Source organism: Caloenas nicobarica, chromosome 23 (assembly GCF_036013445.1).
Source record: "Caloenas nicobarica isolate bCalNic1 chromosome 23, bCalNic1.hap1, whole genome shotgun sequence".
Classification (NCBI taxonomy): domain Eukaryota; kingdom Metazoa; phylum Chordata; class Aves; order Columbiformes; family Columbidae; genus Caloenas; species Caloenas nicobarica.
In genome coordinates this window covers 2849539-2919285 of record NC_088267.1, presented here as the reverse complement: position 1 = coordinate 2919285, position 69747 = coordinate 2849539, and the positions used below count along the sequence as shown (strand labels likewise).

The 69747-nt window shown below is 53.3% G+C and overlaps 3 protein-coding genes across 3 annotated transcripts; 1 reads left to right on the top strand and 2 right to left on the bottom strand.

Annotated features, from left to right (window-relative positions):
* Positions 1 to 16583: 16583 nt before the first annotated feature.
* AIRIM (AFG2 interacting ribosome maturation factor) lies at positions 16584 to 18249 on the bottom strand. Its single transcript, XM_065650712.1, has 4 exons — positions 17984 to 18249; positions 17653 to 17832; positions 17458 to 17576; positions 16584 to 17366 (listed from the first exon to the last, which is right to left on the bottom strand). The coding sequence occupies exons 1-4, from the start codon at positions 18247 to 18249 to the stop codon at positions 17299 to 17301; spliced, it is 633 nt and encodes a 210-aa protein (XP_065506784.1). The 3' UTR covers positions 16584 to 17298.
* A 188-nt stretch (positions 18250 to 18437) lies between these two features.
* CDCA8 (cell division cycle associated 8) lies at positions 18438 to 22091 on the top strand. Its single transcript, XM_065650739.1, has 10 exons — positions 18438 to 18519; positions 18600 to 18728; positions 19017 to 19057; positions 19559 to 19634; positions 19868 to 20007; positions 20272 to 20351; positions 20683 to 20781; positions 20960 to 21086; positions 21607 to 21693; positions 22047 to 22091. The coding sequence occupies exons 1-10, from the start codon at positions 18438 to 18440 to the stop codon at positions 22089 to 22091; spliced, it is 906 nt and encodes a 301-aa protein (XP_065506811.1).
* Positions 22092 to 28941: 6850 nt separating this feature from the next.
* On the bottom strand, positions 28942 to 53662 carry EPHA10 (EPH receptor A10). Its single transcript, XM_065650621.1, has 17 exons — positions 53548 to 53662; positions 52435 to 52499; positions 51036 to 51705; positions 43258 to 43413; positions 42198 to 42539; positions 38222 to 38340; positions 36733 to 36895; positions 35546 to 35654; positions 35257 to 35312; positions 33874 to 33999; positions 31999 to 32184; positions 31191 to 31252; positions 30903 to 31106; positions 30213 to 30362; positions 29830 to 30023; positions 29568 to 29732; positions 28942 to 29056 (listed from the first exon to the last, which is right to left on the bottom strand). The coding sequence occupies exons 1-17, from the start codon at positions 53660 to 53662 to the stop codon at positions 28942 to 28944; spliced, it is 2997 nt and encodes a 998-aa protein (XP_065506693.1).
* Between the last annotated feature and the right edge of the window lie 16085 nt (positions 53663 to 69747).

The following is a 69747-nucleotide window of genomic DNA, read 5'->3' as shown; positions in this document are numbered from 1 at the left end:
GCTCTCACCGGCAGGGAGTGCGAGAAAGAAAGACACAAAAGCTGCAGAGAGTGAATAAACTCAATTAGATCGCTGTAATTGCAACAAGAATTAGTGTGGGGGTCGGGCACATGTGCTGTCTCGGAGCAGTAATTAAAAGTGCCGTGTTTGCCATGCTGGGGAGGTGGCCTGCTGGGTCCCAGCGGTGCCCTTTGAAAAGCTCCATGATGGAGCTTCTAGCCTGGATAAATACAAATGTCAGTGCCTCGCAGCCCGTGGGGGCACTCAATCCACAGCCCAGTGGGAGAATCCCCTGCTTTACATTCCCAACGGTTGGGCTAATTTCAGAGTCAGGCTTTGATGTGCTTTGGGGAGCCCTGTGTGCTACACACTTTCCCAGCGAGGCGCTCTCTCCCTTTCTCAAATGCTTTATTAATTTTCTCCTGTGGTTTTTTTTTATCCTCCCTTTCTCTTGGGCCCGCCTGCAACTTCTCTTTTGTGCTCGCACAGCGGGATTCATAGCAGAGAATTTATATCATTCTGAAATATATATAAAGAAGGGATAAAAGAGGAGATGTAGGGACTTGCAGAGACTATAGCAACAACCAGACCTGGGACCCACGATCCTTCCTCCGGCCACCAGCCCCAGGCACCCCCAGCGCTGGTGACACCAGTTTCCCGGCTGCAGCCGGGGCTGCTCCTCCCCGTCTTCGTCACTGGGGAGAAAGGGACGAGGCATCGCCCAAGGGACAGCAGAGGTGACACGAGGCTGCCCCAACCCAGCCGTGCGGTGGGCAGGACGGAGCAGCCGTGCGTCCCGGCTGGTTCCTGCAAAGCCCGGCCTGGGGTTTCGGAGGCTTCTAAGCCGGCATCAAGCTCCTTTCCTGTTTTTTATTATCAACTGAACTTGGCATGGAGGGGATTCTCTCCCCACATCCCGTTGGCACACAAAAGGCTCAAAAACCAGCAAAACCGTTGTTTGTGCTCGAAGGGCGGGGACGAGGGTGAAAAGAACAGCATGTTTTAGAGCCCAGAGCTAGGAACCATTAGAGCATCTGGAACAGCTAGGGGGACAGGGGCGTAACGATTAAATAAAAATGGGTGATTACAGAACCGTTCCCTGCCTCTGACATACACAAGGGCAGTCGCGGCACACGCAGTTCAGGGGATTCCTCTCCTACAGGCCCGGCACTGACAGGGTTTTCATCGGGAAAGCCTGAGCTCGGTGCGGCTGCCTGGCGCGGGACGGAGGAGCGCGGCTGCCCTTTGCCGGGACGCGGTGCTGAGGAGCCACGTTCCCCGGGGCAGAGCGGCACCGGGGCCGGAGCAGCCGGGACGCCGCAGCCCATGCCGGTGCGCACGGCGGGAGGCTCCGCGCCTGCCAAGCTGCCAGCTGCGCCGAGGGCACGGGGTGTTCAGCCTTGGCTGTCAGTTTGCAACTGGGATGGAGATTCTGAGACAGAAATGCAGCTTTCTCCTTTAACAAGTCCCTTAGGAGCATTCGTGCCTCGTCCCTCCAGTTCCTGCTGCTCAGAGGGGACTGGCAGGGCTGGACAGCGCAGCTTTTGCAGAGATATACAAGTCCTGCAGAAAAAATCCTACTGTTCAAGGACCTCAGCCCTGTCCCCTGAAATATGCTGTTTTCATTAAAGCAGTGAAATCGGATTTCAAAAAACCCAGACTTTGGATAGCGGCCCTTGATTTGGGCCTGATGAACAAGATCCAGAAGCAAAACAAAGGCTGTTTCCACAATGGTTGCAGGGAAAGGGAACCGCTCCAATTGCAAAACTTGGATCCTGGCACCGAGGGAGTCTTTGTGTGCGAGACCTGTGGCAATGGATGGCAATGACTTTGGGAAATTTAATACTCACCCAGCTCATAAACAGAAAACAAGGAAAATAAACTTGGGCGGATGGGAGGAAGCAGAGAGCCAAGCTGTGGATTTCTGCTCGGCTGGATGAGAGCCCGTCTGTCCCGGGCAGCGGGTCCCAGGCTTGGTGGCTGCCGAGGCCGTGCTCGGGGTGCTCGGGGTGCTCGGGGCACCAGGCACCGGGCTGGGGGCTGCGGGTGGTGGGAAGCAGCAGCCACCCCTCTACCGCGGGCACCAGCCTGGGGGAGAGGCCGCGGGGGCCCGGGGAAGGGGACACAGCGGGGACAGCACGGCAGGAGCCCCCGCGCTGCGAGACAGGAGCAGGGACGGCGGCAGTGCCGGTGCCCGCCGCGGCTCCCCGGCGCACGGGGCAGGGGAAGGCGGCAGATTGCCTTGTGCCGTTCCATGTGGAAGCTGGAAACACTTGGCTGCAGCGGTGACAGGGGTGGGATGACAATGTGAATAGAAAAGAAAAGAAGTTTCTCTGCCAGCCTCCTCCTGGCACGCGTTGGTGCGTGGTGCAGTTGGACCCCTCCTGTGAACCCCTGCGGTTGTGCAACGTCCCGGAGCAGCTCCTGGTCTCGGTGCTGCCGCCTCCTCCTGCTGCGCAGGGCTCTGAGCAGAGCCGGGATCTGCGTGTGCCCGGGACGCCCAGCCATTCGGGTTAAACCATTCACCGTCTGCGCTGTGTGCCAGAAGAGCAGCCGCATGGTGCACATCAGGCAAGGAGGTGACGGCTGGGGATGCGACCAGAGCAGGGAAGGGCTGCGACGGGATGAGGGCAGCAATTAAAGGTTCAGTGAAAGAAATGACTTTGGAAAAAGCTTTTGAGAAACAGAGACGATGACTCCATAAAGCCTCAAATCCGCTGCCAAACGATGCCGCCTTGTTCAAAAACACAAGAACTAACTGTTCTGTCCTGGCCACAGACAAGAGGAATCAGTATTTAGACCATTTATGGGCCACAGAGGGTCAGCGGAGATATGAAATGTGTGGATTCATTGAATTCCCTCATTACCACAACCCTACATTTGCAATTACAGATCCATGAAGCTCAGCATCCCGCCTGCAAACCCACATCATGCGCTGCCCCGGGGCCGAGCCGGCTGTCCCCACACCACACCAGGCACCGGCCTCGGGTGCACCCCGAGGTGACAGTGTGACATGAGAGGCTCCCTGAAATCTGGTACCAGCCTGCTGGAGTGTCCCAAACCTCCCGGCCACCGTGGGAGCAGCCTACAGTATTTTTATATTCTGACAAATTGTTGTTCCGTTGGCTCAGGAAGAGAAGCTGCGTCCTCCCTTCACATCAGGCAATTGTAGTTGTTTATTTCAGGCTTTAAACTACCGGCTCATTAAAGAAAAGCAACCAAGAGAGGAGAAGCACATATGAGCTGTGCAACGCTGGACCGTGGCACCAACACCTGTGCAGCACCGGCCCGGCACCCCAAACCGGCCGGTGGGACGGGTGTCCCCAGAGCCGGGGGGGTCCAGGCAGTGCCCCCCGCCAGCACTGCTGCCCAGGACCAAACCTGCTCCTGCAGCACTGGGGCCAAGGGCAGACCCTGGCCCTCTGACAGTCCCTGCCACGAGGAAGCCTTTGCCTGTTCAAACCAGCACAGACAGACTAAAGAAATCCAAGCCAGCCACCTACTGCTCCTCCTTGGAAATTCAGAGAAGCATCACTGGCCTGACCTTCCTTTCTGACAAAGAATGGCATGAGAAATACTAGTGATAAAATACAGTGGATACTTTGTTTGCAAAAAAAATTATCCTATATCAGTATGAGAAGCACACTCGAAACAGTATTTTAGAAAAATATGTCAGATATACTGGTCAGCCATTAAATTTCACAGGTTCATTTTAAGAACTTCAGGAGATTGCTGGCATTGCCTGAAAGGGAGAGGAAAATTATAAACACATGCTAGGGGCTCCAAGTGAGATGCAGAAATCTGGAGGATAATCCTTATTGCCATTCAAGATATCACCAAATAGCCACAATAAAGAATTCCATTCACCTGCTTGGAGAATGACTGACTGTAACCTTTAATGCCAGTGAGATTGAAAACATTTCTCTAGGGTGAGTGGACCAGATATTTTATGGTGACCATGGGTTTGCTCAGACCTCATCTGGCCTTCAGCCCGTGCTCCCCCAGCAGCTCCTCTCCTCTCGTACCACTAGCATGCAATGTTGCGGAGTCGATGCGCAGCTGCAACGGCAGAGCTCGCACCATGCTGGCGGGACCCCCAGGAGAGAGGTGGGCACCCAGGACACCAACCCCCTGGGACACCACTGCTTGTGGGGCTGCGTTGGGAGGGCAGCAGAGATGCTGTCTGTGGTGGGCTGCAGAGGAAGCGAGGAGAGCCGTGGTGCTTTCAGACATCTCTAGATGTGAAATCAGGCCTTTGGGAAGGTAGAGGGAGGTGAGAAACAGGGAGGATGGGATCACGCTAGTTCCTGGGACACTCTGTCCTTCAGACTTCATCACAAAACTCTCCTGCCCAGACCCAGGCACAGGTGGTGCTGAACAGCCACAAGGCCAAGGGAGCACCAGGATGTGGGATGCTGTACCAGGGGAGCACCGAGATGCAGGATGCTGTACCAGGATGCAGGATGCTGTACCAGGGGAGCACCGAGATGCAGGATGCTGTACCAGGATGTGGGATGCTGTACCAGGGGAGCACCGAGATGCAGGATGCTGTACCAGGATGCGGGATGCTGTACCAGGGGAGCACCGAGATGCAGGATGCTGTACCAGGATGCAGGATGCTGTACCAGGGGAGCACCGAGATGCAGGATGCTGTACCAGGATGCGGGATGCTGTACCAGGGGAGCAACGAGATGCAGGATGCTGTACCAGGATGTGGGATGCTGTACCGGGGAGTACCAGGATGCGTCTGTGGAAAAATGCCCAGGAGCTCCATCGATCCAAGCTTACTCCTGGGAGTAAAGGTCTTCACCAAGCAGCAACACATAGAAGTGAAGTGCTTGGAGCTCAGGGGCATCCATGAAGATATGGTGGGAAAGCCAAGGAGCACCCTCTGCAGGGGCTGCAGAGCTGGGAGCCTCTGGGTCTGAGGAGATTGTTACTATACTTCAGATTATATAAATAACTCACTGAATAAAACCACATGTGACCACATTCTGTTCTCCATCCCTCAGTGCTCTGCCGACAGCACACAGGCTCTTGCAATGCTTGTTTACTAGGGAGACTGTATATAAAGTGAAAATAATTCGCTAAGTCTTATGTTTCCACTTTAATTCTCAGTGTATAAAAAAAACCTGTGAATTTGCTAATGGGCTTTGAAAAAGTATTTTTAAAGCTAGGGCAGCATGAGTCGGTGAGTTGTTACAAAGGATTACAGAAGTAACAAGGTTTGCTAGAAAAATTATTCCCTTGAGAAAATCTGTAACAGCTGAAAGGCCAGGGCCTGTTTCTTTCCAAGGAAATAAACACATTTCTGCATCAAAAATCAAGCTTCATTTCAGGTATGAAGTGAGCTTGTTTGTTCCCTGGTGTTTATGTACTCCCCATAGGCTTTGGTGCAGTTTAACATGTTTAAAGGCCAAACATACACTCACAAATTCTCTCCGCGAAGGAGGATTCCTGTTGCATCTTTAAAGCACACTTTTGGACAGAGATAAATGGCTATGAGCTTTGGGAACGTTAGAGCCAGATGGTCAATTGCGATTGCTTTGTACATTTCTGTATTTCACTCCAGAGTTGATCTTGCATAAAAAATGTTTTTTTAGCATTTGCTATGACTTGCAGACCTGGGGAAACCTCCGGCATCTCCCACCCCTAGGCACCGTGTCCTTCCCCAGCGAGGTGACCCGGCGCCTGCAGCTCCCTGCGGGGTCAGACTTTTGGTTGCAATTATCTCTTGATCTCCTGCCTCCGGGCAGTTGTACCATTTTCCTCTTTCCACAGCCACCTCCCTCTCTTGGGAGTGGTGCAGGGACTGGGCTTGATTTTCTGCATCGCTTTCATCAGAACCAGGCGTGATTGCTGATCTGTGCACCTTGGGCTAACGGGAGAGCAGGAGTTAACTGATCCTGCGGGATGGGGCCATAATTGCCACAAGGCTTGTCTGAGATGAATGAGCTTTTAAGGACTGCCAACTTCTGAATGGACCAGCAGCAGCAGCGACTTTTAATAACCAGCAACCAGTGGCAGGAGCACATATGGAGGCAGCGTGGTTCAGCTTGAAATAAACCCTGGAGGTGTCAGGGCAGCGGATAAAGACTGTGCTGGCAGCGGGAAGGTGGAAAAGATGAAGCTCGGGATGCTGGGGAAACAAACAGCGCTGCCCTGGACGTGCGTGTGAGCCTCGCTTCCCTGTTCCAGCCCACGGACCCTGAAACACCGCGCTGGGGTGACTAACAGCTGCTGGCTGGGTTAGAAAGGCAGCCCAGGCTCTTGCAAAACAGCTGCTGCTGCACAGCTCCAACCAGGGACATGGCTCCAGCCGGGGACACGGTTCCAGCCAGGGACACAGCTCCTGTTGGGGACACATCTGCAGCGGGGGACACGTCTCCAGCCGGCCTCAGGCTCCTCTGAGCCCAGCTGCAGGAGCCCGGCTGAGGAACAGGGGAGAAAACACAAAACCAGGGTTTGACTCTTAATGTGGGGACCCCTCCCCGGGAACACGGCTTGTGAAACACGTCCCGCAGGGCAGGCCGATCTCCTGGCCGGGAACTGTGCGGGGCTGCACCTCGTCCTGCGTGCTGGGGTCACCGAGGGCACCGCGCACCCAGTCCTCCCACCGCCCCGCTCCAGCAGGTCCTGTGGCACAGGGGAGCAGAGGGGACTCGCTGTGGCATCAGCCCCGACTCCAGCAGCTTTTGGAGACCCAGGCAGCAGTGGACACATTTACGGCATTGTAAATAATCTTGCAAACAGCTCCACTGAGCAGGAGCAGTGGTGCTCGTATGGAGGAGCAATAGCTAAGTTTAAACATCTGGTTCTGTGAATTCCTATATTGTAATAAAATAAGTCTTCCCACAGATTTCACGTCATCTTTGTCTGGGCATCGCTGAACTGTGAAGGGAGAAACTTTTTTGTGGTTTTCGGAGGAACAAAGAGACAATGTGCATCTGGTGAGGTGTCCTGGCAGCCTCCTGCGCTCGAAACCAGCATCTCGTGCTGGCAGCGTGGCCCCGTGTCCGGGGACGGGAGCTGCCCGACCCCCAGCACAGACCCCAAATGGCAGAGCCTGGAAGGAGACTGTGGTCTCCGAGGTGTGGGGAGCACAAGATAACCTCGCTGCAGCCCATGAGACCAAGAACAGCAACCCCTGAACAGAAAGAGGCACTAGGAAAATGCCTGCAATCTGGATCCCACCTTTTTGGCCCTTGTTCAAATGAAAGGGCAACAAAGAACATCCAGCAAACTGGTAAAGAACTCACAGCCTTAATCAAGCCCAGAAAGGACCATTCCCTGTGGCTCATCTGGTCCCCATGGCCTCCAGCACCTTGCTGGGCAGGGCTGGTGCCCTGCAGGGATGGAGCCAAGGGCTGGTGGAGCAGGACGGACCTTGTCCAGGTGACACAGAGCTCTGGGGACCTCCTCTGCGGGGATTTCTGCCTTAGCAGCATTACTGATTTCTCACCCAAATAGTCTTCAGGAATGGAGAGCTTAGTCCCAGGGGAGCGAAGAGCATCGGTGACCCTGAGCGGAGGGAGGGACGTGCTGACCTGGGGTGTGATGCTCAGCCTCCCACTGCCAGCGCTTGCTTTCTCGTGTGGGAGGACAAACTGCTGGGTCTGCCCAGAGCTGCCGACAGCAGCCGCCTGCAGGCTTGGTCCAGGTGCTTTTCTCTTTTGAAAACCCTCCCCTGCAAAATATGAGTCTGCTGGAGCAGGTGGCTCAGCAGAGAGAGCGGGCACGGAAACCTGCTGGGGAATTAACAGTGCAAAGCTGCAGCAAGCCGGACTGGCTCCTGTTTTGCGTTAAACACGGGGCCATCTGTAGTCCCTGGGAGCAGACCCAGAGCTGTGTGTTCCCAGACTCAGGCAGCAGCACACGTGTCCCCTGGGCTCCCCCCGACCCTGCTGCCTGCACTCAGGTGTTATTTGCCTTTGATTATCATCCCCAAATGCCATTATGTGAGCGTCCTTCCTGACCGAGCTGCTCAGCAGGCTTTCCAGCCTGCCCAGCATCCTTTAGGGACAGGTGACCCTCCAGCATCAACAAAAACACAAAGAGCCTTTGGCTCGGCTGGGCAATTCTTGGTAACACATCTCACTCGCTTTGTTTATTGGGAGGCAGGCATGTTTAAGAGACCCTGGGCTTGTCTTAAGTCTGCCACTTACACAAAGAAGAAAGGCCCGCAGGTCTGCTGAAAGTCAGGATGGCTGCAGCCATCCCTTGAGGATGGCAAATGGGTGATGGGGGAGTGCAAAGGGAAATGTGATGAACTTGGCTGTAAATGCGTGTGGACAAAGGGGGTTTGATGAATCCCGAGCATTTCAATGGGCTCCCTCACCTGGTACAGGCTCGCGTGCGTCCCCGCCAGTGAGAGCTGGGCGGCTGCAACCATCAGTCTTCAGGACCCATTTTTCAGTGGGATTTGGTTCCATTTAGTGCACAGACTTACCAGTCTGTTTGGGGAAAAAGGATTTCATTCCTCTGCTTCTTTCTGTCAGGATGGATTTGCTGATCCCCAGCATGTTCCTCACACTTTATTTAGGGCTTAATGGGCATCATTACATTGCCGAGCTGTCACCAGCCTGTCTGAGCTCCGTAGGCAGGCAGGGGATGCATTTCCCTTGCCCCCTCGCTCTCCCTGCCAGATGTGGAGCTGTGAGGATAAAGCAGCCAGGAGATCCATCCCCTGATAAGTACAATTTGCCTTTTGAGGGGTTTTGCTTATTCCCCTCCGTGCAGGGGCCAGGCAGGCTCAGCACGGATGGACACCTTCCTCCAGCCATGTTCCCAGGAACAAGTCGCCTGTAACAGGCGGTTTTGCAGGAGAGGATTCAATTTTCCCATCAATGGATGCCGAGTGATGGCTCTTGATCCCAGCAAAAGCTTGCCCCTGTCTGCATCTTTACTGAAGATCCCCCGATCTCAATAGTGTTCACTAGACAACGCACATCTGTCTGCAATGTACGTGTGCTTTCCTGAATTACTGGAGTTACAGAAGTTCCAAGTCACTAGAGAGAGTGCTCATGGAAATCAGGGTGGCATCTACTATATCATGAAAAAGAGCGGAGGATGAGGGTGAGAGGGACACGAGGCTTTTGAAACGCCCTTAGGAGAGCCGAGAAGTGACCAAGGCCAATGACCCCCCGCCATTGCGGGCAGCCCCCACCCCTCGCTTCCCCATCTGCTCCAGCATGGGCTGATGGAACCAGGGAACCCCCCCACGCAGCTGTTTGACACCTGTTTGGGTCGATGGAAAACTGATGGTGTTTCCAGGCTGGCCACAGCTGGATGTCTGATTCCAGCTGCCCAGCCCTCAGCTGCGCCAGCCCCCCTTGTCCAGAGCCGCTTCCCAAAGGACTCTGTGGGTTCGTCCAGGTCCCCAGGAATGGAGCTGCTTCCCCCCAGGAGCTCTGAAAGCAGGAGGAACAGCGTTAGCATGACAGGGCCCTGACGATCTCACAGCAGAGGAAACACAGGCAGGATTTACATTCTGTCCCTTACAAATAGTTTGGCTGACATGCTAAAAGCCGGATGGAGCATAGAAATGGAATTTATTCAAATTAAATAGTTGCAAATGTCATACTGCATTGAGCCAGAAAGTTCTCCTACATGCAACAAATGGAATTTATGCTTCTAGAAAACATGCAACTTTACCTGCTACTGCCTATGAAGGGCACACTTGTCCTAGACTTCTGATTTTAAAAATAAAGAACAAACAGCACCATGTTGTTGAGGTGCCAGAACCTATCCAGAAAGATTTCAGAAAAGCAGAATATACTTCTTCAATTAGTTGAATGAACACTTTTTCTTTCCAGGTGAATAGCAAAATTACCTGCAGATGTGACTTTAACAGCAGCTGTTAACATTTAACATTTGCCCTGCAGCTCAAAATCACTCACTCCTGAAGCGGAAGGAAAATCAGGCTGGTGCCTCGTGGGTGCTGCTGCTGGCGTGCCTCACGAGGAACGGACGGGCTCGGGGAGGAGCAGACCGACCCCTCTGAGGCTTTTTGAGGACCCCAGATCAGAGACCGCGGTGTCGCCAGGACGGAGCTGCCACGTCACTGGCCGACGTTCATCCCAGGCGGACGCGGGAACCCGAGCTCATCCCTGGGGATTTCAGGAGCGCAGCTCAGTGCCCAGGGCCCTCCTGGGGCTCCCCCGTCCAGCACCTGCTCGTGTTAAGCACGTGACGGGTCTGACTCGAGATAACTGGATTATCTCTCTGCCTGGAGTTAAATATTTATTGAAGTTAAGCACGCTCGGCCTGGGCCGCGGCACTCGGCGCCCCGCGGGTCCGTGCTTGCCGTGGTGCCAGGGCTGGCGGCTCGGTGGCCACGCGGGCAGCCGGCAGCTCTCATCACACCTTCCTGTACCTGCGGAGCCTGTTTAAACCAATGGCTCGTAAACTCAAAGGTCCGGCTCTAGTTACTGCTCCTCCGCATCAGCCAGTCCCCTGCTCTACATGAGATATGTTTCAAATGATAGCATTTGTCTTTAATAAATGGTCACTCCATAAACTGCCTCCTCTGCGAAACCTGGGGTTTATAAGTAAAACCTGATGTTTCCATTTCAATATCATGCATTTGGTCTAAAATGATCGCCAACTCATCCTCGGTTTAATATCAGCCCAAGGTGTACCGTGGGTTTGTATTACTATTTATGAAATTCATATAGCTGTGCTTAATTTGTTTCAGATCCCACAGCTGTACCTGTATCTGCATCAGCCTGACCTGAAACAGGGAAGTTCTTTTGCCAGAGTCACCGGCATCATCAACGTTCAGAGGTAAGGAGCAAAGCTGCTTCCGTGGCCACAGAAGGTCTGACTGCAGGGTGGAGGTTCTTTAGCCAAATGTTTGACTCAGAATAGAAATCAGATTCAGGGAGGCACCATTGATTCGTGTCACTGCTGGAGAAAGAAGAGAAGCTATTACCTCAAGTTGTACAGAGTCATGAATGGATGGACGGATGGATGGGAAGAACTACCTGTGGTAGCCAGACTGCTCTGCTCCCCGCTTTTCCAGGGCTGCAAAACAAGTACCCCCAACAGCAGAGTAACTGAATGAGGCCACAGAGCAAGGAGTTGAACCCTCCGGCCTTGAAGATGTCCCGCTTAGGACAGTCCAGAGAGGATGAGCTCCCCAAAGCAGCTCCTGCAGCGTGGGGCAGGTTCACTGCCGGTGGGGACGGGGACAGGACAGCGGCTGCTCAGTGTCGCCCCGGCTGGGGACAGCTGCCTGCAGGGACCCTGCTCACAAACCCCTGGTCAAACCTGTCGTTTAGTTCATAGCAAATGCCCTTTGGGGAGGAAAAAAAAGAAAAAAGAAAAAAAAAGAGACTGACCCATCTGAGTTCCATCTGTTGGAGTTTATAGCTGTTCTCCTTATAATTGCCAACAGACAATGTGAATTGCAATTAGCTAATTGCTTGCTAACTTTCCATTCTAATAATAGTGATGTTCCAGAGTTATACAAGCTTGGAGGCTGCTGCTGTTCCCTTGCAACTGGCAATAATATATAATACCGTATTGCCTCGGCATTGCCCTTTGGTCCAAGTTTCATCCCCATGCAAATTGCTCTGGCGTGTACTAATCCCTGACGGGATGGCAAAGGCATCAGCAGCATTTATTTGTGGTTCGTTGCACTGGGAGTGTTCAACACTTGCATGATGATGTGGCACCGGGAAGCAGTGACTCCGGTGCATGACTTGTCCCCTCCGCACGGCCCAGGCGGCAGGTCTGGGAGGTGCCTCTCAGTGGGGTGGGCAGTGGGACCGAGTGCTCCGCGTCCCTAGAGATCCAGCCCTCCTCTCAATACGCGTTTGGTTTCATTTTGGGGTTTTTTGGGAGGGTTCTTTATTTTTTTGCTTTCCTTTCACATGATCGGATGTGGCCCTGGCCCCTGTAGTGACATGTTTTACTACCAGTAGCTTCAATAATGTCAGCACAGACCTAAACTGGAGCTTTAGAGAACACAGTCTGAGCAGCAGGAGCCGTTCAGTGTCACCGCTGCGGCGATGCGGGGCTCCCGGCGGAGACAGCCCTGGGGCTGGGGGTGCAGGGAGCTCCCTTCCCCACAGCCGAACTTCTCTGCACCCCTCTCTGGGCTTCCTAATCCCCAGCTCATTACCGCCCTGCAGATGCGGCTAATTGAGAAGCAAAGCGACAGCCTGATCCAGCGAAGCCGAGGCCAACGCCGTGAGCAGCATTCCCTGGCGCGCGAGGAGCTCCCGAGCGCAGCCCTGCCAGCGAGCTGACATCTCCGCAGCTTGCAGACTAATCTTGTTAAACTCGACCAAAAAGCCTTTTAGAACTGGGGGAGTTGTGTCCAGCAAAAGCTGGTCTGGATTATTCCCCGTGTGCCTCGGGGGCTTTTCCGCACCGCCAGCTCCCCACGCCTGGGGCTGCGGGACCCGGCGCCATGCGGGAACAGGGGCTCTGCCCAAACCCCCCATGCCGGGGGTCAGCCCACCTGCAGCCCTGACCCCCTGATGTGACCCACACCAAGGGCAGCAGGACCTCGTTAGCAGATCCCTCGTTAGCAGAGTGGTTCCATTGCTGCCTTACCCAAGCAATAAAAATCACAGGATTCCTCTTGCATTACAATGGAGCCACCCATCTGTTTCAAACCAGGGGTGCGATGTTCTCTGCCAGGGAAAGCAAGAGCTGAGGCTGCCGTGGCTCATCCCTTCCCCACGGCTCAGGTGCACGGGGCAGGAGTGGGTTCGTCTTGCTCAAACGCAGTAGCGGGACACGACGAGCTGGAGGAATTCAGCCAAAGGAACAGCTTTGGTTACTTCTGCTTTGGCTTCCTCTGCGAATGTTTGTTCTCAGCACTGGCTGATGTGTTTCAGACTGAGGGAACATTAGGAAATGGAAGGGAGAAGGCTGTGACACGCTGCTCGCAGTGCCAAGGAATGGCGGTGACACACGGCAGCTGGCGGGTCCCCGGCACGCACCTCGCCGGCGCTGCCGCACGGAGCCACCCTCCCCAGGACCCTGCGATGTCCCCAGCTGTCCCAGCACCCACAGCCCCTCGGTCACGGCCTCCCAGCACCAGCTGCAGCTTCTCTGCTCACAGCAGAGCTGGGGACGGTCACCTGCTGCTCGACACCTCCCAGGGAGGTGACGCTGGCCGGGCCTCGCCAAGGGGACAGCAGGGTCTGCAGCACCTCTGGACACATCCCCGCCAAGGGCAGGAGGGGACGGCAGGAGAGCAGCCTGGGCTGGCAGCTGCCCGGCACAGCGTGTCCTGGGGCCATTGCATGTTGCAGGAGCAGCGTCGCCGCAGAGCACAGAGGCCACGTGTCCTGCAGAGCCGAGAGGGCGAGGACTGACAGACCCCGCGCCGGCCCCAGGTGAGCATCCCTCTGCTGCGCATGCAGCTCCTGCCAGGTGCTCTGCGAAAGGAGACCGTGAGGTCTGACCAGCTTGAATTCATCGCCTGACCTCAGGAGAAAAGAGAAAAGGTCCCATTGTGCTCAGTGCAGAGCTGGTCTGCGCTCTGGCTGACAAGTGGCTATGGACTGCATACAAAAATGCTCTAAAGCTGACTGCACCAAATGTTTCTTCTCCACCTAACACGGTTGTTTGGGATTTGCTTAGAAACAAAACTGCATCTTGTAGTTTTTAATAAAGATCTTGGCGAACAGTTCAAACGCTGTTTGGGGAGGAAGCAGGAGAGAGATGTTGAATTTATGGGAGCGGGAGGAGATCATTTGCTTTCTTAGGAACTGGAAAAGATTAATAGTGTGCAAAGGCTCTTGGATTCATTCCTCACATAGCAGAATGGTTAGGAGACTTACCGGCTTGCTGTTCTTCATTCTGCCTTCCCCAGGTGGCCCAGAGAAAGGCTCAGGGAGCCATCCCGCATCGGCCCAGCGAGGCACGGGCTGCTGTGCTGGGGGACGCGGAGCACCCGGTCTCACCGAGACTTGCTTTGCTGGGCAATTAAAGATCTACAGAATATTTCTGTAAGCGCTGCTTGCGTGGGAAGGTGATGGTGATTGTGAGCTGGCGGGACCACAGGACAACGAAGCATGTTTGTCCCACGGCACACAGCCGTTCCTGCAGCCCAGGGCACCGATGGCACCAAACCGTTCCACAGCAAGAACGTGAAGCTGGGACACCCTCTCCCTCCTACTGCCCGCGTTTTGCAATCAACGTGTAACGTGACTGCTCAGCATCAGAGACAGGACACAAGGGTCACGTGGAGAAGGCACTGACCATATCCCCTGCCTGGTTTTGTGGAGAGGATGGTCGCTTCAAAGTTATGCTGGAAACTAGATGAGAGGACGGGCAGGGATAAATAATACTAGGAAATACAATGTTTGCCCAGTCTGAGAATGAATGAGGAACTTGAACAGAACTGCTAAACATGAAAGTTCCTGCACATCTGGAAAGGATTAGTCAGGAAGGTGCTGGGGACAGGAGTTCAGGCGAGTTCAGGAGACACCTACTGTGGATTTGTTTCCCCAGGAGGAGGGAACGGGCTGAGGGAAAAGCAGGAAGGGAGGACTGAAGTAAAACCTGCGCAGGACTGGCAGATACAGCAGCATGAAGGGCAGAACCGGCGGCCCCAGAGGGATCACTAGAACAGAGCTGCACGCCCAATTAACGCCAACGGGAGAAAGTTTGGTTTATTTCTGAGCGGATAAGCTCCCGGGCCCTGCAAAATCCCCAAGGAGTTCTGCTTCAGGCCAGGATGAAAGTCTCAAAGAATCAGCATGGAAACCACAGGGGCTTGTGAAACCCCTGCTTGGTTTATTAAATGACTCACGAAACTTTTTATCACATTTTTCTGTCTCCAATTCACTTTACACTTAAATTCAGGTGCCAAATCCTTTGTCGTTTTCCTGACGATGGACCCTTGTAGTAAATTCAATCTTGAAATCTGTTTGAAATCCACGGGTTCAGACTGCAGCAAAGCTTTTGGGTTTCTTTGAAAAGCCTGGAGTTACCCGCAGCGGGTCCCCATCTCTGCGGCAGATCTGTGCAGACACCACAGCAGCAGAATCTGACTTTCACCCTACAGGAAAACACAAACTAACCAGATAGAAGTCAGATGCTCTCTATAAATGTTTGTGGGCATTCAAATTTAGTAACTGATTCTAGTTTGTGCTTTCCCTATAAGTGAAAAGTAACTATTTTCAAATTAAGTTAGCAGGAGGTAAAGCTGAAAATCAAAGCATGAGCTTTGTATTTCCTGAAAAATGTGACTTTAACAAGGTAGCTCCAGCTGCTAACTTGGTTTTATTGCATTCCTGAAAGACAGATCTCCATGCAAGAATACTTTAAGAGCTCTGCTCAAAATACAAAGGCTCTTGGATTTATTTTTATGGTTGTTTTATGTTACCAGTTAGTCTCAGAGCCTGTGGTGCTGCCCTCGGTCCCTGCCCTCTCTGAGGTCTGGCACAGGTGGAGCTCCTGTCCTCGCATCAGCAGCTGTCACTCGCCTCCTCTTGTCCCTGTTCTCAGATGCCATTACCTTTGCTCTTTGCTGTACCACAACATCCACCTGTTTGTGGGACTGATCTGGCAGCCCCTGCAGACAGCAGCAGGCAGCTGTCAGGGTGGGAGTGTGTCTGCACAACCCCGCTGCCACCCGTGTCACACCACAGCCTGCACCCGCCCCCCCTCGCAACCAGGAGCCAGCGCTGTCCCCGGGGACAGTGCGCGGGTCAGACAGCGATGGCTGATGGAGTTCACCTGCGCTGCTTTGCTGACCAGGACCTGAACACGGGACGTGAATTTCTCAGGAGTTTGCGGCTGGGATTGAAGCTCTGGCAAAGGGAACTAGATGAAATTGCTCATCCTGCTGCGGACAGGAAAATAAACGCCTTATACTGAACTGGTGCTGTGATGCAACCCGCAGCATCAGCAGCGCTGACAACATGAGTCAGTGACGGGTCACGGTGACACGGAGCCGCTTGGGGATGGGAGCGCTTTGCACGCAGAAGTGTCTGCGCTGAGGCTGCTGTGCAGACGTTCGCTGAACAAACCACGTTCCTGGCTGATGTGCCCAACCAGTATCTTCACCACATCATCTGCTTTATCTTAGCTGAAGCAGCAGCAGCAGGACTCCGTTCCTCCTTCCCTGGGAAGGGGGTGGCCAAGCAAAAGGCTCCGGGCAGCCGCACCGTGACTCACCGTGCGGTCACGCTCCGGCGCAGGGGCTGCAGGGCCGGGGCGGCGGCTGGTGGGCAGGACCCCACCAGCATCCCGCAGCAATATGGAGCACGGGGGCTCAGAGAATCCCCTTCAGCAGCGGAGGAGAACCACCCGCCACGGCCGCCAAGCTCCCCACCTGCACCCGGACCCCTGCCCACGTGCACTGGGGGCAGCACCCGCCTCACCCCCCAGATTGACGCCCTGCCCTTAACAAACGCCGGTTCCGTCAGCCATGACGCCAGCAGCCGCGCCAGCGCCAAGAGGATGATGTTATTTCTCTCCGCAGTTATTACTGCACGGGACAGCCCGTGGTTCCACGCTCAAGCAGTGCCCTCAGCTGGTCACACACCTCCCGGGCTCAAGAGCCGCTTCGCCACAAAACCACAGAGCACGAGTATGGCTGCTGTCTGTCCACAAACAATTCTTTATTTGGTCTTCCCTGGAAAGGTTCATTTTCTTACTAAGCATGTTATTTAAAGACAGACATCCCACTACTATCCGGGAACGTGATGTTTTAAGGCTGTGATTTAAACGTGCCCTAGCAGAGGTATCAGACCAGTAACACACCGAAACTGCCTGTGTCAGCACTCTGGTGTCCAGGCACCTCCATAATTACATTTTCGAGCCAAATTTGCTCCTCACTCTTCAACGTAGAGGTTGGATGAAAACAAAGGCATTACTCAGAGGCACAAGGTACAAACTGTTTTCAAGCCCTGACCTGACATGTTTTATTTATGTGTAAGGACAGTACCTAAACACCTTTCTGACATGGGATCAGCCTGCTGGACCTCATGTCATGGTCACATATTTGCTGTGCACCTCAGGTTAGTAAGTCTCAACTTTTTTCAGTATACAAAATATCCATGGCAGGCAACAGAAAGGGCAACTTCTGCAGCTGAAGACAACTTCTGTCCACCTTCATGGTTTGTTTAGCTCAGCCTCTCCTTCAGAAGAGTCCATTTCCACTTGAAAATGACACCGTCCAAGCATTTGCCACTGAGACCACGTACCAAACTCATTCAGCTTCCAAGAAGCACCAGTAGAGCTTCCTCAAATCTTCCTCCTTGTGGTCACCTCAGAACACACCAGCCACTCGCAGAAGCTGGTCGGCATCAGCCCCTCTGTTCTCTGTCAGGAGCCGGGTGAGCAGCACAGCTCTCGCTGGTTGTCCACAAACAGAGAGATCTTGAGAAGCGCATCTGGGTTGGAAGGAAAAAAAAACAACCCCATTAACTTCGTGTACCTCACCTGTACTACTGACCTACAAGAACCTGCTGGAAGCAGAGCTACCTTGAACAACATCCTCCTTGTAGCGCTCCATGATCCTCTCCCAGGCCTGCGGGAGGGCTTCCATGTCTGCCAGGCTGTCGCAGCTGATGCGGCGCAGGAGGAGGTCGCTCTCCAGGTACCTTTGTGCCCGGTAAGGACGACAAAGAGAAAAAGGCACCGGCCCGCGCTGCCCAGAGCCCGCGCATGGAAGGATACAGGTGCCGGTAGTAGCGCTCCACGTCCTGCAGCCCCTCCAGCGCGTCCGCCAGCGAGGGGCAGCGCGGCCCCCGCCGCAGAGCCGCCGCCAGCCCCAGCTCCGCCGCCCGCTGCTCGTACAGCCGCAGCACCGCGGCCCCGCCGGCCCCCGCGCTGTCCCGCACGGCGCGCAGCTCCGCCCTGCTCGGCCAAGCGGGGCGCTCAGCGGCGGCCCCGCCACCCCGGGCCCTCCCCGCCGGCCGCCCCAGCCGGCCCCCCGCCCGGCCCACCCCGGGCTCTCCCCGCCGGCCGCCCCAGCCGGCCCCCCGCCCGGCCCACCCCGGGCTCTCACCGCCGGCCGCACAGCTGCTCCAGCAGCGCCTCGGCCGCGCCGCGCTGCTTCCGCCACAGCCGCGCCCGCAGCTCCCCGAAGGCGCCCAGGGGCGAGCCGGCCCACGCCAGCCGCCGCGCCGCCCGCATCTGCGCCGCCAGCCCGGCCAGCGAGCGCAGCAGCGCGGCCCAGCCCGCCAGCGCCGCCCGCCAGGCCGCGTCCCGCCGCTCCGCCGCCGCGGCCCACTCCCGGAGCACCGCCGCCATGGCGCCCGCGGGTGACGCCATTGAGCCGCGCCGAGCTCCGATTGGCCACGCCGTGCTGAGCGCTGATTGGCCTATCCGTGGTGATGCTGAGCGCTGATTGGCCTATCGGCGACAACGTTTGGATTTGAACGTGCGGCGGCGGCGCTGCAGGCCTGTCCCGTTCCCAGGCCCGGTCCCGCTGCCGATCTCCAACCCCCGCTCCCGCCGCCATGGCTCCGGCGCGGAGGAAGGCCGATGCGAGTGCGCGGCGCAGGAAGCTGGCGGCGTTCCTGAAGGATTTCGACCGCGAAGGTAGGCGGGGCGGGAACGGGGCACACGGAGGGCCCGGGGGAGCGGTGCCGGGCCCGGGCTGAGCCTCGTGTGTCCCGCAGTGCAGAGCCGGCTGGAGCGGCTGCGGGCCAAGGGAGAGCGCCTGGTCAAGGAGGTGGAGGACATGTACGACATGGCGATCCTGCGGCTGCCGGTGCAGATCCGCGAGATGAACTGGATCGAGTACTTCGGTACGGGCCGGGGCGCCGGGCTGGCGGGGGCGCCGGGCTGGCGGGGCCGCCGCTTCCCTCCGGTGATGAGAAACAGTAAAAACTAAGGGAGCAGCCGGGATCTCTGTCCGGGGCCCCCGCGGCTGTTCCAGCGTCGCTCTCGCTGTCAGAAGCTGCTCGATCGCTGCCGGTAAAACCGCTTTGTGCCGCTGTTTTGCACCCAGGTGGTGACGTATTAAAGTACGTCCAGTGTGCTGTCTGGACTGTCCTAGATATGTGTTGTTTTTTAAAAAAATATTTTCTTTTTAGCTAAAGGAGGAAGCGAAAAGGTGTTGGAAGAAGCCGCAACGGTACGTACCCAGCCCAAAGATTCAGCTTTTCTGAGGACGTTACACAGCACTTCAGGAACAGCTGCAGGAATGTTGCAAGAGAAAAGGTCACATCAACACTTTTGCAAATGCTGCTTTGAGACTTCTAGTAAGAGGTGCCTCTGGTACCAGTGGAGGATTTGTGTCCTGCCCCTGCTCGAACTGGCCTTACCTGCCTGGTCTTGTTCCCAGATCCCTGAGACCTCACACGCTTTCCAGTAAATTAAAGCATTTCTAAGTGGGCTGAGCAGCGGGGCAGTGTTGCACACTCACAGCTGCTGAACAAGGCACATTAGTTCTGAATGGCGTGCAGACCTCACGTGTGGTTGCCGCTTCCAGAACAACTGAAAGGTCCCAGTTTGAACAGAAAACACAGGGGTATTCTTGCGGGGAAATAATTAGGGGTTTGCTTTACAGCGTGGACTTATTGGAAGTTTATGATACTGATATTCCTAATGGTGTTTTAACGGTTGTTAATTTTAGGCAGACTTGGAAATAACAGAAATAAACAAGCTGGCAGCAGAAGTTATCCAGACTCCTTTAAAAGTCATCAAGAAAGGTCAGTTTGTCTTAAGCATTGTGATGAGTTCAGTGAGATGAAAGTATGTTGTGGTTTACATACTGTGAATAATAATTCGGTTCTTACTTACATCCTTCAATCTACTTAAAGACAGAGAAATACTTCAACTTTTATCCCTACTATCTGCAGTAGTTCTACTCAATTTTATTAAAACACTCAAAATAATTCAAGATAGTGCTCCATCAACCACTGATAGCATTTTCTCTTTTTAGTGCAAAAATGTAATCAGGATATTGAAGCTATTGAAGAAGAAGAAGAAGTTCCTTTGCTTCCTCTAGCGAAGAAAGCAAAGCATGACACCCAACGTCCAGGAGATGTGGAAGCTGAAAACATTAACCCAAGAGCTGCAAAAGTAAAGAGCTACAACTTGTGGTGCCTTTATTCCCCACATGTAAACTCCTTCCCAAGCTGCTGCCCCTGTGATAGATGCTCAGAGGGGACTTGAACACAGGCGTCACTTCCTGACACTTCTAGCGATAGAGGATGGTTACAGATGCTTGTATGGGGTTTTGTTCTGGATTCTTGTGCCAGGAAAAGGAGCTTGTTGTGTGGAAGTGTCAGTTTGTTGTGGCCTCAGCTGTCACACAAGGGTGAAGTCACTGATTTGGTGTTCCAGGTCAAGGCGTCCACTAAAAAAGCGCCAGTGTCCAGAAGCAGAAGGGCTCCTTCGGCAAGAGTGAAGCGCATCAGTAACAGGTAATAGGGGATATCTTTTAACCTGGATTTTGGAAATGGAGAATAAGCATATAGTGCTAACATAACTCTTAAATGGAAGGGAGTACAGTTTAGCTGGTTGATATAGTTGTGCTATGCTACAGGAAAAAGTCAGTAATCTGGCAGCAAGTGAAAGACTGGCAATCTCATCCCTGTGCTGACCAGCCATCCCGAGCTGTGGGGTTTGCCTTTTTCAGCCAGAGCCTCTGCTTTGCTGGGGTGATAACCTCCTTCAAGTCTTTGATAAGATAAAGCTTGTACATTGGTTAAATGTCATCTGGTGAGCAGATGTTTGTTTATTATCCTCTAACAGATCAAGCAAAAGCAACTTTATCACCCCAGCTACTGGTAATACAATTGATCTCTGTGCTCGGGGAGGCACCTCCATGATAACACCCAGATTTGATTCCAGGTTTGTGTCTATGGTTTCTCTATTAATCTCTTATACAGGGAATTGTCTTGCCCTTTGCTTTATGTATGTCATCTATTGGTACACAATCCTTAGTGGCTCTTTAAACCTGAAATGAAAGACTTTTAGTCAAAGTGCTTCAAGCAATCGCGGTGAAATTACCTGTAACTTTTGGTTTCAGAGTCTTCAAGACGCCGGGTTTGCGCACGCCAGCAGTAAATGAACGTGTCTACACCATCTCTGCCAACGGCAGCCCCCTCGCTGACAGCAGCGACATTTGCATCAAGGTCCCTGTAGGAGGAGGGCAGGTGAGGCAGCAGCTTTAACCTGTACAGTCTGTGCTGAAGGGTCAGCTTGTCGCTCCCTGGGGCCCTGCCTGGTTTCAGGCCATCCCCTCATCTATTTAGTTGTGCCAGTTTATCAGGGGATTGGGCTAGACTAAAAAGAACCTGGAGAGATTTTTGAGTCAGAAACGGGAGCTGTTCAAGCTGGTCCAAGCAGAATGTAGAACATTGTTTTGCTGGGCAGTTGAGTGACGTTTACAGTTGCTGCTGCTGGCAGTGACGTGTTAATGCGCTGCAAGGAAGGCAGGAGACGAGCTTCTGGTCAAGCTGAATGTCGTTCTCTGCCCATACATGGTCTCCTAGTCTGCTTGGATTTGATTTTTTTTTAAATTTTTTTAGGTTTGTGGGGTTTGTTTTTTTGTGTGTTTGGCTCAGTTCGGTTTTTGATTTTGTCGGGGTGGTTTTTTTTCAGCTTCAGGCTACTACAGCTCATGAAACAGAAAACCTAATATTTGTTTGCCTTCTTTTTTCTTTTTTTTTACAGAGCATTTGTTTAACAGCAAGTGATTTGACCAAAAAGAATCTTCTTCATCTGGATCCAGAGGCGCAAGGGATTATGAAGAAACTCTCGGTAAGTCTGTGGTTTGATCAGCCATGACCTGCAGTTGTCGGGCACTGTTGTCACTGTCATTAGTCACTGGACTGTGGAGCTGTAGTAGAAACTCCTTCTTTCTTTCCCTTCCTTGTCCTGTATTTTGGCTTATGTTACTGGCCAAGAAGCGGCAGGAGGGGGAGCAGCTTCACATCACATCCAGCTTAATACAACCTGGATGAACCACACGCGTTTCTTGAAACAGAACTGTTGTCAATGTTTTGAAAAACTGAATCAAAACTGAAAGTGTTTTCTACTTCAGGCAGAAGTTGTAAGTGGTTGTGGGCTATCGAAGTGTCTCTGAGTGCTGATTCATTTCTCTTTCTTTCTAGGTTCGCCTCGCACAAGCTTGCAGCGGTGCAAAAACTCAGAGATGAAACCAGTGAATGTTGAGGTGCCTCTGTAAATACGCAATGCTACATTTAGGGCTGCCACCCTGAGTTCTTGTTCTAATTCATACTGAACTTATGCATTTTATTTTTTTTCTAAGAAGTAAAATTTTTTAAGCACTTAATAGAATCTACCACTTTTGCAGCTGGTTCCATGAGAAAAAGTGGTTTTCCTGGTTGTGTCACAGGGTGTGCATCAGCTGGGCACAGCCTGGCAATACTGCTTAAGCTTCTGAAATCTGCAGGCTCTGCTCCCAGCACTGCCGCTGCTGATCTGCTCCCCGAGAGAGCACCTTGAGCCACGGCCACGGTGGTTGTCATTAAGAGAAAATCCGCTCCTGCAGCCCAATGCTGTAACCGTGACCGTTGTCTGCTGTTCTGCCGGTGTTGGGCAGCCCCGCAGCAACGGGCTGAGAGCAGCTTTCCAGGGAAAAATCAATATTTACTAGTTATGGGTCAATCTTCCTTATAAAGTACAAACCCTGCTGATTTGGCACAGTTCAGGGCTCCACTGCGCCGTGTTTCATCCACAAATTGAAATTAATTCATTTGCTGCGAGGTGGTAACTGGAAATGTGGGTGAGATCTGAGGGGATGCTGGGAGCCAGATTGGCGCTGGGACCTGTGTGCAGCCCCTAGCCGAGGGGGTGGGCTGGGAGGGGTCTCTGCTCTGGACCAAAAGCTGATTCCCCCTGAGGATGACCTTGTGCCGGGAGCCTGGGGAGCTGCATCCCCACCGCAGTGTGAGCAGCACCCGGGTGCTGCTGGAGTCCCTGGGAACACAGAAAACAGCAACAACCTCGCTGCAGACCTGGGATTTTTCCAGAGTAACATCGCCCCGGCCTCGCTGTGCCCACAGAGGATCCTGGGCAGCAAAAGTCCTTTTTCAGCACAGCCCAGCCCGCCAGCTGTGAATGAGTTAGGGGTTCATTTTCCCATCAAACATCCAGCTAACCTGGAAATGAGGAGGCCCAATGGCAAAGGGAGGGAACTTTGGAGACGAAGTTTGATGCTAATAGCCTGAGTTAATTGCCGATTGTTTGGAGCCTGTGGCTTGCCCCACCTAATAGCATCTCCCTCCTCAGCCACCTTCTCCATCTGGCACCAGCCATCTGTTCCCGGCAACACGCGTCTCAGCGAAGCTTTGCTGGGGGAAGCTGCTTGCTGCAGAGCTGGAGCTGCGGGATAAAAGGGAATCAGTCACGTTAAAGGGAATCGTGAAGCTGCTTTGGAAAGTGCAGGGCTGTGCAGAACTGCTCAGCTTTGTTTGTTCAAAGCCCACACATTTTATGGTGCCATAAACCTACGGGCACGTGGTGAGGAGCATAAATCCTGCCCTGACCCTTCCACATGCCAGCTGATGACAGGGGCATGGCACAGAACAAGATGACCTGGCACGTGAACTGAGCACCGTGTCCTTGCTCTTGCACAGCTACCGAGATTTATTTTTTGCCAAGTAGACAACTCCACGCTGCCAGGACACGACAGATGTTGCAGCTTTACCATCGCTGCAGCTCTCATTGTAATGCAACTTGCTGAGCTGCTCAGGCTTCAGTGATTTTCCTCTTTGTCACCTGTCTCTCGATCATGTCACCTCCTCCCCTTGCTCTTGGCTCTGGCCCAAACGGGCACCGCAGCTCCTCCTCTGCCCTGATGTTTGGGTCTCTGCTTACAGAGAGGTTTCTTGCAGACATGGGATTTTGCCAGAATAGGGTCGCCTCAGCCTCGCTGTGCCTGCAGGGGATCTTGAGCAGGAAAAGTGCTTTTTTCAGTTCTGCTCTCCCACCTGTCCCATCCCGGAGTGAGCCCTGTTTGTGTGTGGGGACAGGGCAGCATCTCCCACCCACTGTGCTCTGACGGGGCCGTTCCATCCCGTCCCTGCGCGCTGGGGACCAGAGCTGCCCGTGGGGACACGGGTGACAAATCGCCAGTACAGTTGGTGTGGGGAACATGCACAGGCAGTAATGGAGTTATAATGAATTAAGTGCTGTTCAAATTGATGCAGGGCTACTGTAATGAACATGCGCGTGTTGTGAGCATTAGGACAGAGGTGTGATGAATATTGTCTATCAGCTGTGATAAAAGTGTATCATCCCAATACATATTTTCAAAAACTAATTTAAGACTGAAAGAGATTATTAAAAATGAGGGGAGGAAATTGTCTGGGTTATATTTTTAGAGTCCCTTGCTAGGTAAGATGAATTCCAGAAGCCAAAATACCGCCTGTGGGGCGAGAAGGATAGATGTGGATGGTGTGGTAGCTCGTGAGCTGCCGGGGCTGAGCAGCTGCAGCACCGCGAGCCAGCCATGACCCAGCATCTGGAAATCTGAGTTCTGATCTCAACTGTTCCCTCGGTCTTTTATTTAATCTCCCTGTGCTGCTCGGGGTGACAAGATCATTAGAAAGCCGGTTCCCATTGCAGAGCTCTTCCTCCCCAGCAGAGTGTAACCGTGCAGCCGATGCCTGCAAGACAAGAGACTTAATTGTGTTCTGCCAGCATCCAGGGGATGTCAGAACTCAAATTTAAAGCCCGGCTGGATGGGGGTGGGAGATGCACCTCCATTACTCACCCAGTCCAAATGAGGTTTCGGTTTTATTATCTCCTGAAATAGCCAGTACCTGGGAGGTGCTGATTGAAGCCATTTGAAAACATGACAACATCCTCAGGACAATAGGTGTCTAATCTAATGAAGCCAGAATGCATTAGCTAAGAGCTGTGTAAAGCGAAGAAAATGCAATTAAAGCATTCCTGAGGACAGATGTCAACCTACGTAGGGGACACCGATATGAACACGTTGGCAGAAGTCTAATGAAAATAAATGACCTGTTTGAAACATTCCTCAAATCAATAACGGAGTCCAAGTGCCGCTCCCCCCTGCCCTCGGCGGCTGCCACCTCGCTCATCACTCACCTGTGGTTTGTCACGTCCCAGCAGAGACTGGAACAGGCTGGGGACAAAGTGGGGATAGGGGACACGCTCCTTTTCCGTGATTGCTCAAAGTGGATCACATTTCGCTCTCCTTCTCTCAAGCTCTGCTACGTTGGAGCTACATTAAGGATCTGGGTTTCTGTTGTACAGTTAACAGACACCTTCTTCTCTCTCTTTAGACTCTTATAAATAGTAATTAAACCCACCCACTTTTGTAAATTGCTGGCAAAAGTAACTTGCATCAAATCACAGTTCTTTGGCAAGAGTTTAAATTGGTAGTGACAAGTATATTTCTAGAATAAAGTTTTATTTTGGGAAGTTTGCTTCATTATGTCACATGACATTTTGATGCCGTGTGATGTGGTACCTGACACATCGCGTTTCCCCGCAAGTCAAAGCAGAGATTTATATCTTTATCTGCTGCTCTGCTGTGTGCTGTGAGACAGCAGCGGGTTGTTGGAACACAACAAAAATCAAGGCAGGGAAAGGGCCGCGCCAGCCCCCGGGACGCGGCCGCGCGGCACAGCCTGTGCCCAGGCAGCGGCTCCAGCACCGATCCGACCCGCTGGCTCCATCCTGTTCCTCGGCTTTTTTTTGTGCCACTTCAGCTGCGGCTGCTGCCCAGGACGGCAGCGCCTGCACAGAGCGATAACGGCTTCTCTTTGTCTGATGCTGAAGGTGCTCGGCAGCCTCAGCAAGATAAAAAGGCCAAAGACATTTATAATTGTGTAATTAAACGGCTCCTGTGCCTCCCAGGCACGTCGCTGCTGGGCAGATGGCTCCGTTGTCAGCAGGCGCCGGGAAATGCAAAGGCAGTCAAGGTTACCGGGGGCTGTGGGGGGCTGCTGGTGGCACCCAGCCCTGCACCAAGGCCACCCAAACTGGGACATGCCGCAAACCCCAGCATTTGTTCCAGTCCGGGTGCCCTGGGTCGGTCCCTGCTCCCCGCTGCTTGCGGTGGGACAGTCACCTCTGTCCCCGCGGGGTCACCAGCGGCACAGCGGACGGTGGCAGCGATGGGGACAGCGGGAGCGGGTCCCCGCGGCCTCGTCCCTGCGCTGGGCGGCTGAACCTGCAGCCTCCGCTTGGCTGGGACTCGCCATCCACTATTCATAACTCTGCTCCAGAGCTCTAATTATTTCTTTGTAGTCCCAATATAGCCCTGGCCAGGCTCCTCGCAAAGACTAGCTGAATTAATTGATCGACAGACAGCAAATAGACTTCACCCATTTAAGCGCCCATTCAGTTTCTTTTTCCTAGCAGCTGTCACTGTTCTCAGCACAGCGAAACGAGGCTTTTGCTCATGTCCTTTGGCATTAAGCAGCCTAAGAAGAAGAGAACAAACATGAACTAGCGAAAGAGCCGCATCGAATTATTTCTAAACATTTTTGTTTGTGCAGTGTTTGCATTTAACATGCTGGCCATACACTGCTTTCATCTACTCAATTACACAATTATATGCCTTGAGCACAGTAACTCTGCGGTGTTTTCCCCCTGCTCAGCAGCATCCACGTACATCAGACCGACAATCACTGTCGTATCGACAGCTCCACGCTGCGAGTGCTTCCCAAGGGTACCAGGTCCCCTGGGTGACAGGTGGTCCCTGCCCACCCGAACAGCACCTGGCCCAACAGGCCAGCCACGGACCTTTCTCTCCCCAAAACACACATGCTGTACTCACCAGGTGAGGGTTTTTTCCCTCTAACAAAGTGTCAATAGCAAGAAACCACCATCCTGAGTTCCACAGTTGCTGCCACCTCTGCAGCAGGACCAGAGTCTCCACACACTAAGAAAAGAACGCGTCATTTCACACCTTGCTGCTACCAAAACTGTTCCTCAGCTGACACCTGCTGCCCCTGCTCAAGTGGTACTGCTCATCGGAACCCCTGAAATGACCCACACAGACAAGCCAGGCCAGAATTAGTGGTTGGTTTTACTTAGGTATTTAGATATCTCATTATTGCAGTCTTCAAACATAGTTCAATAAATACAAAATTAACAAAAATGACAATAAATCTTTGTTACCATTTATTATTATTAATTATTCCAAACCAACTGTGATTCCCTGGAGATGTCTGACTATGGCTCAAACATGAAATGTACACAGTGTCCCTTATGATAATATATTACATTTGATTCAACCTTATAAAAATATATATTGACTTCTCAGTTAAGTATTTACAGTATATAACATGTAGTTAATGAATATCAAAAAGCATCTGGAGATGAACCAACTTGATTCCAGGTCTGTTTCCCGCAGGGGGTGTTCGGGACACGATAACACAAGCAAATGGCCCAGGAGCAGGAAAATGGGGAGACGATCCAGAATCGAGTTGGTTCAACTCCCTGCCTAGAGAACCATAATGTACTTTATAGATAAAATGTAAACATAAAGAGCATCCAAAGTGCACTTGATCCTTGGGATCTGGCTTTTCTACCAAATGAAGGTTTCGGTTCACCGTTATTACTCTTCTGGGTGTGAAACAGCAGGATGGCGAGTGAGCAACCAGACCGGGCAGGGGCCAAACTTAAAGACAAATTATTTCCATTAAAAAACTAAGCAAGCAACATTGGGACCAGCTGGGCCAGCACAGCCACCAGCACCGCGGCTGTACCGCTCTGCTTGGCCAGGAGAGGAGGTGCCGGGCAGGTGAGAGCTGCCTTGGGGCTCCTTGTGCCATGGTCACTCAGAGCCTGGTCCCCACAGAGCAGCTGACGGGAGGATCTGACTCCAGCAGATTTCCAGCCGCACTGTGAACATCTCCCGCGGCATCCATTCCCTTTGTAAATCTTTGCCTTTCATCATTAATAATTCACTTGTAATACTTACAGATGATAATAAAAGGTCTACAAAACCCCGTACAAGGCTCCAAAGACCCATTTAATTAACTAACTACAAGGAAACTCATATTATTAAGCAGATGCTATTTATGTCTTCCATCAGGGATCAGGCCTGCAGCGGCGGGAGCTGCCACTGCACGGCGGGCGGTACCGCGCTGCCGCCTGCTACCAAACAACGTGCTGCTCTACCTGGCCTGCACGGCTGATTTCAGGGAGACCAACAGCCTGTTCTGCCCAACGCAGCGTCCGCCTGGGCTGTGCGGTCCCTTCGGCACAGCCCCCGCGGCCACCTCGGGCACCCAGACCCGGGGTGCTCCCCGCCGCAGGGCTGCAGGTGCCGGGGGGTGCGCTGGCACTGCATCCCTCAGGCACAGACCTCTGCCAGCCCTTAACCTGCGGGGCAAAAGTGCCGCCCTGGCACGGCAGAGCAGGGCACTCCAGCGGCCTTTCCCCTGGAAATGTTCAGCACCATTTGCTTTGCACTTTAGAGGAGAATATTTGTTTTTGTTCACTGACTGTGGTGTCAAGACTCAGTGAAGGAACTCTCGGAGCGGAAGGGACGCAGCTGGGAAAGTTTCCTTCAGCGCGGCAGATGGGGAAAGTCACCTTCCAGGAGCTGAGCGCTGGGTGTGAGCTGCGCTCCCATCTCTAAAAATAAAAGCAATAAAACCTCCTTGTGGGGTTGCTAGAACATGTCAGCTTGTGTAAAAAACACGTATGGATTTCACCAGACAGATGCTGGATACAAAAACGCTGTCAGCTCTGGATTAAGACAGTGCACAAATGTCCATCCACCCTGTTAACCTAATTACCATACAAAATGGCATCATTACAGTTTGACTCATCCTACAAAACAGTGCAAGGGAGAGCCACATCCACCCAGGCACACTGCACGTGTCCCGGGAATCCTCGGCTTCCCGGCACAGGGATGGGCAGCCCTGCTCTCTTGCCACGTGGAACGACTTGTTTGGCAGCAGCCCAGTGATTCCTACATCCCACCCGAAACCGCGAGGTTTCAGGGATCTGGTGCGGTTTGGGGCTGTGTCCTCCCCGGGTCCACGCTCTGCGTCACACCTGCACGCCTCGGCCATGCATCTGGATCACCTGCGCCCGGAGGGTCTGGATCCCGCTCAGGATGGTCTTCTGGTGCTCCGGCAGCGTGATCCCCAGGCTGAGGACATCTCTGCAAAACGAGCCCCACGTCAGCCCCGAAAATGAGCCCTAATGGTGAAGTGCCCCGACACCGACTGCTCCCGGGCAAGGGCAGTGCAGGTTTCAGACTAATCAGCCACTGCAGAACTGAGAAACGCCAACCTGCCATCCCAGCCAAAGCAACACGGATCCTGACCGGGAGTCAGGAACCTGCAGCAGAGCAGGCGTGAGACGGCTCCTGGCCCTGCCGCCCGGGCTGCCTGCACAACGGGTTGTCAGTGAATTGCATCAGGTTTGACTCTGCTTTCTGGAAGGGACGGTCAACACTGCTCCTGTCAGAAGCTGCAGGTTTAACTCTCAGCTTCAAAAACCAGCAACTGAGATGCACCATGCATGCAGCCCAACCTGCGCCAGTGAGCTCTTACAGACATGTTTTGGAAGATCTGTCTTGTTTAGTGACGCCTGACTGTAACTGCAACGCAGAGCTCGCTCACGCTGCACTCAGCAACACGAGGTTATTGCCAGGAAACCAGTTCACTTACTGGGCTGTCATCCTGGCCACAGATTCCAGGTAGCAGTAGCCCGCCGCGGTGAAGTTGTCTTTGTACCTGCCCATTTCTATCGCCTCCAGCCACTCACCCACAGAGCTGAAAGACGGGAAAGCCGAGAAGGTGCGCTGGGTGAGGGGGATGGCCGTGCTGCGGGACCTGCCGACAGAACGGGGCGGTGAGCGGGGAGCAGGACACGGCGCGGCCGAGCAGGGAATGGCAGAGAGAGCAGAACGGGCAAAGTGAGAGGTGTCACCTGGGGCAGGTGGAGCTGGGGCACTGCGGGGACTCCAGGCTCTGCAGCATCTTGCTTAAGATGTTGTGGATGTGCGAGAACTTGGGTCTCTGGCTGCGGTCCTTCTGCCAGCAGTCGAGCATCAGCTGGTGCAGGGGCGGCTGGCAGTTCGCGGGGGCGGGCAGGCGGAACCCGTCCTCCACGGCCTTCAGCACCTGCGGTGGCAAAGGAGGGCAGGGGGACAGGTCAGGCGCCGCAGTGCAGATCACAGGCAAATGCCCAGGAAAAACCTCCCTCCCCACAGCTCGCCCGGGGAGCAGCAGCAGCTCCTCGCCCCTGCAGAGCCCGAGCCCACCATTAGCGATGGCAACGTCACCAGCTCCCCCGCGACCGCTGGGACTCACGTCCTGGTTGGACATGTCCCAGTAGGGCCTCTCTCCGTAGGACATGACTTCCCACATGACGATGCCGAAGCTCCAGACGTCGCTGGCCGGGCTGAAGTGGTGATACTGGATGGCTTCGGGGGCTGACCACAGCACCAGGCTCTTCCCCCGCTGCAGGGCAGAGGGGAGATGACCCGCTCGCACACACGATTCCCAGGCAGCTGTTCCTCGGGCCCTGCCCGGCACCGCAGGGCGGACACCGAGCAAGCCCGTGTGCCACATGCAGGGTTAGTACCAAGAGAACTTCTGCCTCAATTTGTTTTAAAATGGCCACGCAACCCTATGCTACCCGGGAGTGAGAGTCCTGAAATATTAATGGGAGAGGAGAATGTCTCTGGGAAGAGCTGATGGCATTTTATACGTTAATATTTAATGAAAACCATTTCAGAGCTGTGCAAACACACAGTCCCTCCACCCTGGCTTGCTCTCCTGTAATTAGCAATCTCCATCTCGGCATCTGCAGAGCCCTCTGGATGCACTGGGGGAAGCAGGTGACAGACACCGCAGCTGATTGCAATTAACAGCGGGGAGACCTTGACCCCAAAGCCACAGCCCTGCCACGTGGCCGTGGGAGAAGCTGGGGCTCCTGCTGTTCTGTCAGCATTTCGCTTTCAGGGAATGTTGACGGTAAAATTTGCAAATGCAGCTTACCATGGTGGAGAAGATGGTCTCCATCTTATCTTCTTGTGGCTGTCTGAAACCCGTTATTTTGCAAGCCAGGCTGCTGTTCACAAGGACTTTGTGGGCAGCAAGGCTTTTATGTATGTACCCCATCTCTGCCAGGTACTTCATGCCAGAGGCAATGCCGTGCAGCATGCACAGGAGCTGGGTGGCCGTGAACTGTCCCTCATGTTTCTGTAAAAAAAGAAGAGGAAAAGCCGAAGGTGAGTGATGCCTAGGTGAGGGGCAGAGCCCAGCAGCGACCAGCCCAGCGCTCACCCTGAGGAAGGAGTCCAGCACGCCGTTCCCCATGTACTCCATCACGATCATCATGGTGCTCCCTGCACAGACAGACCAGGACCGCGCGTCAGCCCTGCAGCTGCTTGGGCAGTTCTGATGCCGCAGCCGTCAGAAAGCGGACGCTGACCCCAGCGCGATCAGCCCGCACTGCCCGGCTACCAAGGACACACCAACTTTATCCCAGGCCATTTGCAATGAGCTGTGGGTCTGAGGTTTCCCTGTGTTCCAGCTGGGATCCCCCGGGGATCCCAATATCAGCTGCTCCTTTTATCAGGACACTGAACCACACGCGGGACAACCCAGTGAAAGCAACAGCAATCAGCTCGGCCCAGGACTCAGGACATAGATACTTCCCCACCCAATAAAAAAGCTAATTAAAATCAGCACACGTGCTCATGTTTCTTTGGATTTACATGAATATCCATTTAACTACAGCATCTGCAGACTAGTTCAGCGCACCCACTCCCGCGAGAGCCGGGAGCAGCCAGAGTCATCTGGTTTACTGACAGAACCTCTCTTCAATTTGCTTTTATTAAGAGTGCACAGTTTGGCTGCTAAGCCAGTCCCACTACCTGGATTTATTAATCTCGCCGTACGCATTTTATTAATCATCAGGATGCTAAAATAGCTAATGCATAAGGAAACACCTGATTTCCAGAGAGCAGCAGTATTGCACCTCCAGCACCAGGTCACCATCCAAAGCAACGGCTTAAGCGCGTCGCCTGCCCAAGAGCCTCCAGCTGCCCGTGTCGCACCACCCGGGACCCCTCTGGTGACGTCCCCTCACCTCTGGTGATGACGCCCTCCAAGCGCAGGACGTTGGTGTGGTCAAACTGGCCCATGGTGGAGGCCTCGGCCAGGAAGCAGCGCTGCTGCGCCGGGGAGCAGCCGGCGCGCAGGGTCTGGATGGCCACCGGCAGCTCCCGCTTGCTGGGCAGCTTCAGGCAGCCCCGGCAGATCTCTCCAAACTCCCCTGTGCAGCAGAGACGCGGGTTAAACAGCCGCCCGGCCACGGCGGGACGTCCCGCGCAGCCCGGCCCCCCCGCCACGGCGGTCACACGGCTCCTCGTGCGCTGTCACTGACCCCGCTGCCATTGCCAGGCCGCGAAAGAACGAGCTACGTGCTGGCCGCCCTCAGCTTCCTCACAGCTTTCAGCATCATGCTGTAGGGGTGACGTTTTACTGAGCTGCTGCAAAGCACTATGAAGACGGGTTGTACATATATGTACATATATATATACACCTGCTATAAAGCAAAGGGCAGTCATCCTCTTCTGGGAAGTGACCTTCCCTTGAGGGGATATTTTCTTTGCTTTGGGACCATAAAGTGCATCTCTGTAGCACAAGTGATGTGTCTGGCTGAGTAGACAAGCAAGATTTTCCCATTGTTACTCGGAGGATTTGCCAACCCACAAACTCAGAAACGTAGGCAGCCCTGCACGGCTGTGAGTTTCCCCCGCAGAGTCTGTTTTACCATCTTCCCCCACCTGTGCTGCACGCACAACCCTTCAAACAAGTTTAGAATGTGGTGCTAAAAACATGTGAAAATGCAATGGAGTTTCTTCTTCCTACACCTCTAAGCCATTCTCTCCACGCTCTGCTCAAGTGCATATTGCACTTTTTCCCATGAAAAGAAGATTAACGCTCAGGCAGCAAGTTCCTGCTCCCTGGGCCATCCCCATCCCAGCTCCGCGCAGAGGATTCCTGCAGCCAGAGGCACAGCCACGCTCTTGACAGCAGGAGCTACCAAATTCCTAACGTAAAAGGCCAATATTGGCTTTACAGCCAAAAACGCATAGCTATGAAAAGCTTTATCGATTTGAAAGCCAGGTACTTGTCAGGTCAGCAGAGAGACGAATGCACTCCCAGATTCCTTATATTTAAGTGTCTTCCTGACTAATCTCTTTCTTGACTTTTCAAACATCGATTTGCTTCTGAAAGGTATGTGGGATGTGGGATTAGTCTCACTGCTCCACTCAGCAGCTACAGAGACAACCTCCTCTTCCCCTCCGTGTCCTCTTCCCTTCCACTCTGTCCTTTAAGCTGGTGGCCAAGCCCTTCCCTCCTCCCTTCCTCCACCTCTTCCTTTTCTGCAGCTGAATTTATCTTTAGGAAAAGGAACGACAAAGAATAATTGTGTTTCCCATGATCTGGCACACATTAGTGATTAAGGCTCTAGGGCCCGGTGAGGGGATTTTAATTTGCTTTTAAGTTTTAGGCAGTGAAGTTGATGAAAATCAATAAATCATTAAGTTCACATATTTATAGTTTTCATGCTGCTGTCAAACTGCCCAGATGCAGATAATTGCTGATGCTTTCTGGTCCACACCTCACGTGGCTTGCTGTACCGAGTGCCACAGAAAAACAAGCGGGAATGTGAAATGAGGCACCCGAACAAAACACTCACCAGCCCCCTCCCATCTCCCCGCTGCCAGCACACACCCCCGAGACCAGAGCGAGGGCCCGCGGCGCTGCCGGTGCCGCAGGACAAGGAGCTGCCTCGGGAGACACCAGCAAGTTGGGCAGAGCTTGCGTGCAATGACCACTGCCCTATGGCATGGCCACTGACTCGCAGCACGGACACCAACCTGTGGCACGGCCACCGACCCACGGCACGGCCACCAACCAGCGGCACGGCCACCGCCACAGGGGAGGAACTTGCCTGTCCCGATGATCCTTTCGATTTTAACACTGGCATTATCCAGCTCTTTGGCAAAGAGGTGCACAGCCTGCACGGGGTCTTCGCAAGTGTCAGGGTCAATGTACGTCCTCCTGGTTGGTATTTTAACTGCAAGAAAGCAGGAGACACCTAAAGGGCATGGGAAAGGCTGGGCGGAGTCCTGCCCGCTTGCCCTGGGAAATGCTCTCGCGGGTCATCCATCTCCAGCTTGGCTGGCAGGACTAACCCGCCGCCTTTTTATAAGCAAAGCAAAAGCCTCAGCCTTAAGGCTGCTGGGATATTGTGGGATCAAATGAACCTAATGGCTCTGCTCCACTGCCACAGCCCCTGGGGTCAAGGAGAGCGGCTCCTTCACCTTGTGCAGCTCCCACCTGCACTGAGCCTGTTTGCCACCCGTGCTAAACCTCCAGTATCCAAATCATCTCCATTCCAAAGACCTCTAGGAGAGATAACTATAATAATGAACAACAGCCATGTTCCAGGTCCCCTTGATTCACAGCACGGGCAGCAAAATACCTCCCACAGGCAGCGACCATCTGCTGCCCAGTGAGCAGCGCTGCCCAGAGCACGGCCAGGAGAACCGCGCGGGACGCGGCCGACACGCTGCCCGGAGCTGCACGGCTCCCAGGGAAAACACTGCCCGCCTGCTGGGGCTTCCTCATAACCCCAAATCACAGCAAATAGCCAGAACAACAGCCGAAGCACACCAGCTCTGCTGCTTGCTGGGCGCTGCCAAGAAGGGTCACACCACGCAAGGACTCCCCTGCCACCTCGGCTCCATTCCCTCACCAAGACCGGGCAGCTGCCGCGCTCCCCTCGCCACGGAAAACCTTCGGCAAGCTCCCGAGGGCAGCTCGGCAGTGCCAGGCCCTCCAAAGCCAGGGGCACGCAGGCTCTGCTGCTTCTGAAACGCTCTGGGGAGCAGAAGAGCATGTGTGTGCTTCACGGGCATATGCCAGGAATCAAACCCATCAATCCTGACATCTGAGTTTCCTTTGACAACTGTTGTCTGTAAAATTATTGCTGCTCAATAATACAAAGTAGCCCCAGAAAACAAAGCTGTATTCTCATGTAGCCGCTTGTGAAAAGCTGATGGAATAATTCATCCTCCCTGTGGAATGCCGAAAGCATCCCCCTTTCCTTCGGCACGGCGGTGACCTGCGCGCGGGAAGGACGGACACCAGCTTATGAAGCTGTCAAGCCTGCTGTCCCCAGAGACCTCGCTGTGCTGAGCCCTGCGCTGGGATAACGCGGGATGACAACACCTCAAAGGCGAGGACTCAAGGCTGCTTTGTCAGGAGCTGGTTATTCATAGCAACAAACGCAGGCATCCCCACGCAGTCGCACCGGCTGGGCTTCACTTACAGTGGAAGTACAGCTCCTCATCCCCGTCCTGGCTGGCTTTGCTGTACCCGCACTGCCTGCAGGAGAAGGAAGGTGCACATGTTATCTGGGCAGCAGCTCCCGCTGGGTGCTGCAGCCTCACGCCGCAGTGCTCAGCACCGGAGTCCAGCCCCGTGGAACTAGGGGGCAGGCAGCTCAAGTCAGCGCCCACGCTGAGCACCAGCACTGCCCCCAGCCCCCAAGAGCCCCGGGGGCTTTGCTGCTGTCCCCCCCTGCCCCAAACCTCAGCCCGTGCCCCAGCTCTGCTCACCTCCTCCAGACCATGACGCCGATGACCATGGACACCAGCACCGTCAGCCCCGCGATGGCCACCACCGCGATGGTGAGGATGGGGTTCTGCTCACTGGAGGCCACTGTCACTGCGGGAGGGAAGCAGAGCTGGTCACCGTGTCCCTGGGGCAGGTCCCAGGCGTGGGGCAGCCCCAGCCTGTGGCCACCAGCGAAGCTGGGGGACAATTCACCCGCAGCACCAGGCTGCTTTTCACCATCCTCGCAACAATTTGTATTCGGGTTTGGTTTTCAAAGCTCAAGCTGGTGCAACCAGAGCAGTGTGCAGGGCAGCGCTGCAGGTGTGACAGAACAGCCCCTGTGCTGCCACACTGGCTTTGTTAATCAGCGCTGAGGTTCCTGTTTATCGGAGGGACATATTAAAATTTATGGCTTACAAATAGTTTTCCTTCATCACGTTAATCTCTTTCCTTCCTGCTTTTGCAAACGCAGGTATTAGAATGCTACATTCTATATAAAATTTTTATTGGCTTCAATTCATTCTGAAAATGTCTTCTGTGTGGCAAATGGATGCAATTTAAAGCCCTGTTAAACACAATCTGTGCGAGTCGTACTGAGCCAGCCATCTCAGGGCTTTCATTTCCAGCCAGGGTGGGTTATTAAGCTGAAGCCCAAGCACCTCTCCAAGCCCTCTTTTAGTCAGTGAATTAAGATGCTTCTGGACTATAGTTACGAACTGAAACTGTGAAGAGACCCAGTGAACAGCACTGACGCTGGCTGACCATACCCAGCCAAGCGGCTAACCCGGCCAGTGCCTCACAAGCCAGGATGGCCACGGGGTGAGTGGCCATCTCCTGCCTGGGACACAAATCCAGCCGGGTCCCCAGGCTGCTCCTGCTCCCCCGCTGCAGCCCCTGCAGCCGGACACCCTGCCTGCTCCAGAGCCTGTCCCTGTGCCGGAGACCGGCTGCCCTCGCTGGTGCTGCCCTGAGAAGAACGAGGACAGACACCCCAGGACACGCCGACCAGCAGCAGCCTTGTGAAACTCAAACAGGAAAACGCAATTAAAAGCTGCGCTTAGAGCCAGAGGAACAGATGCTGCTCCATGGAACCGAGATCACCCCGGCCGGGGCAGCAGCGTCCTCGTGACAGCCCAGAGCCCGTGTCTGCAGGTGCGAGCACAAGGCGCTGAGCATCACCAACACTTACGCTCTGCCAGCGTCTCCACTTCAATACTGGGGCTGGAGTTTCCATAGTCCAGCGAGGAAGATGTCCGGATTTGGAAAATATAGAGGGTGCCAGGCTTCAAGTTATTGACCGTCACGGCCGTTGATGTGGTTTTCACAGTTGAGTAACTTTGATCTCTCTGATCCTGTGAAATAATGAGATACCTGCGATGCAGCTGGACAGACAGCTGTGCCGTGGAGCGGGCGCAGCACAGCTGTGTCCTGTCTACACATACAACCTTCACCAGAAAGAATACATTTACCAGACATCTCATTACTAGAAATGTATTTTCCATTTGATACACTTTTCCCTCTGAATCTCCATAGTTAAAGTATGTCTCTAAAAGCAAAGATTAGGAACTAAGTTAATTTTCACGTCAGCATCAAGAGCCTCATTTCAGTGACTGATCACTAAACTATAGTTTGAATTCCCTACCTGAGTAGGACGTTTCCTCATTTCACATACCCCAAGTATCCTGTTGCTGCAGCCCATTTGCACAGGAATTACCGTCTCGGGCTTCAGCATTCGCCCTCACCCACAGATTCCTCCTTTCAAATCTATCAGATGCTGAAAATCACATTAATATGAATCAGCTTCAAGGTAGCTTGTTTCTAAATACAGAATGCCAATGTGTCACCTGCACAGTTTGCTTGACATGCAATCAGTTTCATAATGAGCCTGAGCACATGCAGATAAGGTAATTTGCGGAACCGTATCATAAACTGCATTTATTTTTTTTACAGCATTGTCCCCACTCTCTGCCCATTAGTATTTCTTCTAAAATTCTTAATCAGCCGCACTTGCCAAGTAACAGCTATTTTTAAAATTAAGAGACTGTCATAAAAATGTTTGCTTGTGTCCCCTCCTGTGTGTAAAACCACTCGCAGCTCACTGAAGTCACAGGTTCGGTGACCCTCAGTCCCAAACCAGTGAAGACCACAAGGTCCAACGCTTTCCCAGACAGCGGGCTATGAACAGAAGTGTCATCTCATCAAAGATTCAGAAACCCCATACGGTTTATCAGTCCCTGTCTAGCTGGCTTATGGCAAGCACCCAAACCTCACATTTCTAATGTCCTTGAAAAAATCCATCCAACGCATTAAAAAAAAAAAAGAATAATGAATTAAAATTATTAGCTTTACTCTTTTTCCCAGGGAGATGTCAACATTAGGACTGGATGAAATCTTGCTGCACAGACGTGGGGAAAAAACCCACTAATTAACATGAACTCTACAAGAAAAAAAATCTAAATTTCCTAAAACTTGCATAAGCAGATTGCATAAAGCTCTCAGAGAGGAAAACACCTCATCGGCCCCCACGTGAAGCACTCCTCATCCCTTCAGGTGCCAGCAAAATCTTCACAACAGCACCGTGCACAGACACGCACCCTCCCACCTCCCACCGCTGCGCCTGGTGGACACGGCCGAGAGCCGGAGCCGTCCCCAGATCTGCCCCCAGACCCAGTGCCCACCTTCTCATAGTACTTGACCTCGTACTCAGTGCCATTGGGGGACTCCAGCTCCTGCCACGACAAAGAGACGCTCTTCTGGTCGACTTTATCGGTGCGGATGTTGGTGACAGGAGTCGGGGCTGAAAAAGCAGGGGGGAAAGCAGCGGGTGATGGAGTTGCCAGGGTAGAGCATTCCCCTGCTCCCCCCTCACCCAAATCCCCCGCACTGGCCCAGCACAGCCCAATAGAGCCCCGGGGACACAGCCAGTGACACCACAGGCCACCACGCATCAGCCACTCTGGTTCTGAACCGCCGAGTAAGTGCAACCAGGAGATCACACATGGAATTTTATCTCCATCCTCATATTCACCGAGGCTGCGAGTCCCATGTCAGCATGAACGTGTTCAGTTGCGGTTACTTCATTTCTGCATCTGCCCTGTGATGCCGCAGTAAAAATGTTAACAAATTAAACAGCTGAAGAGCACGCTTCTTTTGCAGATACCAGTTTCCTCCATCTGAATCAGGATTAAAATAGGGCAAACTCCAAGCTGGTGATCATCCAACAGGAGAAGGTGATGGTAAAAATACAACAGCTTTGTAATCTGTGGGCAGCCAGTAACGCTCTGATGGAAAACAAGCACAAAATCCTAAAGGCACCGTCCACCCACGGTGCTGCAGAGGGGTCTGAGCGTCAGCCAACGTCCAGCGCTCTGAACTTGCTGCTAATGATGGCCGGGAAATGCAAAATACAGCCTTGGGGCAGGAGGGCTGTAGGACACACGGACGGGAGAGCTGCTCCCCGGCTGCCAGCACACAGCCTGGCCCAGCAGCGGCTGTGAACTCCTCGTCAGCACATTTGCAGCTGCACCGTCCTCCTGGCACGTGTGCACCCATTTAGTGCCTCTCACCACGCGAGATGCACTTGCCAGCTGCTCCCTTTGTGCCCGGGTTTGGCTCCAGCTTGCTTCACTTCGGTTTTGCTCCTGCAAACTAATGGTGTTTTATACAATTCCCATCAATAAAATATCACACAGATACTCTCCTGTATCTCTGACTCTGGCAAACGGACTGAAGAAACCTGAACAAGTCATCCTGACTGTTAACAAAGTCATCAGGAAAAATCACACTCGGTGATGGGCTGTAGAGCAGAATCCATGGCACATGCCGAAAAGCAGGCACCAGCTTCAAACATGTTTAAAAGGGATTAAAGCAAATCACACAGACTATAAAGCATTTCACACTGTGAAAAAAAATGTGTTTCCCATCAATATTTTAAGTTCCCCTAACATCGCCGCTATTCTGAAAAAGGAAACATTAAATTATTCACCACTCTGCCTGACTTTATAAACTCCAATGCTTTGTATGTGGGTTTATGCCTCTTAATTAACCAGCGTACCAGCAGAAAAAGCGTAAAACCAGGGTGGGTACCGTGTCCCCCACCACGGCACAGCTCACACTAGAGAGCCAGCCCGGTCCCTGTCACCAGTTATCCACACCCCGGCACAGAAAACACACCAAGCGTCGTCCCGGGCAGCTCCTGCCCCAGGGTCCCTCTTTCTGAACAAGAGCAGCCGCCTCATCAGTTACCGTGTGGCTCTTGCAGGTCTGGTTCTCGTGGCAGGGAGGGCACAGACCCCCCATGCGAGTCCCCTCGCCCCGGGTCAGCTTGTCCTGAGCCCCCTGGCCCCGCCGGGCTGGGGCTGCTGCACCAGCAACAAGCAGAGGAGTCGACTTCACAGGAGCTAATTCAGCACAAACCACTTCTCCGCAGCCCAAGAAAGGAGAATGCATTTCGGCACTGGCTGCATTATTAATCTGCAACAGATTTAAAAGCCCTTTAAGACAGGAGTCGATCCCTGCGGGGAATATAAATGACACCATCCCAGAGTGCACATTTACATAGCTAACGTGGCTCTGCTCCTTCAGGTAAACAGCTCCATTCGCTCCTCAAACGCTTTTATTTAGTCCCATGCTGGGGCCAGATTAGAAAAAACACAGTATTAATTTTGCCTCCTGCAGACTAAATAGCATCTTTTCTTTTCCCCTGCAAATACAATGAACAACCACTAATTCCCTCTTGTGACTGCTGAAGGGGAAGGGCAGTGCGAAAGCTGCACTCCGAGCTATATTTAGAGGAGCCAGCATCTGACAGCTAAATAGGGTCTTGTTTCTTTGTGTCATTTTTCCTCTGAGTTTGCATATCTGCAGCCAGAGCTTCCCTGCTGCTGCAGATGATGTCCCCGAGACCATCGCGTCGCGGCTGCGAGGAAGTCACCGCCACCAGCAGCCCAGAGCTCCCTCGCTCCTGATCCCCAGCCCCATCCAGCTCTTCTGCAATGGGCTCCCACAGCCAGGGGCTCCAGGGCACAGGATGTGATGGGAGTGACACCTTCACACACCATCCGTGGTTAATCATCCCCGTCACTTGCCCACAGTGCCAACGCAAGGGGAGTTGGGCTACCCAGGCACGTGGGGATGGAGGGGGTCCTGCCTGGCATCTGCTCCTGCACAGAGGACACCTCCTGCAGCAAAAAACACGAGTGTTTCAAGAACCTTCCCGAGTCTCAGCTGCTCGGCTGATTCTGAGCCGCCATCTGCACCCGGAGACTTGACGGCTCAACAAGAGACATTGATTTTGAAGATATTCCAAGATTAATTATGCCGTATTCTTTATGCACATTTCAGGTCCTTCAGGAGCAGCGTGGAGTCAGGGGCTGAGATGCCCCCTTACCTAGATGAAAAGCTTTATTGAACAGACAAACGCTCAGGCGCAGGTTGGTACCACAGACCTGTTGCTTCACTCTCCGGAGGACACAGCACTCGCTGCCCTGACCCAGGGGAGGTGGCAGCTCCTGAGCCCAGTTCCCTGCCCAACACCAGGCAGGAGCCTCTGAAGGAACAGCTCGTTAAGAGCCCTCGTTAAGCTTGCCCCTCCTTAGCTTGCACACTATCTCAGGAACAGCCTGACCTCAGGAGACAGAAGATCTTCCCAGAGCTAAATCCATCCTTGAGCAGCCAAGATCCTAATGAGGAATGACACCTCCAGCGAAGAGCAGTCTGCGGCACAGCATCCACCCAGAGCATCCGCAGAAATTATTGTGTGAGGGAAGAGAAAGCAGCAACACATGCAAAAACATTTGATCAAGTGGTGGGAAAATTATTTATAACAAGATCAAAGTTTAATCTCTTCAGATTAAATTGTTGGCCAATTCCTGCCAAGAGGTATGCGAGGATCATCTGTCTCCATTAACCGTAGCTTGGCAAAGGGTTTTCATGCAAATTAATAACGTAACCACAGAGGAACAGAGAAGGACACAACAAGCCAGAGCTGATTTTCCTGAGGTGCCGCAGACAACCGAGGTGGGAATCAAACCCCTGCGGCTGGTCAGGGCCCCGTGTGTGCAGAGGCTGGATGCTCGCTGTCCTCGCATGCGGGAATAGAAACGTGAACTGGAAGGGGACACTTGCAGCAAGAAATCGTGTGACAGACCGGCACAGGAGAGAGAAGAAACCAATTTTTCTGTTTCCAAAGGACAGCCGATATTTGAATTGTCTATTTTAAGGAGAGTTTTTGTGAAAGGGCTGAAAATGTTGTTTCTTTGAAGGTGCTTTTTTGTGACTTGTAAACTCAAACTGCAGCCGGAGCACAGAGCGGACTTGTTCTTTTGAAGCCCAGGCTGTCACCACGCTTGCTGCCACAGCGCTGTGGAGGACAGCGGGGCCACAGGCTCCCCCGGCACCAACCCAAACCCCTGGCAGTGCCACAGGCCGGTCTCCACCTCCCCTCCCACTTGTGCCACCACCAAGCGCCACGTCCGTACCACTGCAGCACACTGCGAGGATCAGGGCAGAGCCCAAGGACGGGGCCTGCGTCACCTCCAGACCCACAAAACCCCAGACCCGCACACTGAGCAGACCCACAGACCCCGGACGTGACACAGGGGGTCACGGCGCTGCCATGGGGGACAAACCACGTGCGCTACGTGGCAGCCATACCTGTGAGGCCAGTGGAGACATTGACCTCGGCGTACGGCTGCCCCGACAGCGGGCCGAGGCCCGAGACGCCGTTGACGGCCGCCACGCGGATGGTGTAGTTGGCGTGAGGCAGCAGGTTCACCAGGGTGACGGTCGGCTCCACCAGCCCCGTCTGCTGCGGCACGAAGCCCACGGCGCTGCCGCAGCGCTCGCAGCCGCCCCGCAGCGCCGCGGGGCAGCGGCCGCACCACAGGCTGTAGGTCAGGTCGCTGCGGCCGCCCGCGTCGGCCGGGGCGCTCCACTGCAGCACCAGCGAGGACTGCCGCAGGCTGTACACCAGGTTCCTCGGCGCCGAGGGTGGGCCTGGAAGCAGAAGAGTGTTCATGCGTGGGCACCGGGGCAGGCGGGAGGACACCAGGGAGGACAAACCCGCGGGTCCCCTGGCAGCAGCAGCACAGGCACCGGCGCAGAACAAAGCACGGTCCTGGGCAGCCATAGCGCATGGCAGCACAAGGGGACACAGATGCACCGATGCAGGCAGCATGGCGGGGACATGGGACGGAGGACCCCGCTGCAGGGACATGTTACACACAGCACGACACGGCTCACGGCATGTGAGAAGTGCCAGGCCGGGCTGGCGCCTCCCCGGGGAGCCTGCGGCTGTCGGACGCTGCCCGGCCGTGTGCCTCACGGCTGCGCAGGCAGCTCCGCAGCATCCATCACCCGAGCAGCTGGGGCCCAATCCAATTAACTAGAGGCCATTTAATTAAAATCCCTGAACTATATCGACTAAATGACTGTGCCTTCGTTTTCCCGAGGTGTCTGCAAGCCCAACGGAACGTCTGCCTCATCAGACTGCAGCCTCAGCCTGTGAGCTCCATGGCACTAGGGACAGCCCCCCCGTCAGTTCCCTGTGGCAGCAGCACCCGGTGCAGACGGGACCCCAGGGACACGCGTGCCCGGGCAGGGGACACTTTGGACAGCCCCCGGGCACTGTCGGGCTCTGCGCTGCAGGGCAGGTGCAGCATCTGCATCCCCGCATCCTGGTTTGACAAAGAGCCGCCATTCCAGCCAGACATACGTGTGCAGGAGGCAGATGGCGGGTCTGACGGGGACCTGGAGTAGTTCTTCTGGCACGAACAGAATGTGGAGGCCTCCTCATGCGTGAAGCTGTGCTCAGGGCAAGGAGAGCAGAGAGGGAGACGGAGGGAAAGCTTGTAAAATCCAGGAAGGCAAGCTGAAAAGAGAGAGAGGGAGTTATGGGCAGAACACCCCCAGGTGAATGAGGACACATTTGATGACAGCATCTCCCCGTTTCCTTTGCCTGCCACTTGTCAGCACATCCCACCCTCCAGGCTACCTCTCCTGAGCGCCTGCACGACCCTGGCACCAAGAGGGATCATAGAGCCATGGAATGGTTTGGGTTGGAAGGGACCTTAAAGATCTGGAGGGACGTGGGGGATGAGGTGGCTGCAGAATGATGCAGGATATGGAAAACGCACGGCTTAGGGTTTAGAGCCAGGTGAGCAGCACAGAAATGACATGGGAGCCATAGCAAGACAGAACAGCAACCCCAAAGGGGGAGGAATATTGCAGTGGAGAAGCTGGAGACCTCATCAGCCACCAGAGCTTCATACACAAACCCAAGCCACAAGGCCAGTGGCAGCAACAGCTTTATCACGGCGGATTACACAGCAGTCACTGCGGGCAGCGAGGTATGTACTGAAGATGAACAACAGTATATAAGTTTGCTTTTATAGGCCGTACACAGGCTTCCCTTATCCTTTGAAAAGTACCTTTGATACACAAGCGAACAAGTTATTCACATGCTGGTCAAGGATTGGCTTGATCATTACTACAAGCAGCACACAGCCTACAAGCAACACCTGTAGCAGGACACGCGGAAGCTATTTCTGCATGAAAGACTTTGCAAAAAGAACAAAACAGGCTGCAAAACTCCACAGGGCAGTTCACAACCGCTTCAGTCTGAAGCACCTGACAAGGAAACAGGCTGTGAACAAGGGTGTCCCAGTCACTGCTGGGTGCCCCAGCACCCCCACCTGCACAGGGTCCCTGGGGCTGAGCAGTGACCCCAGCAGGGCTAGGACTTGGTCTCAGCTGAATTTCCAGCCCAACAGCAGCACCCATGTTTTACTCGGCTGCTTCATCTTCCCAATGCAGTGCTGCTGTCTGCCCCCCCTTCATCAGCTCCCTGAATATTTAAACTTAATCACTTGTAAAGTTCCCAGATGAACAGCTCCGCTAGCACAGTCCTCTCATCATTTCTAAGGACCTGGCTGCTGAGACTGTTCCTTTTAAAGCAGATTATTCCAGTGCACTCTGGTTCATTAATTTTTAGCATGATATCAAACTGGCAGCTACAGCTGTGATCTGAGGACAAAGCACTAGACACAGCGCAGGGCAGAGAGGATTCTTCCCCAGGACGCTGAAAACGGGTGAACATTTAAGGGGAGGCTATTTCATCTACTGCAAGGGCTTCAGAAATCCCACGTCCTGCAGCATGGACAGAGAGGCCGTACACCGAGGGCTGTGCTCCCCGCGGCCCCATCGCCCCGGCTCCTGGCACACAGCAGCAGCAGCTTGGCAGAGCAGGGAGCAGCAAAGCACATCAGATATTTCTGCTTTTCTTCAATAACGCATTCGGCCTTTCAAGAGCCACCTAAAAGCCTCGCTCCTTGCCAGACAAGATCTCGTGCTGTTGTGTCACCCAGCGCAAGCAAAGCCTGCAGAAAGCAGCAGATTTGGCCTCCTCGAGCCGCCTCGTTTTCTAATAACTAGGAGAAGTTTACAAAAGCACCTGTCAGAAGTTACATCAGTTAATAAGTGCACAAAACGCCTCGATTTGCATTCCCTGCAAACACGGACATCACGACCCCACGCAAGCACATCCCACAAGGAACCTTGGTGCAGATCAGCTGTTGGGCTTACTAGTTAATTTTGTTCCCTGGTTGTCTGAATCTCACCCTTGAGAAGAACAAAAAGCACCCCCGAACATGTGATGCATCATGTGTGCATCTCCATTTCTTTTCTCAGATAAACTCCCACCCTCTTCCACCTCAGCCTACAAGTGTTTTTCTTGGTCCCCAGCTGGTTTAGGTGTCCGTGTCATTTCGCAGTGCTCATTTTTGCAGTGGGTATGCGGCAGCTCTCAAGAGATCAGCCCATCAATTTCTAGAATGAAATTCTCTTTTTCGTACACTATTTTCTATCCTACATCTTGTCCTCTGGTACTACTGCAACTTAATTATTAAATAATAAAATTCAATAATACATTCTCCTAGAGCCAGAGAAGCAGCTGGACGGGTCAGACAGATTAATTGCCTCTCTCCAGCTCCATCATTGCTGCCCACACAAGCTAATCCCCGTTGGGCAGGCATGCCTTATTCATCTTGCTGACAGCGGGAGCACGTGTTCCCTCCTCGACACAACACTGTACGCACACACGATCAAACTCGAAGCAGAACAAGCAGCACTGACTTGTGCTGCAGCTTGGCAGATTACCCAGCACGATGCAGACATGGGAAGGGTTTCTCTTACCGACTCATCTGCGGCTCCTCAGATGGGAGCGATGGGTCTGTCGAGGGGAAGACACGTCCCCACACACCCAGCCTGTGCCACTGAGGATGCTGCAGCTGCTCCTTCACCAGCAAGGATCTCAACGCTTCCTAAGCCACAGTTAGCCACATGTTCAAGTTTTGGCTTAAAAAGCAGAAGAGATGCTGATGAATCAGCAAGAGGGCATCAGAGTTTGAGCAGCTTTCTCTTGTTCATCAGTGAAAAGTGGTTAAAAGTGACTAAGTATGTTACATAGAGAACTGGGCTGCAGGACACAGGCTGTGCGAGCTCCAGGGCTGATCGTGGTTGCTGTTCAAGTGAAGCTCCTGCGAGCGTTGTCCCATGGAGCTGCTCAGCTCCAGGCAAAGCTCCTGTCTGGAGAGCATCCCTGTCCCACAGCCACACGGCTCCCATGTGCAGCTCACAGAGAGCAGAGCTGAGCAGCACATCTCTGGGACCGCGCTGCCTGCAACTCACCTCCCAGGGAAAAGACAATCTTTGCAAGAGCAGACAGCCTGGACGAGCCAGCAAAGATGCAGTCCTGTAACTCAGGAAGTTTAAAGGAGTTTCCTCCTCTGCCACCCATCCTGGGGACCAGGTGGCCACGTAGTGGAGCAAATTCGGTTTCCACAGAGGAAGCCAAGCAGCAGCTTTGCACCAACACAGCCGCCAGCTGTAAGACAGTCTTGAAATACCTAAAGGAATGCATTTGCTTGAATTCAGTGCTATGGCAGTACTGAACAGAACCTCATTGCTATTTATGTAGGAATTTTCCTCAAGGACACAAAGCAGGCACATCCACCGAGCCAACCGCAATTTACTGTTGTCTCAGTTCCCTGATGAATCTACAGAATGATTCCCTGGAAGGACTGACCAACCTGCCCTGCTCCCACCACATGCTGGATCTCGCACAAATGCCCTTCATCATGGGCAAGATTTGCTTCCCCCGTATTCCAGAAGAATAACCAGCACATTCATCCAGCAGCCAGGTATCTATAAGCTTAAGCCTGACAAGAATTCTGCAAACAAATTGTGATGCTCATAATTTTGAGTAGTTTGCTCTAAAATGAAGTGTCAGAGTAATCTGTGTCTCGCTCTGCCACAATTTCCACAGCCATAACTATTTCAGACACAGTGTAGAACGACAATATAATATGCAATCCTGAATAATAAATATCTCCAAGCTTGACTATTACTCCAAAAGGAGACTGAAGATAAAGCATATTTTACATGTGCGTTCCACGTGCACAAATGATGGGAAGCAGCATCTACCATGAGGCATCGCAGGTACCGCGGAGGCTGCGAATGGGTGGGGGGACAGATACTCCAAGTTCATTTGGTACAAAGCTCTTCATGCCTTCAAAACGACGCTTTGCCCAGGTCACCAAGGTGCTCCAGCCGCGTTCTGCAAGAACACGAGACCCCAGAGGAGAAAGCCAAACCATACCCCAGAAAGGACACTGCAGTAGAAGTTTCATCAGCAATTATCCCTCCAGGGCAGGCACAGATTTACTCGCGCAGCCCCAGCCCAATGTGCAGCCCCATTCCCCGTCCCACCACAGCCACGGCGAGCCCAGCACCAGCCCTGATAAGAGCCGCAAACCTGCGTGTCTGTCTGCAGGACGCCAGCGGCTGCAGCAGCAATGAAAGGAAAACCTGGTGCTTTAGGCAACCTACAGAATCCCAGGAGAAAAAAAATAAACTTATTATGCATAATACTCAAGCATCAGCCAGAAGATAAAATAAACTCTGGAAGAACATACGGGTTTGTAAGCTAATGTATAAAAGATGAAATAAATCAAAAGCTCCAAGTGCTGTACATTTGGATCCATCTCTTTTGTATTTAAGTGGAAAAGCAGACCTTAGGCTTCAGGAAGTCTCTTCACACTAAATGACAAAATCCTGTAATTTATTCTAAATTTCTCATAACTGTCAGTTGAACTATTTATTTTCCATCTAAGAACACCATGGTGACATGATGCCTTGATGGGACAGATGCAGTGCACAGGAAAGCATCTTACTGGTGCCACTTCCCACCCCAACCTTCTGCCCAGCACAAGCAAGCCCTGGCCACGCACTGCGCGCCCAAACACATCCTTTCAAATTTGCTCAAAACATTGGCCAAGTTTACATCCAAGTAACAGCTGGCAATAAGGAAGAAACTCTTCGATTTCACAGTATTTACAGCTGCGGTGCTGTGCTGCTCACAACAGGCAGGATGATCTTCTCAAAGGCTTTGTTATCCATTTGTTCCCCTACTGTTTCAGAAGACGAGCACAGGAAAGATAATATTGACTTTCCTGAGCGATCTGCAGCAAGGCACAATCTGCTCAGAGAAGAGTGTCCTCGCTGCTCGCTGGCGCCAGGACAAGAAGTTATAAGCTTAAGTGACTGCAAGGTCGATTTGTGTTCGACACAAGGAGAGCACGGTGCTGGGACAGACTGCCCGGGGGAGCAAAGCATCGCTGGAGCAGGAGCCCAGAAGACCAACGTGCTTTATAAGCAAAGGTGCGAAAGAACAAGGCCGAGGGCTGTTATTTTCTCTTGCTTTCTACCTGAGATATGGTAAGTGATGCAACTTCTTGTGTGAGGCTTCCCTTCTCTGAAAAGCAACACCACTTGCTGCTTATTCCAAGAAAAACCCATGCACGTGTTCCACAGGACCACGAAGCAGAAGCAGCACTGGCCAGGTCCCCCCTCACCCAAGAGCACCCGAAGTGTCACACCTGTTCTGGCTGCCCACACCGAATTCACTTTAAAACACGGATTAAAAATCCTGACAAAGCACTAGAAACTATTTCCTCCCTAAAACTGGTTTCAGTAGCATCATCCCTGTGTAGGCAAGCGCTACAGCCCACTAATTAGACCATCATGTGCCGTGAGGAGTGCAGCGCTGGGCTGGCCAGCAGGAGCCGAGCAGGGGCCGTTCCCTGCACACGGCAGCGCAGAGCCAGCCCCTGCTGCTGCTGCCAGGAGCGGAGGGAAATAAATTGAGAAGGAAACTTAACTCCAGCACAAATTTACGTTTCTGTCAAAGAAGAGTGGCTGACAGCTATTTTTAGAAACTGGTCTCCATCATATTAATTCAACGTCTGGTTGAAGTTGTCTCATTTGCAGCAAATCTGGCTGGTAAATATTAACCTTGGGCTTTGTTGAAATTCTCCTTGCAGATATTAAAAGGGATGGGATGGAAAAGACGAAGCGGAAAGAGACAACTTCACAGCAAATGTCAGGCAGATCCTCCACATCACAGTTTGATTTACACAAAAGCTATTGCAACGCACCACAAAGTCAGTGGCATGAAGGGGCCACAGCTCATGTCTGGTAAAATGAAGGGTACAAAGGCATCAGTGCCAAGCAGGCTACTGAAAACAAAATAGGGATGGACGGGTGATCAGCCACAGTGCAAGAGGACTCCTCACTTGCCTGCTGTGCACCTGCTGGAAACAGGTTTTAAGATTAGAGTCAGCGCAAACCAGCATCTGGCTACAGATATATATTAGAAGAGAAAAGCGGTCTAAGTGTATTTACAGTGACAGAACCTCTCCTCTTATTTGAGAGTAGATGTTAAACAGATGCTAACGCTGCTCGGTTCCACCCTGGAGATGGCTGGATTTCAACCGCCACTGAAATGATTCATCGGAAACACGCAAACCTGTGTCGGCTGCGCTGGGGCCTCTCCAGAGAAGTGCTGTGACATGGAGAGACGGACAGCACAAGGGCTCAGCTTCCTTGCAGCAGTAATTAGCAACACTGCAAATCCTATTAGTCTTTTTTCATCTCTCCTCATTCCAGTGTGAAGATACAAATGTTCTCTCAGCAGCAGGACGATTTCAGCACTTAAATCATGGTTACAGGGATACTACAGCTTTGTGATTTAGTTCAAACAGCTTCACCAGTTCGGCAGGAAATCAAGCTCATTCTTGCTGCAGAGACTGTGGCCAAGAAGTTTCACAGGCAAGAAGAATCCAGGGGACTCGCACCCGCTGAGCCCTCCAGAGCCGCCGCCACAGGACCTCGGCAGCGGAGCCAGACGTGCTGTGCCATCACATGGCTGTTTTGCCATCCCCAAACTCCCACCCTATTCACCTGCCTCCAGCTCAAGGGCTTTTGTCCTTGCCGAAGAATTTCCACAGCCCTGGGTGCTTTCATCAGAAATCATCTAAATTTATTCACTTAGTGCTATGCTAAACCACCAAGAACTTTCAACCCTTAAAAACTATTTTCTGATATTTGACCAGACATCAGGTGCTACTCCACATAGAGTGACTAATGACCTGCTTTCTGTGAGAGGGGGAAAAACTTAATTATGTCCATTAAATTACTTCAAATATTTTTCCTTAGAGAATATGAATTATTTAAACTCAACACAGAGAAACCTGAAACATTAGCAAAAGCCTTCTGGGACTCGCTATGTAAATTCCCACTCCAAACAGATGGGGAAAGCATGGCGAGCTGCCACACAGCCGCCGAAGCAACAAACAGTGCTGAGACTTTAATTCAATAGTTCTAATAAGATCTCCTTAAGGAGGGCACCAAGCGAACAGCCGCTACCCAGAGCGCCGGGAAAGGCTTCCACTCCCGCAGGACGGCACAGTTGGCACAACTCACATCTGAAAAGCCTCAAGTATCTCCTGACGGAGAGACCCGAATCCTCAGGAAAAGCTTGCTCTCCTATCGCTCCGTGTGCCTTAACACGGGGAACCAACCTGCGTGGGACTCGTTTGGGGAGGTGAAAAGGAGGAGCAGCATGGCAGCCAGTGTCCCACGCTCAGGGTCGATCCCTTCCCGGGCTCTCACCCGCCTTCAAAAGAGAGATCGAGTGGTCATAGCACTGGGTTCAGCAGAGGGACACCCGCTGAGGTCGAGGTTAGATCCATTTCTACAGCTGTCATTAAACATAACCTTGCAAGCTGTAAAGTCATCAAATTCTTGTGTCTAAAGCATGACAATGGGGATATTAATGTTCTAGAGTAATTTTATAGTTACAGACAAAGCTGTGGGAAGCGCCTGGTGGTATTCAGAGCCTTGGCACGTCTGCCCAGCCAACACCGTGCTGCAGAGCAGCTCCCAGCAACACGCCCCATTTACCCAATTGCCACCCTTCAAATTAAGGTCTGGCTGTGAGCTGAGGAGCTGCAATCAACTAAAAGAATCATATTGCTGACAAAAGCCAATTCCGCTCCTTTGAGCCGTGCTGAGGCACCAGGCAGACTGGAGCAGCCTGGCAGCAACACGGACTGACAGACAAAAACGGCCAGAGGACACGACGGACACCTTTACCTCTGCAACCCCCGTCCTTCTCCTCAAAGCCAGGCGCACACGCGCATTTCCCGATAGGGACCAGCCACTCGCCCTCCGCGCTGCAGTGCATCCGGGGGGGATTATCCACATCCACTTCGGCGTGGGCGACACAAGTGCCCTTAACCTCCACCAAAGTCGCAAAGGCTGTCTCCGCCACCGTGTCCGGAAACATGGCCAGGTTCTGCACAGTGGCGAGGCACTTCTTGTAATAGACCCGCACGGAGACCAGCGCCACGCAGGCGCCCACGTCCTGGAAGCCCAGGTGGAAGCCTCTCTTGCTCAGGTGCCCGATCTCCCTCAGCTCGGTGTTCAGCTTCATCTTGCGCTCACCCAGGTCCCCCTGCGTGAAGCTCTCATCAGCAGCAATGGTGTCGATCTTGGTGTGCTTGCTCTCGTGGACGCTACGGCCCAGGTCCGAGTCCGACTCAACGTAGTACAGGTTGAAAGTCTCCTTGCAGGTGCTCGTCACACCAGGGATGCTGTTGCAGTCCCGCAGGGTGAACTTCAGCTCGATGAAGATCCTCTGGCCGTCGCGCCTGGCAATCCAGCCCGTCTGCAGCCAGTTGTTCTGGTTTGGCTCCATGACGTTGCAGACCTGGTACGTGCGTATCGGCTTGTAGTGCTCGTCCACACCGCTGATTTCTTCCCACTGGGGAAAGAACAAAGGGCTGTAACAGCTCAGGAGCTGCCACAAGTAAGAACCTGCTGCCCCGGCAGAAACACACAGATCAGTATAAAAATCACTATCATAAGTCTCTCCACCCATGGGCCATTATATCATCGGCACTAAAAGTCCTTAGAGCACCAAAACCACAAGCTGCAGTAACACCGTGGTGCTGCTGGACCAACCAGCACCTGCGATCTTTGCAGAGCTGCAAGCAGGGAGACACAACCAGAAACAGGGCACTAGCATCAGACCTTCTGAAACAAAGTCTAGTGTGGAACTGGACACATGATCTACTGAGAAGCCACAGCCTTTACTTCCCACACATGTCCCGAGTTTTCTGTCCCTGGGAGGGTGCAGTGCACAGCATCACCACACAGCATGATGCCAGATGGGGCTGGGCTACCCAGAGAAGCGAAAGATGGCCAAGGAGATGTGACACCAGCCACACTATCACACAAGGACAAATATCTTCATGAACAGCAGCAGCAGCTTCTCTGTCAGCAGAAGTTTTATCTGGAACAGGACAAACGTTCTGATGCGCAGCGCTGATCAGCACAACAGTGTGAGCCGAGCTGCCCACCCACCCTGGCTTCAGGAGACCCCGCGGCTGCCACCCCCTGCACCAGCTCCACGTGTGGGTGCCAGATGCTGCTGAGCACCCAGGGCAGCCCCTCCCTGCAGCGCAGAGGGACCGTTCCACCCCACACCTACCCCATTTGATGGGTGCGAGGTCCAGCCCAGCTCCGCTTGTGATTCCTTTGAATCCAGAAGGACAACTGCAGGGAAGACAACATGTCAGAAAGCAAATGCTCTGACCCAGGGAATGCCAGTAAATACCCACTTGGTCCGTCTGTCGGAAGCTCATCGCCGTCCACCCCTTCCCAGACACCCAAGCAGGGCTCAGGTCCCCAAGCGCAGGGAGCAGCTCCCATACCAGCTCTGCCAGCCACTGTGTCACCGCATGAGCACCGAGCAGGACTCGCGCTGCAGAGCTCTGAGCTGCACATCCAGAGCAGACCTCAGTTACACAATTAGCACCCTAACCTAATGAGGGTAACGTCCCAGGGACAACTGCAGTCCTTCCTAGGGACTCTGCAGGACAATCCCTCTCACACCACAACCGCACCGCACCTGCAGCCTGCTGTCCTGGAACCGAAAGGCACTGGCAGCTGCTTCGAAACAGGAATTTCCCTGGGTGACCACGTCCTTTCTGCACAAAAGAGCCAATTCTCTGCTTGGCAGGAAGAGGTATTTCCCCAAATCCACGCTGCACCACCCTTCCACGGCCAGCAAAGAGACACAATCCCCGACAGCAAGTCGTGTCTCAGATGTGACACTGGGTAACGTGAGGGCGTGTCCTCGGCCGGTCCCTGCCCCGGCGGGCGCTCCCGGACACGCGGCCCCGCGCACCGACCTCGGGGCTTCACCCCGCGCTGGGGCCGCGGTGCGGGGCGCTCCCGCCGCTCCGCGGGCAGCCCGGCCCGGTACCGGCAGCGCTGCGCAGGCAGCGGCCGCCGCGGGAGCTCGTTCCACCCAGCGCCCCCGGTGACCGGGACACCGGAGTCCCCTCGCTCCGGGACCCCCGTGCTGACCCGGTCATCCCCGTCCCGCTCCCCGCGCGGGTCCCGCTCCCCGGGGAGCGGCGGCGCGTCCACCCCACGAAGCCACCGCCGCGCCCGCGGGGCTGGCAACGACACCGGGGAGAGGAAGGGGAAGCCCGCCCGGTCCGGACCCGCCGCAACGCGCAGCCCGACCCGCCGCGGGCGACCAACGTGGCCGGGGGTCCGGAGCGCGACGTACACGACCCGGCCAGGAGCGACTCACCCTGCTCGGCGGCGGCGCGGGGCAGCTGCAGCGGCAGCAGCCCCGCCAGCAGCAGCGCCGGCAGGAGCCCCGGCAGCAGCGCCCCGAGGAAGCCGCCGCCGCGCTCGGTCGCCATAGCGCCACCGGCCCCGCACGCCCCGAGGAAGCCGCCGCCGCGCGCTTGTCAACGGGGGCGGGGCGTGGCCACGGGCCGGCACGGCCAATCCGCGGCGGCGCTCGGCGAGAAGGGGCGGGGCGAGGGCGGGCACGTGCTCATGGGCGGTGTTCACTCTGAAGCCTAATGATGGCAGCTGCAGTCCGATGCCACACCAGCCGTGTCTCATCACGCGATCTGTGGGGCAGGCTCCCGCCAGAACGGGCTGAGCTTTGGGCTGGCTCGTACCACTGCTGCAGCTGCTGGCTTGGCGGGTGTGGGGAGCACCCAGAGTGTAAGGTTGTGTCCAGACATGGAGCTGAGGGCTGGTTCATGCTGGCAGCAGGACTCACCCAACTAAATCAAAACCCGCCATAAAAGGAGGTGCAGCAGGGGCTGCTGGGGGGGCAGCAGCCGGTGAACGTGTCCGTGCGAACGCTGGCAGGAGCGCGGTGCGGCGGGGAAGGTCAGTGCCCTGTGTCTGCACAAACGCTGCACCTGAACACCTCCGTGTTGGACACTGAAACCGCAATTCCACAGTGCCTCACACACGCAGGCGTTTACCGCAGCAGGTATCCTACTGGAGCCTGCTGCCAATCAGGCTCAAATTTGCACATTGCATAATAAGATTAATTAGATACGGTGATTGCAGTTCATTTGCCTCGTGCCCCAGCTTCTAAGTACTCTCTCCCTGAAGTCACCAAGACCACCCATGTGAATGCATTTAACCGTGTGTGAAAGTCGCTGCAGGATCAGGGTCCTGAGCAAGCCAGGTGCCAGCTCAAAACCCCAAGTGTAACGTTTCTTTAACCTGTTCCATGGGGATCTTGCCTTTCCAAGCATTTTTTTAACACCTAAAGCATGTTTGCTTTCTCGAGGTTTGGGAGGCATTGCGTCTGAGTGTAAATCTGTCGGAAATCTGGGGCCCTCAGCCAGCTCTGTGGAAGATGCTGCTGCTGTGGCCATTCTGCAGACATGTATTAACTTGACCAGCAAGAAAATCCCTGTTCATTTACCAACGCTCTGCCAGCCGGGAGAGCTCAGCAGGGCTGGTGCGGTGCTGCCGCGGTGCCGCGGTGCTACCAGCCCTTGGTACAGCCCTGGTGACCCGTGTCACAAGTGTATATGGTCAAACCTCCATCACATTCCAGGGTGGGGAAGCAAAAGACAGGATTTATTTATAATCTTCCGCAAGTGGAAACCAGAAGAACTGACCCGTTATTACTGGAGATTTTTCAAGCCACCCAGGAAGAAAAGTGATATTTAGTCGTCGTTAAAGGCTCATAACTGCATAACAATTTCATGCTATGTTAACTTTCAGGTTTTCTTTCGCATATAAATTTTTAAGGAGTAAAACAGAAAAACCCAGGCACTTGACCTTTAATCACAGTTATTTGAGTGATCAGTCAAGTGTGGGAAAAAGCTAGTTTGTGCCTGAAAGATGCCCTTTAAAACTAGATTGCTCTAATATGACACATAATTCACATGGTGTAATATATGGGATCTCGCTCACCAGCCTCTGGGGCACAACAGCCAGTCCCGTTCAGCTTTCACGCGCAGGACCTGGCTGCTGGTACATTGGAAGGTATTAATGTCATGAAGCAAATGGATACAGACCCCTGGGACAGCCCCATCCGCCGCCAACCCCCACGGGAGGTGTATGCACTCGTGTCACTGCAGAACCAACACAGGGAAGAATATTTCCAGTGCACGTGGAGGATCTGATGTTAGAGATATGTTTCACTAGAAGAAGGGTATGTCGTGCTAATAGAGTACAAAGCTTCTCCACCTACTTGAAATATTATTCCAAGCACTTAGAGCCGCTATCTCTCACCCTGCTCCTGGCGCTGCCACAGCCACAGGTGAGCTGGACAGACATGGGGACAGCAGAGATGGGGTCACCCAGGCTGCAGGCTGCCGGGGGAGCGTCTGCAGAGAGCTGGGGCCATCACAGCCCAGACAACGTGTAATTCTCCAAGCTGAGCTATTACCTGCTGTAAGTGGAGACAGAAAGATAGTTTTGAAACCACAGTGAAAATAACCCTCCTGGAAAAAAAAAAATCAATACAAACACCAAGGAAAGAGGATCAGAATCCGAGACCATCAATTCCTGAGATAAAGAGTTGAAAGTCTCAGTGGGAGGACAGCCAGATCGGGACTGAAAAACAAAACTTTGTTTCTTTTGCTGACAAATGACTTTTTATGCTAAAGGACAAAGGAGCCAGGAGGACACGGGCCTCGGTATGTGGCTGCAAGACCTGCCCTTGAAGAAAGAAGGAGCAGGCAGAAACCTCGCGGAAGCTTTTACACTTCTCCTTCTCTTCCACGCTTGAAAGGATTTTCTTACAATGGAAAACTAGACATTTGTGCAATTTCGTGCTGTTTTGGGCATGTCACATAAACATGCTCCAGGATGAGTTGTGCTGCTTATGCTGTGAGGTTGCTGGAGTCAGAGCAGAGCAGGCAACAGCAACACAAATAATAAGTAAATATCCTGCACAGGAGAGCGGCGGCATTGCCGCACTCACACAACCTGCAGCGGGTCCGGTGTGCCGCATCCGCGGCTGAGCCGGCGCCTTCCCAGGCTGCTGCCCACGGCAGCATCCATCCCTGCACCATCTCCTCGCTGCTAACCAGCAGAAATCACAGCAAAAGTTAATGTAAAGCTTCCCCATACATCTCATGATCAAAGCTGCGCAGCCCTGCACTATGGGCTGCAGAAGGAAAATACTCTGTGATTAACTCCTTTTACCTTCCATGTTGTTTGCCTGAAAATAAAAGCAACCAGAGCAATGCGTTTGTTTTTAACAGCTTAATTTTTCTGTCAGATGTGTATTCTTTGCTTCAGGATCTCTGTGTTATAAATGTTTTGGAGCAGCTCTTTAGCTTTTAAAGTAATCACATAAAAGATCCTTGACTACATAAAGGCAGCTAATCTGGGTAAATGCCTTTAAGCATCTTCACATTTCTTGCTAATGGATTTCTAGGCAGCCCACAGAGGTCCACGTTCTAGAAAATAATGTAAAATATAGTAAGTGCCTAATTTTTTTAAATGCTTCACATTTGTCATATACTGAGAAAATCCAGAGCTCCAGGCAGCGTAACATCATTACACTTATATAAGTAATACTCTGTTCTGTCATCATCAATATAAAACCCAGCCCTTCACTGAGGGCAAGGATCCATTCAGCGTTAAATTCCAACTCAACCGGAGACAAATTATCACACGCTATTAATTAGAGCCAGACAGGAGGGATCCGGGTGCTGCAATCTGGTGACAGAATCTGAAGGGCAAGCCAAGGCATTCGCTGAGCTCCGGAGTCGTGCGTGCAAAGCGTCACCCTCTCCGCGCCCCGAATCGCGCCCGGAGCAGCGGGAGGGCTGGCGGGGGCGATGCCGCGCCCCTGGCGAAGGCGAGAGGTGGGTGCAAGCCCTGCAGAATTGGGTCTCCCCTGATGCCCCATGTCCTTCCTGCCCCTCTGCCCGCTCCCTCCGGGCACAGCACCGCGGCAGCGCCGCGACATCTTTGCACCGAGGGCTTCACCCCCAGACAGCCCCACTGGTTCTTCTGCTCTGCCCCTGTCTGGAGATTGAGAGCTCAGGTGTCTGAGCCTCCGAGAGCTGAGGTCTGTGATGGAAATGATGATATACTTCCAGTATAATGGTGCAAACAACCATTACCATAATTTTGATACCAATTACGTGTAATTTGAACAAAGGAGTTGTCCTAGCTTTGATTTGCTCTCCTCGTATTCCTGGCTGGTTTCATTAAAATCACAGAGATTTGCAGCAGTTCTGTTTGAAGTGCTGTCATTACGATTTTCATTTTCAGTGGCGTCGCAAATAATTTCACAGTAGGCTGTTTATGTTTTACAAAGGGCTCTGCAGTGCGTGGCCATCCCTCGTGGTCAGGCGCTGTGTGGGGCTGGGGAAGGATGCAGCTACAGCAAAGACGGGTGCCTGCCCCCGTGCCGAGCCCCTGCTGCAGCCCGTGCTCTTCCCGGACCTCCCCTGACTGCTCCGAGCAGCACTTAACTTGAATTTGCAACCCGAACCTTCCTAAATTTGAAGACAAACTGCGTGCCAGGCCGGTAGGTGCTGCTTCCACGGGAACTCCCTGCTTTGTGCATGTGTCGCCACACACCCCCGAGGGGGACCCCAAAGTGCCAGCCCGCCTTAGGTGTGGATTTCCCTGTTTCACAGTTTCTCCTATTTCTTAAGAGCTTTCTTCCGCTTAAGTCTTTGTGCTGAATCACCATTTAAAATCAATTACCAAGATTTCCAACTTTATGGGCCCCTCAATCAAGTGGCAGTAAATGTCCCTTAACAAGAGGGCACTGAAGTCGCCGCCTTGAGTGACGGGATTTCCCCGGGGGACACTGCTCGGGCTCCTGCTCATTAGGCAATCAAAGATGCAAGTTGCATGACATGCTGATGAAGAAGGACACTGCAGGACTTGCTGGTAACTCAATCACCACAAGCCACTCACCAATTATCCCTTAGTCACGGGTGAGGGTTACAGGGAGGCCATGCAGAGCCAGTCTTTTCCATTTGTCCATGACAAAAGAGGGTAATATACTTTGCAAATGGTAATTAGCAATTTACTCCAGCTGGGGCTAAGCCCTAGGTGCCTTTTGCACTCCAGGGCTCTGCGCTTGGGCAGACTCTAAATCAGGCACCAGCACGTTGTGTCCAGCTTCATTAATGCTCTCTGGTAATTACGGAACGTGCAGTGCAGAGCTGGACGGCTTCCCGCGCCACGACGGGGATGCGGCCCTGGAGAGGGAGCGCCAGGCGCTGGCCAGGCTGTCCCTGGTCACCTGCCGTGTCCCCACGATGGAGAGAGGGACCGTCCCCGGCTGGCACATCCCAGCCCTGCTCCTGGCCGCCAGCGCAACGGGTGACGGGAAAAAGCAGCTTGGGGAAGCAATAAATCCAGTTTCATTATGACGGTGTGCTTGCAACCCAGGGCGAGATTGCCATGTAGGCTCACAAAGATTCTGCTTAAATAAACAGAAAGGGAGGAAATGCTGGAGAGAGTGTCCAATCTGCATTATAATTAGAGCAAAGAATAACAAATGGTAGAAACAACCTGTTCCCATCTGCAGCTGCAGTTTGCTCCTACTGTATCTGAAAGGCCATGCACCACCCGTACCAGGAGCTTTCTCTGGAAATGTGTGAATGTTTTGTTCAGCAAGAGCGGAAAAAAGAGTACCTGTTTTGCATGTATTGCAGATTCTGCTGTAATGAAACATCAGAGAGAATTTTATCAACCCAGACACTTATGTGTCTCCAGTCTGGCAGCAAAAGCAGGGCCTGCACCCCTGGAAGGGTCTCCATGAATAGAGCATCTCCATGAATAGAGCATCTCCATGAAGGGAGCCGGCGTGGACACGGCCGCCAGGCTCCGGAGCGGTTCTCCCCGGTGCGGGGCCGGTCTGTGCCCACACAGCAGCTCGGGGTCACCCGAGTCACCTCCCGCAGTCGGAGGGTGCAGAGCTCAGTGGATGCATTTGAGAGGTTGTTCAATCCCAGACTGACAAATTTATCCATAAACCTTCCTAATGAGGCTGATAGTGAAGGAATGGAGAGGAAGCAGCACTATTATCTGTAAACAGCAGCGGCTGACAGCGTGTTTAATCACAGGCTGCGTAATGGCAACAGCGGCAGAGGACAAGATTAGAGCTTCTCCAATTAGTCACAGCAAAGGCACGGACACGGAGCCGGAGGGTCACGTCACCCACGCACGAGAGGAGCAAAGACGGAAGCTGGGGCTGTCCCGAGGGGCGGCCCTGGGGCGGGCAGGGCTGAGCGTCCCCAAAGCCACCGCGCGGCACCGAGAGCCCGCGCTGCCTTCCCGCTCTGCTCCTAACAGGATTTTGCAATCTGTGGTGGATGTGCTAATGGGATAGAGAGGTAAAGAGTTCATCCTACTCACTTTCCTCTGCTTCTCCCCTTTTTTTCTGAGCATCTCTCTCTCTCCTGGTTTTCTCTGGCTCACCTCTCCCTGCCCGAGCGCTCCTGAGGTCTGCAGATTAAAAGCATTAATAAGAGACAGAATTTATTACACGACCCCTATTTATCACAAAGCAAATGGTATCTAGCAGGCTGCAGCCTTGGGAGCTGTGGTCATCGGTTTACCAGAAACGATCAAGGCCATGGGGTTTCTCCTTCCCCAGCCCCTGGGCAACGCGGCCGCAGGACTCGGGGAGCGGGAGGAGAAAAGAGCTGCAGGAGTCACTGCCGGAGGACAAGAGGTGTGAGAGGGAGAGCAAGGATGGAACGAGAGACTGCTGGGCTGCAGAAAGCGCAGGGGAGCAGCACGAGACCCCGGGATAACGGGAGCTGCGGCAGACGGGATTTTAGCACATTCCTCCTCATCCCAACATCTTGGGTTAAACCAGTAGATCCTCTGCAGTGAAATCCAGGTGTTTTGATTTATCTGTGAGAGATCTCATTATCAGCTGCAGCAACAGAGACTCTGACCTTTCATGTCAGGGCCCCTTTGAATTTACTTTCTGCCCCAAGGTACAAAAGAAACCACGAGAAATCAATTTTCTTTCCTCCTAGGCCCCCTAGTTTTCAAGAACTTTTAAAGGGCAGAGAAACCATAACTGGGACATCTTCTGCCTTTAAAAAGGTCCTTCATCATGGTAGATTTTGATTAATCAGCCTCCTACTCACCCATCACTTCCACAGAGGAGAGTGACGGAAACCTCCCTGCAGCCCCTCTCGGGAGAGGGGGAGGCAGAGGAAGGATTTGGCGGCTGGGGGAGCCATGGCCACACGTGGGGAAGGCTCCAGCCCGGTCCCACTCCCGTCGGCAGGGACACACGGCATCACCCTGGGTGCGGGACACTCCGGTGGGCGCTGCCAGTTGATGGGTTCTGCTCCCCGATCCCACTCACCGCGGGTGTCTCCAGGCTCTGAGGCTGTTCCCAGCTCTGCAAACCGCGAGACTCCCCGGCTCCCCCCAGCAGACCCCGGGCCCTCGGTGCGAGCGTCATGCCCGTGGATCAGCGCGACGCCGCGGGGACGAGGCTGCTCAGCCCAGCCCCGGTGAGCAGGCACAGGACCCGGGAGCTCTGCCGACTCTGGCTGGCAGCAGGCAGCTCCCTGTGCCTGCCAGATGACAGGCATAATTCAGGCGAAATATTCATTTAAGACCGTCTAAGCCATGGTAATAAAGCAGACATTATGACAATACAGATCAATAAGTCCAGAAAGGATCCTTCGCTGAAACACGCTGCAATTGTTCAAAGCAGGTCTTAATTGTGACAGGAATTGATTTCTCTTTTCTAATATCCCTGACTTTTAATTAAAAGGTAGTTAAGTAGACAACACATTTCCAGGATCATTTAGAGGCAGGACAATACCAAGGAACGCACACTTAAAATGCAGAAACGGTGCCTCGTTAATGCAATGAGACTGCAGCGTAGGGAGTTGCTCCGTGCTGATGCAGAGATGCTCGGGGCTGAGCGGGGCACAGGGATGTTGGGGACCCGTGCTGGCTCCCACACCCGCACTGCCCTGCACCCCATCCTCAGCAGGGACACAGGCACATCCCCAGCGGGGCCATGGGCACGTCCCCAGGGTCCTCCGTCCTCCTGCATTTCACACCCTGTTGCACGCGCAAGTGCGTCTCGGCACAGCAAGACACGCGAGGAAGCCAACTGTGGAGCAGCCAGATGCTTTTCAATCATCCTCTGTTAGAGTAAAACAGGCCAAAGCACCTTAAGCTGACTGCAGGGAGACCGTTAACATCAGAGACTCCATTAAAAGAAGAAATCGGCGTTTTATCTCCTCATCAAGAATCATAAAGGAGAAAATCTTGGAGGACACCCATAAATCCCCTAAGGCATCCCCATGGCACCCAGCACTGCCGCCCAGCGCCGCGGCTCCGGGGACACAGACCCTGCGCTACCCCAGCAACGCGTCTGCCAGGCCGAGGCACCAGCCAAACAATTTAACTCAACAGTCACAGCCACCCATCCGTACAGGAGGCAGCAGCACGGCACTGGGTGTCCCAGCCTTCCCCAAGGGTGCCTGTCCCTGCGAGTGGTCCCTCGCCGGAGAGCAGGGCTCCTGGGCTGCAGGGACGGCTGCTGGATGTGCATCCCTGTGCGTCCCTGTGCGTCCCTGTGCGTCCCTGTGCGTCCTGTGGCACTGCGGCGTTGACCCGCCTGGACCAGCCCGGCAGAGCCGAGCAGCCGGCAGAAGCCGGGACGAGGGGCTGGACCCAGAGCCGGAGCTTTGCCAGGCTCACACTCCGCAGCCAGACGGTCCCCAAGGGACCATCACCTCCCATCGCTTGAGCTCTCGTAATGGAGCTTTAACAGGACTAATCAAATCTCCCCTGCCTTCCCACCCTGTCTGGTTCCTGCTTGGAAAACACGTGTGATAGAGTTAGGAACGTGGCATTTGGACCAGGTCCATCAGAAACTGAGTAGTCATTTAGCAGCAATTTAGAGCTCTGTCTGCCACCTGGAAGCCAGAGCTGGATGAGTGAGTCCTCACCGAGCAGCCTCTGCCCCCCGTCCCCATACTCCAGCACAGCCCCATAGGCTCAGCCGGGCTCCCCCCGCCCCACTCCTCCTCTACCCCAACAAACCCGCTGGCCAGAGCCTTGCCCGAAGCCAGCAGCCGTGTAATTCAGAGCAGCAGCACGAGCAGGGAGAGGTCCAGGCCCTGGAGACCCTGTCTCTGCATTACAAGGTGCTGTGATAGCTTTTGGCCATTCTCACAAAATATGTCTGGTATTTGCTTTGCTGGTGGGTACCAAAGTGGTGAGACACTGCGGCAAATCCTGTTTCCCTAGGACTGATTAGATTAGAGAACAGAGGTGCTTGAGAGCTTGCTGCTATTGCCGGGAAAGAAAAGCAAAGACTGAAGAAGATTCTCAGAAACATCCACACCCTGCTAATTCTTCCCCAAAGCTGCTTGTTCGTGCCAGTTTGAAATGCAGAAGCATCACCTTTGCAAATGCGGTCCATTCATTCATATTATTTGGCTCATCAAATATAAGCCAAAACACCGACAGTGACAAATGGTCTCCTGGCTTTCGGAACCCCACAGCAGCCCCACCACGCTGCATCCCCCGCAGGAAGGACAACCCGTCTGCAGGGACGCCGGTCTCGAGAAGGAGAGGGATAGCCCAGACAAGTTCCCAAAGCATTTGTGGTGCTGTAACATCTCTTCATGCTGTTAAGCTTTTAATACATCCAGCTTTGTTACCTTGGATATTTCGTTCTCTAAATCAGTGCAGCCCCTAGAATGATAAAAACCTTCATTAATACCACTGGGTTATTGCCTAAAACAACAGCACACGATCTGGTGCTTTTTAGTTTGATTTTGCTGTCACTTGGGACAGGATTAGAGAGAAATACATCTACTAATTCTTCCAGCATCCCTCAGCAAACATCAGCTCAGACCAAAGAGGACGGGAGTTGCCAGTGCTAGTAATTGGAAAGAAGCTCTTCACTTGCAGATGGTCAGAGACCCTTGATGGCACCCCAGGCTTTGATATAATTATCGCCGGCACAGAGCGGCTGCCAACCAGCACAGCACTTGAGCGAAAAGGAAGAGCCGCTTAATCACACGGCCTCTCTTCCTAAAAGGGGCTTTCATCCCTGTTCAAACCCTGCGCAGGGTGCTGCGTGAAGCACAGATCAAGTATTACAGAAGGGGCTCACATACAATTAGTGGCTCTTCTTGCTGAGACAGAAATTAGCATTTTGCCGTGGAAAGGGTGGAGGCAGAGCCACCTCCTGCTGCAGAGCTGGGGACAGACACCGGCGGGAGCCCGGCCCGGGGATGCTCATAATCCAGCTCACTCAGGTGCTACGGCATCGCTGTGGCCTTTCCCAAACAAGCCAGAGTTTTCCAGCCGGAGACCTCTGGCTTTGTGTCAAGTTCCAGTTTCCCCAGCCAGCGAGTCCCATTGCCTGCCAGTCATTAAGCTCACATGGGCTGTCAGCCCATCGTCACCGCGCCGGGACAGCCGTGGTCACTGCCGACGGCTCTCCGGGGCCGCGGACGTGCCTGTGCAAAGGCTTGGGCTCACCAAACGTCCCCATAAGGGAACGTGGCAGGCAGGTCTGAGGTGGCGTCCCATCCATCCCCGTCCTATAGAAAGGCGCGAGAAGCATCACCTTCATTTTCACTGGCATCAAGTGTAATTAACAGGAGGCTGCAGACAGCCCAGGCGGGAGCATCCCCACCCCGGGAGCGGAGCTGCGGAGCAGCCTGGCCCCTGCGGTTTGTGTTTTGTTTGCTCTTGGAACTCTGTTCCCGACCTTGTAACGGTTAACTCTCAAAACCTGACCTTAAGCCTTGCTAAATACATTTTCCCTCTGTGTTACCATAAGGGCTGTGCGATGCTGGGAACGACGCTCAATCAAGGCAACCTGGAGCACCAGCACCGACCCAGCACCGCACGTCAGCCCCTGCCCAGGAGCAGCCACAGGTACATCACAGCAGGGAGCACAGCAGGTGCCACGGAGACTTCAGAGAGCAGTAATTAAGTATTGACTGAGAATGTCCTGAGCAAGCCCCAGATGCACATTACATCCTGCTTAACTCAATAATTACCGTATATATTATCCCTTTCCGCACTCTATCTTTATTAAGCTAAAAGGCCTGTAATTAGCTACTTGGTTTAAGTGTAAGATTTAAATTAATTCATATTATGAAATATAATTGCTTATTAGAGATAATGTTGCACACTCTCTCACATCAGTATCTCTCCATAATATTTTAACCAAAATACAATCTTTTGTCACAGCGGGCGAGCAGAGGTTTTGTTAATCAGGCACTGGAATCCAAAGCATCCTCTGCAAAGCCAAAAAACACCAACAATTCGTAGACGATTTGATACAAACCCACTCTCAGTCATTCCCCCTTCCAAAACTGAGCAAGAGGCTCCGTCCCCATCGGACCAAGATCTGCAGCCGCCCCGTCCGCACGCCGAGCACACACGACGCCCGCGCTGGAGTGACAATGACAGCGCTGCCGGGAGCCGCCGTCACCCGCACAGACCACACAGAGACACGCGCAGCAGCCGCTGCCGCCGGGAGCAGCTGAGAGCTTTTCCTGGTTGGATTTCAAGGCGAGCTGGGAACGCCGCGGTCTCAGACGAGCAGCCGGTTCCGTGGCGTCTCCCTTCGGCAGACCCGTCCCGGCAGCAGCCGAGCGGGTGAGCAGAGGGGCCGGGGGCTTTGCCGCCCTCCCCAGGAGCAGGATTTGCAGGAAGCCACGTTCTTCACTTAATGAGCCACGATAATGAACCTCACCGGAGCTGGTACCCGACCCCCGCGGTCCCTTCACGGCCGCAGAGGGACACCGGTTCAGCCAAGGGGCTGCAGCCCCGGCGCCCACCAACAGCACCATGGCCTGGCATCTGCCAACGTGTTTAGCTGATGATTTAAGCCTTGATTCCATTTAGATGTTAGAAGAGTTTTATTTTGGGACTTAATATGTTATTTATGAAGGTATGTCAACACAGCTTATCAATTTAGCAGCTGTTGCTAGTTTACTATGAGACGCTGTTCAAGACGGGACAATCTGTCTCGCTATATAATGTCAATTCTGTGGTACTTACGCAACTGCAAAATCACTACAACATTAGGAACAAACAACAGACATATTAGAGACTTAGTGAAATACCTGGTAAAAACTGCACAATAAATTTTTGACTTCATGGCATTTGCTGCTGAATTAAAATGATAAACTAAAGTTTTTATCTGCTGAAAGCCGTTTCCATGGTGTTAAAGCAGCAGATGGTCTTTCCTGGAGATAAAGGACCTCAAAGCTTTGCCAGCACAGAGAAGAACTGGAGATTTAACATATGTATAGTAAAATTTAAGAGCAGAGCACCTGGGGTGCAGCCTCGCAGGCGGCAGCGCCAGGACCCAACACAACACCCAGCCCGGCCCTGGGCTGTTCAAAACGGGGATGGACCCAAGTCACTGGTTATCGGGGGCTCCTTCCTACCTGTTCAGGAGGGAAACCCCAACGGCCACAGCCTTCCCTTCGTTCGCACTAACAGCCTCTTCTGGCCCTGTTTTATGAGTCATTAATTCCTAATAAGTAGAAAACTGCATGATGGGCTTTGGATATGAATAGTTTACTGTATCAGAGACAATCCATGATGTAAATTACCAGCTATAAATCAATTTTTGAATGCTGACATATGTTTGATAATGATAAATGAGGAATTTATGGATGCTGCTAAAGTTCACACCAAGATTTTTATTTATAAGCACGCTGAGCTCGGCTGGAGCCATCAACTCCAGGTCCAGCACCCTGTCCCAGACTCGGACACCAGCGTGTCCCTTGCCTGCCCTCGGTGACCGTCACCCCCGTGTCCCTCGTGCGCTGGGGGCTGCAGGTCCCCATGGACCACGGCCAAGCAGCGGCAGGTGGGTCTGAGCTCCAGCAGCTCCTGCATCCTCAGCTCCACGCTACAGACTCCGGGACAGCAAGAGTTTTTCTCTTTGTGCACCATGGTAATGATGGGAGCTCCAGCATGTACTTCACACAAACAAGATGGGAACAACTACAGACCCAGGCGCAGCGATCCTGTCCGTCTGTCTGCCGGCTCTGCCGGTCTGTCCATGCGACTCGGTGCTTGGGGACGCGTTTCCCTGGCAAGGGCTGCTGCTCTCACACGTGCCAGAAAAGCCTTCTGGGCTGGAAAGCTGCTTTTCATTTGATTTCAATTTACTGCTGGAATTAAGCTGGTGTAAAACAATGTGTGAAGAGAAGAATTACCATGTCTGTTTAGAGAGCGTAAAATAGGTACTTAACTGTTTGACCACTTAGATGGTGGGGTCCTAATCAATTTTCGCCCAGCTCACGTCCTGCCACAATTAATACGCTGAAATGATGCTTGTTAAAAGCAAACAGTAAACAGTAAATAACTCAGTGCCTGTCGCTCCTCTCTCCAGGCTCGTACTCCCTTCCTCCCCTGCACCCTCCTTGCACCCGCAGAGCAGCGCTGGTGGATCCGCAGCACCGGGGCCTGCGGGTTTGGCAGATTCTGGGGGTTCGGCAGATTCTGGGGGTTCGGCAGATTCTGAGGCTTCTCCCTTAGACCACGACACCCGCAGGCATCTGAGCCCTCAGCCCTGCAAAGACTGGAAGCCGCAAAATGAGAAGCACCGAGCTGTTTGTCCTGAGCCAAGGCCGCGACAGCTCCCCTGCCAGCAAGAGAAACATTAATTGCTAAGCAAGTGCCTACAAAATATGACCAATGCAATTACACTGAGGGGTTTTTTCCTTCCTCTGTCCAGAGTCTTGGCACTGAACAGTCTCATAATTAGATGACAAAACTGACAAGCAGCTCCAGCGAAACAGCCCGTCCTCGCCTTGTGCAGAGGCTCCCCAAGTGTTCTGCACCAATAATTACTAATCAAGTTATTTCTTTCAGTATTAAAAAGGCGTTCCACAGGTAATTTGCCCATAACAGTGCTGGCAAACAGCCCCATACCTGCAGAGCCCAGCGGGTCGGGGACGATTTCAGCTCTGGGGTCACGGACACTCCCTGAAGTGACCCCCCCCCAGCCCCAGCTTGGGACCCTCCTGTGCTCTGCACAGCCAATCCGCACCCCAAAACTGCCCAAAATGCCCCAAAAATGGGCACTCAGCACTTGGCGTGGTGCAGCCCATCACCACCCAGCTCCTCCGGCACGTCACAATGGGAGCGCCCCGGACATGTCACCTGCATGGGGACATGCCGCACTCAGCACCGTTTCATCCCAGATGTTCACAGCTGCTGCTGTGTCCTGGATCAGCAGCATCACAATGACATCATCCATCTGCATTTCCTAAGACTACGTGGAAAAAAAGGCCATGAGTCTGTAATTTGTCATTATAATACAGACCCGGAGAACAGGGGAACAAACCACCAATATTGAACAAACAAACAAAAACCAATAATGGCTTCTATCGAGCAGAGACCCAAAGCTGATGGATGGCCTGTAGCAGCACAGGAGAATTATTTGTGAATTGCTATCGATTTCCAAAATCAAAATGTAAATTTTGCCTCACAATTGAAGTATCAGAGGAAGTGGATTTTTTTTCTTTTAGAAAGTCTTTTCTCTCCCTGTGACCGGCAGGACGGGTCCCCAGCCCTCCTGTGTTTCGGCACAGAGCACCCCTGCTGCCGGGGGAACGGTGCAAGGCTGACTGTCCAAGCTGAAGTGGCATCATCTAACCCGTGACAAACCCATTACGATGCTAAAGATTGGAATTGCTGTGATCTCAGGCAGGTGCCCAGGAACCAGCCCAGAGAAACAGCCGTGTTTTGCACAAGGCAGTAATAAATTTGTGAAGGTCACCTACGATTTATCACTGCTTTGGATTCCGGACAGTGACACTGCTTCACCCCGGGGAGCAGCCTCGTGGGTGCCAGAACGCCTGCTCTGGTTGAGCTTCTAACAGAGGTGGTTTTGCTTATTTTATTGGATTGGAAGCATCCCCAATAAACACACTGTCAGCTTGTTTGAGTGATGCCTTCACCATACAACACTGTGAATTCACATTCCATCCACTGCGCACAACCGCTCTGACAACTGGAGAGAGACTGAACCCCAGGAACCGGCTGCCCCAGGAGAAAATAATTACCAGCAACTTTTGGGAGTAAATAAATAGTTGGTGAGCTAAGGCGCTTGAATTATTAATGGTCAAGGTTCGGACACCTTTGTTGTTACTAACCAGAACATCTGATGCCAATAAAACTCTTTGCCTATCGTGCTGCCAATATAAAAAAATCCAACATGTACACAAACCCAGCTACCCTCGAGCACAATGAAATTATCTGAAAAACAAGTTCGGAGGCTGGAAAATCCCCCAGATGCATCCCTGGTGCAGGCTGGGCCGTTTCCCCTGGATGGGGCAGCTGTGCACACAAAGACAGGAGCAGGGACCAGCCTGGGGACAGCTGGGACACCCCAGCAGCAGCGGGAGACTCCAGGAACCCAGAGATATTAAGAAAAGCTCACAGATTCTCTTGTTGCAAGTGCAAGGGTGAGACGCCAGCACATCAGCTGCCTGTCCCGGGGAGAAGCCGCTCGGAGCCCCAGCCCAGCAGAGCTGCAGGAGACACGAGACACAAAACACATCCCGAGTCCATCCTTGCGGCTCCGCACACTCGGCCCCAGCAGGGACAAGCCTTTCCCATGCTCGTGAGCGTGCCAGGAAGGGCTGCAGGTGACAGGCGCTGCCAGAGATAAGACTCCGCAGCACAGCGCCGTGTTTTCATCTTCAGAGAGCTTTAAGATGCTGATAAATTAACAGCAGCTTCTCCGGGGCGCAGCTTTTGTCCCTGCGGGAAGGTCTGGGGCAGCGGGCTGGCATCGCGGAGCCGCTGCTGGAGCCCGTCAGCCGGAGCTGCTGGGCGAGGGACAATCAGAGAAGGAGGCAGAGGAACGTGGGGAGACATCAGCAGAGCAGGGCTGCCTCGGGTGTGAAACACGTGGGTTTTCGCTGCAAACAGCCCCCAGCACGACACCTCCAGCCCCTGCAGCTGCGTCTGTCCACCTGTCCATCCGTCCCGCCTGCCCGCGTCCCCCGCCGCGATGGGGACGGACGGCTGCCGCCACCACCAGCGCCCGGCCCCGTCCTCACGTCTGGCTGCCGGCAGCGGCTGCGTTTCTAGTTATCCCTTTCATCTCATCAGAGGCTGCTCAATTTAATTCCCTGCACCTTGGTATAAAGTCAGGGTCCCATCCAGAAAGCAATTTGTGTCTCCCGGATCAAGCACTCGTAACATTTCCCATTAAAATGCAAATTTGGCTAAGTTTTCTGGCACCTCTTTTCCTTCCTTAAGGTAAGAAGAATATGAACTTGTATTATTTTTTCCATCGATGTTATCTTCCTCCCAGTTTTGCGCCAAGTAAAAAAGCTACCCAACACACACCTTCTGCAAATTAAATTTGAATTGAGTCTGACAGCACAACAGGGATCCAGATTACAGAGAGATGTGCTAGCCTAATTGGAATCATTTCTGAGAGGTTATTCGCGGAAGCGTTAACCACGGCAGGCACAAGTGGAGCCCACGCGGTCCC

Coding starts and splice junctions, on each gene's coding strand:
- EPHA10 (XM_065650621.1), bottom strand. CDS start 53,662: ATGGCGACCGAGCGCGGCGGCGGCTTCCTCGGGGCGCTGCTGCCGGGG. Junction 35,313..35,545: donor GGCGTCATGGTCTGGAGGAG/GTGAGCAGAGCT, acceptor CTTCTCCTGCAG/GCAGTGCGGGTACAGCAAAG. Junction 29,733..29,829: donor CCCAGCTCCACCTGCCCCAG/GTGACACCTCTC, acceptor TTCTGTCGGCAG/GTCCCGCAGCACGGCCATCC.
- AIRIM (XM_065650712.1), bottom strand. CDS start 18,249: ATGGCGTCACCCGCGGGCGCCATGGCGGCGGTGCTCCGGGAGTGGGCC. Junction 17,833..17,983: donor GAGCAGCTGTGCGGCCGGCG/GTGAGAGCCCGG, acceptor TTGGCCGAGCAG/GGCGGAGCTGCGCGCCGTGC. Junction 17,577..17,652: donor GAGCGCTACTACCGGCACCT/GTATCCTTCCAT, acceptor CCGGGCACAAAG/GTACCTGGAGAGCGACCTCC.
- CDCA8 (XM_065650739.1), top strand. CDS start 18,438: ATGGCTCCGGCGCGGAGGAAGGCCGATGCGAGTGCGCGGCGCAGGAAG. Junction 18,729..19,016: donor GAACTGGATCGAGTACTTCG/GTACGGGCCGGG, acceptor TTTTCTTTTTAG/CTAAAGGAGGAAGCGAAAAG. Junction 19,635..19,867: donor TTTAAAAGTCATCAAGAAAG/GTCAGTTTGTCT, acceptor TTCTCTTTTTAG/TGCAAAAATGTAATCAGGAT.